At 43.1% G+C, this 72089-nt stretch overlaps 2 protein-coding genes and 1 long non-coding RNA gene across 8 annotated transcripts in view; 1 reads left to right on the forward strand and 2 right to left on the reverse strand.

The window, feature by feature from the left end:
* Positions 1 to 14531: 14531 nt before the first annotated feature.
* Positions 14532 to 33317, reverse strand: LOC119650933. 3 transcript variants are annotated; one of them, XM_038054164.1, is made up of 5 exons: positions 33159 to 33317; positions 32922 to 33086; positions 15488 to 15625; positions 15064 to 15243; positions 14532 to 15000 (listed from the first exon to the last, which is right to left on the reverse strand). In XM_038054164.1, exons 1-5 carry the CDS (start codon positions 33217 to 33219, stop codon positions 14708 to 14710), a joined length of 837 nt encoding a protein of 278 aa, XP_037910092.1. In that variant the 5' UTR covers positions 33220 to 33317; the 3' UTR covers positions 14532 to 14707. The 3 variants fall into 3 exon arrangements, with proteins under 3 accessions (XP_037910092.1, XP_037910091.1, XP_037910090.1); XM_038054163.1 differs by having other exon boundaries at positions 14532 to 15012; XM_038054162.1 differs by having other exon boundaries at positions 14532 to 15243.
* On the reverse strand, positions 27576 to 28545 carry LOC119650934. Its single transcript, XR_005249397.1, has 2 exons — positions 28506 to 28545; positions 27576 to 28392 (listed from the first exon to the last, which is right to left on the reverse strand). It is a non-coding gene; the product is annotated as an uncharacterized LOC119650934 (long non-coding RNA).
* A 34078-nt stretch (positions 33318 to 67395) lies between the features above and the next one.
* The window catches only part of LOC119650931 (uncharacterized protein DDB_G0271670), a 10849-nt gene continuing 6155 nt past the window's right edge, over positions 67396 to 72089 (forward strand). For 3 of the 4 annotated variants that reach the window (XM_038054159.1, XM_038054158.1, XM_038054160.1), the window contains exon 1: positions 67397 to 67615. In XM_038054159.1, coding sequence (XP_037910087.1) covers positions 67567 to 67615 — 49 coding nt within the window. In that variant the 5' untranslated portion in view covers positions 67397 to 67566. Of the gene's footprint in view, positions 67616 to 72089 lie in introns of all 4 variants that reach the window. The other variant, XM_038054161.1, reaches the window with a different exon arrangement.

Genomic DNA, 72089 nt, shown 5'->3' on the forward strand with positions numbered 1-72089 from the left:
TGGGCCGGGCAGTCCACTTGCCCGTTGGCTCATTTTGCCAAGAAAGTAGCCACTCGCTAAGGGTGCGTTGACGTTCTTCACGGGTAACCACCTCTCTTGAGTTTTCGCCCTTACGGCGGTAGATAGATTTGCGCTCCTTGGCAAGGAGGGCAACGGGGATCACTCCTGCGATGACAATCACAGCCGGTTCGGAGACGGTGCGATAAGCAGACGCCACTCGCAAAGGTCCCCGCCTCTGTACTTGAGCAAGGGGTTTACGATGCACCTCCTTGTCAAGGGCACCAGCCCATACCTCCGCACCATAGAGCAGAACCGATTGCGTTGCTCCCATGAGGAGACGTCTCCTAGTTGATATAGGGCCCCCGACATTCGCCATTAGCCTACTCAAGGCTACGACTCCTGCTGCAGCCCTGTCCGCTGCTGCTTTCATTTGCTCGAAGAAGCTCATCCTCGAGTCGAGCATTAAACCAAGGTATTTAGCCGCTGGTTTTGACTCTATAGTCAACTCGCCGATCGATATGGGACGCAGGGTCGGGATTCTCCTTCTGGTCAGGATGGCTACTTCGGTTTTTTCCAGGGCAAAGTTGAAACCGTGAGCAATCATCCATCCGCTTACCCGTCGCATCAATGTGCCAAGTCTGCTTTGCGCCTGTTCAACAGTGCGTCCGGCATCAAGTGCCGCAACGTCGTCTGCATAAACAACTAGGCGCGACTCTTCGGGCATATCGAGTCTCAGCAAATTATCGTAGGAAGGGTTCCAAAGGTCCGGCCCTAGGATGGATCCCTGTGCTACTCCCGACGTGATTTCCATCCTGCTTTGGCCCTCTAGCGTCTCATAGAGCAGGGAGCGGTCCTTCAGATAATCCCTCAACATCCGCAAGAGATAGCTTGGCACGTGAAAGGAGTTATCTAATGTGCCTAGCATATCTGTCTATCTTACGGAATTGAAGGTATTGCACACATCAAGCGTTATGAGGAGCGCTATCCGTCGAGATCGGCGGCTGTGTGCCTCGGCTCGGTTAACTGCATCTACGACCTCCATAAAAGCATCCACTGTAGATTTCCCTGTTCTAAACCCGAACTGCCTTGCGGATAAGTCCCCGGCAGCACGGATCGCTTCAGCGAGTCTACCCCTGATGAGCTTCTCGAGCACTTTTCCGGCAGTATCAAGCACACACAGCGCTCGGTATGCAGACGGGAGCACCGGGTCTCCTTTACCCTTACGCATCATCGCGAGTCTGGCCACTTTCCAGCGACAAGGGAAAATGTCCTCCTTCAAGCAGGCGTTGAACACTTCAAGCAGCAATTCTGGCCGTTGGCGGAACATTAGTTTCTCATAGTGAGGACCGCTTCTTCGAGCTCTCTCATTGTGAAAAGGGGACAATCCACGACTCTTTCCGCGCTATTTACATCAACCGGAACAGGGTGTTCATCTGGTCGGGGCTCAGTATGCAAGGCTTCCGCAGAGCCCCGATTATCGTGGGCCCAAACTCAGTCCACAAAACCTTTCGCACCTAGAGGGCCGATTTCCCTGTTTCAAGCTTGTTATTTAAAAATGTACATCAGAATTTCAATCTTAATAAAGCTATTGTGCTTTATAACGCCAACAAATCCTTTAATCAAAATTCACCTACAATTCAATCTAAATTCGTACCAAGTCCTGAGTCAGAATTCGAATTTAATTCCAAAATATTAGGGGCTCTGCCAAATTAACGCAAACTAACATCCAAACAAATCACTTCATTTTGAAGGTGTCTCAAATAAACAAATTTATGCGTGATTTTCGTAATGAATCCATTCATTATAAGTCAAATGTTTATTCAGCTCTCTTGAACATACTACGCCTATCAGCATGTGCGGAAGAGTATGTCCTTTGGTTCCCTTCAACTCTCATCAATATTTATCATCACGCGTCAATCAAATTCGTCGTCAGCGTCAACGCTATTGTCGTTGACGGTACTTAACACACCCTCTTCAAGGAATGATAATTGCAAACTATTCAACCACCCGCTCTTGCCATCAGTCACTCTTCCCAACAGTGAATTATAGTGGTAGCTCGAGTTAGCGGCGAAAAGAAAAGCATGAGTAATTGTCATCAACCGCTTTATCTTGCACTCCTCGTCATTTGAGTTAACGCAAATCCACATGAGCATATTTACCCACTGCTTTTCGCTACCTTCTACAATCTACACCTTACTGGGAAGCTAACAAGGCCATGAGATTTAGAATGGATTTCTTGGGGTGAAACTACAGTGGTGCTCCTTATATTCCACTATTCTCTTTATAGCACATACTCGAAAAGCCTCGCAAAAGCGGGCTATTCGGGAACAATTACATTCCTGTATAAAGAGGACATAGGGAGGGTGGATTCCCTTATACAAACGCCGGTCGTGGTTCACTTTTAAAACATGATAGGGTGATGTCTAACAGATGAACGTGCAGCTTAATGTATCCCTTGGGTTTGTCGAACGCAGATACGAACGTAACGGGACGTACTTATCCAATTCTGACAATACAATATCAGAGCTCGTGAAATAGAAAGGGTGTGGGCTGATGAACAATCTCCTTCCTCTACTTTGCCTAATGAACACAGAGAATCTAGTGCAAGTACTTCACAGAAAAAGGAACTTGCATTGCTCATTTCTAAAATTGTTTTGCTTTGTGGGTTGTGTTTAGGTATATACTCGTATGTACGCTCTACATTCATCCGTAGCTCTTTAAAGTCAATGCAGATTCTATTTCCCTACAGGTTTCTAATTTTCCGCCCCAGTTTCACAGCAAACGGCTTCTGTATATTCTACGTGCGTCTATGTGGGTTTGTTGTCTTCGAAAAGAAATGTGCATTTACATTGCGAAAATGCTTTCTTTGTACCTCGTTTATAGTATCTTTAACAATTAAACATATTTCGATTAAAACTGCCGTTTTTGAAAGAACGGAGTACATGAATGCATACGCATTTCATGCATGTTTATTTGAGATAAACTAGATCTTATATTCCCAACCCTATTCCTTGTTCTGTAGACTACTAGGAAGGATGGATGGAAAATGGAGGAGAAAAACAACTATTACCCCCAGCGCAACAAATTGATCGGAAAAATTGGAGCGCCTTAGTCTATGTAATATGTTGATTTTCTGTTTTTCGGCATTAAACATTCTATCTAAATATGAAAATGATAATTCTTATATCTATGTTTGTAGTGTTAACTAGAATTCACGAAGGGATTTTTCCTTTCATATATGTACGTATGGGTTTCAGAAAGATTTGAAAGAAAATGTATAGTCTGTGTACCAAAGCAAAATTAACAAATAGAAAACCAGAAGCTCGACGCTTCAGGTATGAAAGGTTTTGTGCAGTGCTTATACAGGGTGCGGCAGCATAACTTCCTTTTTTAAAATGAGCGCCACTTAGTTAGTTGATGTCATAGCGGAGCGCTAGTGGTCTCGTTCAAGAGGGGATACTGTAAAGTTTTGTCCCGACACGGTTCAGTCGCCATCATGCGTTGGAATAGTGAGGAGCGTGCCTTTGCCGTTGAGGTTTACTTTTCAAGCGGACGTTCGGTTATTGCAACACAGCGTGCATTTCGGAATCGCTTTAATTTAGCCCCGTTGGCCCCCGTCCCAGACCGCAAATCAATTGTTACATGGTGCACTACATTCAGACAAACTGCAAGTGCGACAAAAGGAACAACTGGAGTCCCTCGGCTCATTAGATCACCTGAGAACATTGAAGCAGTGAGAGCGTCAATGTTGCGATCGCCACGGCGTTCTGCGCGCAAACACGCATCTGCCCTTGGACTATCCGATCGTTCTGTGAGAAGAATTCTTCGTGATGATCTTCATTTTCATCCCTATAAGATGGCGATAGTGCAGGAACTTTCAGAACGTGACTTCAATTCTCGGATGAACGCGTGTGAGCTTCTTCTTGATGTCGTTCCCGAGGGTGCTATTGTTTTTTTTAGCGATGAAGCCCATTTTCATTTGTGTGGGTCGGTTAACAAACAAAACATGCGCTACTGGGCTGACACCAACCCTCGAGAATTGCATCAAAAGCCTTTGCATTCACCCAAAGTGGTCCTTGGTTTTTTGAGGAAAATGAGGTTACAGTGACAGTAAATTCGGACCGGTATGTAAACATGCTACAGAATTTTTTTTTCCCACGGCTAGAAAATTTGGATTTGGGGTTCCAACAAGACGGTGCAACAGCACACACTTCAAGAGCATCGATGGCTGTTTTGAGGGAACACTTTCCAGAGCGCCTTATCTCAATTAGAGGCGATTTGGAATGGCCGGCACGCTCTCCCGATCTGTCCCCTGGTGATTTTTTTCTATGGGGTTTTTTGAAATCCCGTGTTTATGTGAACCGTCCAAGAAGCCTACAAGATTTGAAGACCAAATTGCCAACATAACACCTGCTATGCTAACAAGAGTCATGACAAACGCCAGAAATCGGTTTACGCAATGTATGGAGAATGAGGGACGTCACCTAACAAATTTGATCTTCAAAGCAATGTAAATAAAAACTTTAGACATGTACCTACATTATAAAAAATAAATAAATATTTTCCGATGCATACAATAGTTTTTATTGAGTTTTGAAAAAAGGAAGTTATGCTGCCGCACCCTGTATAAGAGTATTTGAGTGGAAATGTGTCCCACGTGTAGCTAGCTCGTAGTACGTTGCATATGCATATATTAGTCGATACTGACGTTCAAAATCTTAGTTTGCAGTAAATTTGCACCAAAGCGAGAAATTTGACCTGAAATAACTTTCTTAGTAATAGTGCGATTTCCACCAAATTTAGAAGTATCTGTATTATAGCCTACATTACTGCATTGTATGATTTTCAGACTAAATAATAAACTATTATTAAGTTTATTGGAGCAAATATTGGCATTGAGGGTATTTCATAGTCTAGACACCATATAATGACAGCTTCGTGATTTTCAGACTTCCGATTGGACAACTTCTGAGAATGGACCGTTGCCGAAATGCTTACTTTCATCGAATGTTAAAACTAAGACCACCACTGAAAAGTCCTAATCCAGGCCTTTCATTTCATCTTCAACATGACCATTATCGATGAAAAAAATCCTGAGATTTTCCTAGATTTTATATAGGCACATCACCGTAATTTTTTTCAAATTTTTTGGTTGGATAGGTTCTTAAAACGAGACCTGGCTTACTTTTTGGGGCTCACATTTTGAGCTCTCACTCCTCAATATTTCACCAAATATCAAAAGTAAGAAGGTTTTAGAAAAGTACTAATCGAGCCCTTTCACTTGATAAAATTGTATACCCCTCTTTCGCATATATGGAGAACCCAGCACAAAATGATGCCACTTGCTGTAAAGGGATTCACAGACCACACACTCTCTTCAAATTTCGTGACAATCGCTTCAGCCGTTTACGAGTAAGTAGGGTGTGACAGGCAAACCTGTGAGGAGTTGCCAGATTTCCCATCAGGCGCGACCCCATGTGGCAGGTAGAGGCATACCTATTGATGTGTAAATATGTGTTCATGCACTTTTCTTTTCTGACTTTGCATGCGGTAGTGTTTGCTCATCTCTGGTGCGTGGACTAAAATGGCTATGGAATGATACCTAGAGAATAAAACCAATATGGGCGAATTGAGAAGGAGTAAAGTTACAGTGCAAGGGCTTGGAATTTCAGTACCGGCGGCTTTTGGAAGTGAGCAAGCGGGCTCCCGGGCGTCGTTATCCCTCGACCGCAGTGTCTTGTTGGTGGACAAATTGGCCACCGTGGCATATAATGCTATAAGCGTTTTAGATTTGGAGAAGCATGTGTTCAAACGAAGAATTAACTCTGCCAAGAACACCACTTGCAAAGCTGGTCAGGAAAGGCGATTTCGAAATAGACGATGGTTACACTAAGGTCGTAAACAAAAAAGGAACAAGAAACCAGAGGTGTGAATTCGCCCAGAAGCAATTGTAATCTCCACCTAATGAAATCTATCGTATGGATTAGAATCGCGAATCGTATCATCACTTCCAAGCTGGCCATCAAATACTTGGGAGTTATGATAGACGCCAAAAGTCAATTTTAAGCAGGACATAGAGCGTACTTGCGAAAAGGCATCCACCACGAGGATGGCTCTGATGCCGAACGTAGGAGGACCGCGGCTGCTCATAGCCATGGTGGTGAGTTCAATTTTGCTATATGCAATCCCAGTTTAGAGAAAATGTTTTAGGTAATTCCCATGAACTGAGTGCGGTCTACAGAAAAGCAGCCTTCAGGACCGTCTCAGATGATGCAACGTTCGTCATCTCGGGAATGATGCCGATTGACATCCTGGTAACCGAAATGATGAACATAAACAACACCAGGTCCATCTCTCCTTTATGGCAGGTGAAAAAAGCTGAAAGGGAAAAATCCATAAGCAGATGGCTACAGCGATGGGACCAGTCAGAAAAGGGTCATTGGACCTTTCCATCGGGGAGTGGCTGGAGAGAAAGCATGGGGACATCGATTATAATCTCACTCAGTTTCTCGCTAGCCATGGAGGATATACCATCAATACCTGCACAGAATTAAATTGGGCACTTAACCTGATTGTCCAAACTGTGACGGGGTCCCACAGGACCCAGCGCACGTATTATTGTCCTAGTTTCGTGAAAGAGAACAGAAAATCTGGGTGAAATGCTATTACCAGAAAATGTTGTCCAGAGAATGGTAGCTTCCCAGGAGAATTGGAATGTAACTAACTCCAAGATCGCAGCAATCCAGGATAAACTACGAAAAGCAGGAAATGAGGAGGGCGTGGTTACGAACCCCGCAGGTAGACCTAGCTGAAGTAAACTACCTCCACCCCGTGATGTAACACCTAAAGGTGATTCCTAGGAGTAGATGGGAGTCGGAAGTGGTTTTAGTTGGTAAAAGTCTCACACTCTGGCGTATTCAGGACGAAGCCTTTTGAAGATTTCCACCTCCTTAAAAAAACAGAGAGACAGACAGACAGGCTAATAGGCAGGCTTTACACAAAATCTTAATAAAAAGGATATCTCTAACCTAATATGGTGACCAAATAATCATTTTCTTGACAATTCCATTCTAAAGTAAAAAGACTTCACCCTGAGTAGAATAGAACTTGGTCTTTTTTCCTGTCAGGATACTTGCTTTTAATTTCCAGTTACTAAAAATAGGTAACTGAATTTGAAAGTCGCAGCTAACTACTCCAACGTTGTGAGCGTTCCTATATGTATTATATATGTACGTATGGCTACTGTAAGGCCAAAGTGGAGCATAACACACTAAACACGCGTACGCCCTAATACTCTTGACCTTTTCCCAAAACTTGCTAGGAAATTTATACTCTCTTTTAAACAAGGCGCACTAGCATTCGTCGACGTAGTGTCAAAATGGAATTCGGTTAATTAATTCTATTAACTAAAATTACTTGTCAATATATGGTTTGTTAAACGATTGTCTCATTTTCCTGCATTTGATAGGGGAAAAACGCCCTCATAAGACGCTGGCACTTTGTTACCATTACTGACTGCAATATCGTTGATTGCTATTTTGCAAATGAAGCTACCGATAAAACTCCGAGAAAAAGGCACTGCACCGTGGATTCAAGCTAAAGACACTAACGGAAAACAGCCTATGTAACTCTCGAGGTCACCAAGCCTGGTAAGCGGTTTATCAATTGAGATCTGAACTTGGACTTCAAATGACGATGTCCAAATGAAAGTCCGTGAGAAAAAACGCCTCTACCACAAGTCTTACGACGATAAACCCATGGCCGATTGGCAAATTTACAAGAATACCAACCGGGAAGCAAAGAAAGCCACCGCTGTTTCTTTGCAATAAATTAGACATTCAGGACGGCTAGAGAGGTCTGTATCGGACACTTCTGTTGCGTTAATGACAAGAAGGGTGCTTTGCTTACCGATCGACATAATCCGGAAATATTTCGAGCAGATTGCAACGGAAAAATTTGTTCACCCTCCACTTCCAGCAGCACTTTCGGCATTTGGAGTAATTTCACTTATCAGCGCCATAGAAATCGAGGAGGCAACCAAAGGAATGAAATCAGGAAAAGCAGCCGAACCTGTTGTTCGATATCCCAATAGAAGGTAACCAGATTATGGTATACGATACAAATTTGTGTGCTGACCAGTCGAGCGTCTGAATGGCACATCATTCAATTCAAAGTGCAAGGAATATTTAATTAATAATAATTAATAATAATTTAATTAATCTAATTAGTCCATGTGTTCACACCACTTGAAATATTCCGACATCAGTGGATGGCACCGTACAGGACTCAATTCAATGAAAAAATGGGTTCGGACAGACAGGGCTCTTTATGATTTGGTAAATGAATCGAAATAGGTTTGTTGCTACACCTTCTGTTAAAGGCTTTCGCCCTAATTGCAGAGCTGTCTCTGCCCCGAAAATAATCTTGACAGGATTGCGCAAACGTTCAAATCTATGTCACCGTTGAGTTGGCAGTGGAGACTCAGTTGAGATGGACTTCTGACTGGTCCCGTCTGAGCACACACTCCAATAAGATTTTTTGATTAACCCACTCGTGATCTCCCTGCTTGCATAGACAATCAAAGGATCACTTAAGGCAACTGCATTTTCTAGCGAAAATAATGGCGGTTCGGACCCAATAGGAACAACAATTACGTGTTGTGTTCTTTGCAAGCGTTGCGGTCTGCAGAAACAAGACGTATCTCATGTTCTCGGTTCCAGGCGATGCCAGATTTTGTAGACCAAGATGTAGAAGATTTGCAAATAGTGACAAGTCAAGCACTACGATCTACCCACTGCCAGCGAAAATAAATGGGAGTGCAACTGCTCATGATTTGATAGGGCAGATGGTACAAGAAAGAGCTGAGCTCCTTAATAAGCAGTGCCGAGATAAGAGCTCATCATCGTGGTGGCGAAATATTGATTTCGCCGACATATATTGCTATGTCGGCTTTACAGAATAGGCTCGGCTCCCAATGTCCGGCAAATATTTACCAATTAGGACATGGGAGATAAATCAAATGCAATTGAATCATTAGTGAACTCTACAGAGAGCCTTATCATCGCATTTTGCGGTCTATCCGAATAATACGAATCCATGGAGCCGCGAGTATAAATTGGCTGCCAAAAAAACTCGGTGCTATGGAACCAATGAAGATGGAAGAAATTGTGCAGGCATTTTTCCTGTCCATCTTATCCGAGCTGGCATTGTCGCTGAGAGGGCGGGTACTGAGGAATGGCAACGTCGACGTTCTAACTGAAGAGAAACTGGTGGCGGCCTCATCCATGAAGGATAAAATTACCGGTATTTCTAGCAAAGTGCTGAAGCTGTTCAAATATAAGGCAGACTTTCTTCTCAAGGCGTCCACCACATGTCTGATAGCACATGTTTTTCTCCGCAGTTAGAAGCTTGTAGGCTCGCGCTGATAAGTAAACGCAAAGGCTACTCCGAGACCCTAGAATGTTTGTGATTCGCCGCCTGATAACCAATGTATAAGGTCCCTCGTCCAGCAGGCATCGTTTGATAATGAATGCGGTTCAGTCCGTCTTACTTTACGGGAAGCTGCCATCCCGCACACTCAGCGTATGGCTGTGATTCTGGCAAGAGTATCGAGGGTTAAATGGAGTTCTCATCTCGTGAAAGACGTGTTTTAATGGAAATCGCGGTGAGGTTGATTATTACCTAACCAAGTTGCTCAGGGACTAGAGTTTTTTTTAGCCTGACTAGAACACAATTTGTATGTATATTTCATTATACCTTAAAGAAAAAATGAAAGGTGTATAGGTAGTGGCACGCTTTTCGCTCATAACGATATTTGCGTGTCCATTATGATAAAATTCAAAGGCATTCAATTTGAACTCTAATGAAGGACTCAAACGGTCGAATGAAAAAATAAAATAATGAAATTTCCCGTTTTTAAATTAGTTTAGATCTCGTCACAGAGGTTTCCAAACCCTTTAGAGACCCCAGGAGGTGCGCAAATTGGTAAGATTGGCACGACAGACGAACTGGAGTCAAAGGTCGGGGCTCTGGAAAAGGCATTCGATACCGCCTTTAAAGGCTCGTCCCCTACTAAGTACAGCAAAAAGACGCTGCCACTGTAGTGGAATGTGGATCTCTCTAACCTCAGGAAACTGACCAAGGAAAAATACTGGCAGCCATACAGGGACTGCCTGAAGAGGTACAAGTCGGCATCAGGACCGCCAAGAGGCGGTCTTGGTTGGACTATTGTCAGAACATCGAAAGCATCAGTGAATCCGCGAGGTTCAGTAAGATTCTGTCCAAGGAACATAAGACCCCATCCTATCTTAAAAACTCGGAAGGCTCCTGGACGGAATCTTCTAGCGACATCCTGGAGCTGCTGGTTCAAACGCACTTTCCCGCCAGCGAGGAGGACTGTGAGTTGGAGGGTTTGCAGCAACCCTAGCTGTGCGAGACTATCGAATCGGTAATTACCGAGGATAGGATCGGCTGGGCTATAAACAGCTTCTCCGCATACAAATCTCCAGGCCCAGATGGCATAATGCCAGTCATGCTACAGAAGCAGTAGGAAAGGGCTGTGCCGTGGCTTGTTGATATTTACCGGAGTTGCATCTGTTTAGGATACGTACTGTAGTCCTGGAGGCGCGCACGAGGCGGGTTCATACCGAAAGCGGGCAGGCGCGATCATGAGTCCGCGAAGGATTTTCGACCAGTCACCCTGACCTCTTTCGTGCTGAAGACCCTAGAGCGCGTCCTGAACATTCACTTAAGGACGATTATGGAGAGAACGCCTTTCTTTAAGTCCCAGCATGCCCACCTGAAAGGAAAATCCACTGAAATCGCCCTCCACGAGGTGATTGGCACGGTTAAAATTGGCTTAACATCATTTTCGCTAAAATGTCTGGACAGGCTGGTGGAGGTTCGCGAGAAGGCGCTAAGATCGCACTCACTAAATAAAAACTGACAGGCTTACCAGCGTGCCCTTCACTTTTTGGTTTGCGCCTTTCCAAAAGCTCTGTGATGTCGCCAGAGAGCATGGTGTTGATTGAATGCTATGCTATGCTAACCCAGAGATTGTGTGTTGTGTGCTGAAGTGAGTGTTGATCGTTAGCTAACAACGAAAGTGGTGAGAGGCTACCCTCATGGACGTGGGGGGCACAAAGCATTGGAAGAGTTATTAGGAGTACTGAATCCAGTTTTCTCAACGATATCTGATTGTTGGATCCCAATATATCTGTTTGGTAGAAGATATTCAGTTAGCTTGAAACGAAGAGAAAACTGGGACGAACCAGAACGATGCATATCAGCATATACTGACGTCTTGCAGACCAATTGCTTAAAAACAGTACAGGGTCCAGGAGCAGGGTTAAATAAAAACGATAAGTGGGCTTTTCCTTGTGGCAATATGTTATCGTCTTTCAGGCTGAAGTGTATACGATCCTAAGGGTGGCAACCCGGGTGATTAAACAGCGGTTGAAAGGCAGGAGCAGCGTAATCTGTAGTAAGATTAAAGCTGAACTATCGGCATTTAGCAGCTCTTTGATCTCTTCAAAAATCATTCAGGAATATAAAAACCGATTGAACTCTGTTTCTCGATTGAATACGGTGAAACGACTTTGGGTACCCGATTACTGTGGTGTTGAGGGAAATGAAATCTTGGATGCATTAGCAAAAGAGGGTTCAATTTCCCTCATACTCGGACCGGAGCCAGCAATTGGGGTGTTGTTTTCTTGTTTCAACCAAATAAACATACTGCAAAGGAGGACTTGCAGAAATATTGTGGGAATTCCGATTTGCCATAATTCACTAGTTGGTCATGTTTAGAATCGGAATTTTCCAAGATGATATGTGTCCATCCTGTAATGAGGAAGCAGGATCCACAGAAAATTTTCTATGTGAGTGTCCCGCCTATGGACGCATTAGACATCAGATATTTGGTGCTGAAGTGCTCCAACTGCAGCGGATAGCATCACATTCACTAAATCTTGTGATACATAGACGGGGGAATCGAGTACATTGGACTACTAGGGTTCTGAGTGGTAAGAAACCTTGTCTCTCCCCCACCTCATACACACAAAACTTTGCGTCTCTCTTCAATGGATCAAATTAAGGGGGTCATCCCGTGTGAAGGCCGTTTTGTTTGGCTTTTTTTTTTAGAAATTTTTTGTGAAGAACTGGATAAAGATACAAATACGAATTTTTCACCATAGATTTAGCAATATCTTGAGCGTGCATAGTAATTTTTCCAGGTCGATCGCATAGTTCCTTATTGAAATATAGGGCGATTTATACACCCATCTCCAAACAAAGGTGTTTTCTGCTGTCACACTAGAGGGCGCTGTGGTCGTCTTAAAGAAAAAAAGTAAGCCGCATTTTAATTTTAATTTTTCTCACGGCTTCTTCAATGAATAAAAAAAAAACTACTGAATGAATCGCAATTATCCTAGTTTGCGGACCGTAGAAATATGTTCTGTCATGAAAATTTCAAAGAATTTGGTTGGATAGATTTTGGGCTATGGTGGCAGCCGATTTTCAACATGCAATTTCGAGGAAGACGCATTTAAAAAGTAGAATGGGATTTTTAACCATGAAACCTTAATTGGCCATTAATCTGCTATACCTAGTCCATAAATCTAAGGTTTCTTCAAGAAACACATGTGCAGCCTTGGCTTCAGTTCTTGTCCGTTTAGCGAAGTCATTCCAACATCATTTGGACCGATAAATGCGGGCATTATTACGGCGATCGACATAAATCTGGCATGTGACTTATCACATTATCCGCGGACGGTTGCTGTCAGCCAACAGAGCCTATTTCAGCTTACAAAAACTGTTCCGCTCGAAACGTCTCACCATAGGGTCAAAGCTCTTACTGTACAAGACAATGATCTTGCCAGTCTTCATGTATTCTTCGGAGACTTGGGTTCTTAGCAAGAAGAATTGCGAACTCTTGGCCGCGTTCGAGAGAACAATCCTCCGAAGAATTTTTGGCCCCCTACCTGAAGATGGACGATTCCGTAGCCTACACAATGACGAAATCTATGAGCGATACCATAACCGTCAGGTTGTGGATAAAATCCGGCTCAATAGGTTACGGTGGGCGGGTCACTTAATCCGTACGGATGAGGATGATCCAGCCCGGAAAGTCTATAAGGGCAATATCTATGGCAGAAGACGAGGCAGACCCTGCTTAAGATGGAGCGATGGTGTAGGCCAGGACGCCAGACAGCTTTTAGGGATATCGAATTGGTGGGCCTCGGCGCAAAACCGGGATGTCTGGAGTTCCTTATTAAGGCAGGCCTAGACCGGATACCGGTTGTTGCGCCGTTGATGATGATGATTTACTTCCGAATACCACTTTTACGAAGCTTTCCCTGTACTACCTTCTTCTGTGAGAAAGTATCTATGTATGTATTACAGAATGCTACTGCAATGTCCTGATTTGGAATCCCACATTCAGAATTTCATCTGGCCTGGTTCACAAAACGAATTCAGCGTGGATACCTGTTTCATTCCCGGAATACTTGGTTTCGACAGAATTCCGGAATTCGGCCAGGGACCCCCGATTCCTTTTAACCGAAACCGAAACACTTGCACCTGTACAAGTTATGGATAAGACAATTCGGATTCAAAATGTTAGTCCAATTTCAAAAACGACTTTAACCTGTAGATACTGTAAAATATTCTAAATTCTTATCATACGGGGGTGAGCGCTATGTTTTCCATCTTTCATCTTTAGATTGATCAGCTAAGTTTTATAGTATATTATTTGTATAATTTCTGCCTACAATTTCCTATGTCGATTCTCGGCTATATGTTCGTTGACCTTGATCTCTGAGGAACTTGTTGGCCTAGTCGTTACTATACATATATGCCTATATATACACGTATATGTATGGTCATGTATGTATATTTGACCAAGAACTTCAGCAGTCAATCTCGAAGTACTTTACTCATTCAAACATCGCCGCCCGAATTCTCAAATTCTACAATCAAAATCGTTCCGAATAATTTTCGGAGGTTTTTTTGTCCCAGTTAATTTGAACCATCTTCCAAGCCAATTATCAAATACGTACGACATCAATGTATTGTAGATAACCTTTTGCTATTTCAGTTTGCTAAAAAATCTCTACGGATGGATGTATGAATTATAATCAATTGAGACAGGAAGACGTAATAAAAAGAATCATCTTTAATAATCTCCTCTTTCTTCTTCAATGGAAATATGATGCAAGCATCTGAAAAATAATTCTAGGAAATACTGATTGGGCAGACTTTGTTAAGGAAAAACAACTGCAATTTATTCTTTTTTACGTCAAATGTAAACGCATTAGGTTTTTGTGAACAAAGTCGATATTGACATTCGTAGTTTGGACTTCATACCTACAGTTCAATGCTAATTACTTCTGAATTGTTCCTTCACACTCAAGACTATCTATCATAGACCTACTTCCCTTTTAAGCTAATGACTTTTATCAGTAGATTTATACCACATTTCCGACTTTTTAAGAACCTAATTGACTCAGATGAAGAACATATCTCAATGAAACCAATTCAGAAAAGGAACAGGACTTTTATTCAAAAAGACTCTAGTTTTTATAGTAACTACAATGAAGGAAGTATGGGTTCAAATTTTGTTGAAGAGGGCATACTTCAAACGAATAAATTCAGTTCTATTGTTCCATTTTGTTGCTTAGAAACAAGTCATGTCCACGAAGAACCTGGAAGATCACTTCTCTATTTTGCTGGATACAAGTTCACTGGAGTGCCTGGCTGTCGGTTTCAATTTACGTCCGGCAGTACTGCGAAAACTACGAATCGAATTCGAATCCTTCCACTGATTATCATAAACACATACGCAAGGTTGCCATCCGTGACTATGCCCCAACTGTTGTTGGCTTTGTGAGTAGTGAGGCTGACGTGTCACTGGACGATAATTTGGAGTTTCATGATTGTAACTTCGGTAATTCACATCCTGGGGCTGGTAGTGACTTCTTGCTGGCACAAAATAGGACGTTCGTTCTGTTGTCCAAACTCCGGTTAAAGGAATTACGTTTGACCAACGATCAACTGTACGAAAGATACCTTCATCATTTGATCCTGGAAAAGCTGGAACACCATGTCCATTGTAGCGATCCCTGTCATTTGGAATATAGTCAATCTGCCCGGGGTAGTTTGTATGAATCCTTGGATTGTATGGAAGACGACTTTGTGGTCTTCGAGTTGAAGTGCGTCCTTTGAATATTGGGACGCTAGCATCGTTATCTGAAAATACGCAAAGGTGAATGGACAGAGCAGTAGGACAGAAACCTACACCAGTTAGTTCAATGTGCATAAATGATTTCAACGAAGGAAATGTTAAGGAGGTTTAGTAAAAAGAAACTTATATACTTCTTCGGTAAAATGGAGGAATGAAATGAAATGTGCATAAGAGAAAAAGATTGTGACAAAAACATAGAAACCAAAAGTATGTTTTAATAAAAAAACTTATGCCATTACTGCTGATTACCTTTTTCACCCTGTTCAGAGCTGGTAGCATTGAAATCATTTTTGTCATCGGTGATTTCGAATGTAATGTCCGTATGTATACCAACGCGTTTTGTGCTTTTATTGTCAACTATTTCGACACTTTCTTTGCTCTCAGCCTCTGTGAAATTCAGAATAATATATATACTTTTGAATGTGTGCAGCTATTATAAAGATACACCTAGATTTCAAGTTTTGGGAGCGGGGGTTTGGGGAATTCGGATTCCAATATCATAGGCTAAATATTAGATACTAAATGATTCAACTGCAAATGTACAGGAAGGAAAACGCAACCTAGGTTGTTCCATAAACGTCCACATCCATGCCAACATATGTCAAGAAGATGAATGATCCAAAGGTTTCATTATCTGCTAGAAAGTTCATTACAGATACTTAAAGCTGGCGAATTGCATGATATGATGGTCAAAGGGTAGTATAGGTCCCAAGGCGAAACGTGGATTGGTACCCATAATGGAGATCTTTCTTAACGAAAAACTGCAGACAGAGAAGGATGAAGGTGAGTCTCCCGCCTCTAAAAACGGGAAAAATTGTACGAACTGGTCCTCTAGGTTGGGGGTTAGGTAGAGCTGACAACCCTACACGGAAAATAAATTAATACGAAGCCACGGAAGGAGCCTCAGACTGGACTGACAACACAACGATGAACCCGGCAACGACAACGGAATAACGAATTGCGCATTTTCTCATGGAACGTGCGCTCCCTGTACAGAGATGGAGCTGTCCAAATATAGAGCTGATTTAACAGCACTACAGGAGATGCGTTGGATAGGGACCGGTTTCCTGGAGAAGAACCACTACATCATATATTATAGCGGCCATCCAGTAAACCATGTGCTCGGAGTAGGTTTCTTAGTCAGCCAATACATGAAACCTTCTGTTATCGTCTTTGAAAATAAAAGCGCACGGTTATGTATTCTGCGTTTGCAAGGCACATTTAGAAATCTAAGCCTCTTTATAACGTTCACGCCCCTTCAGAGGAGACTGCGGAGTCGGATGATACCTTTTACGAGGCAGTAAAACGAACCCTCGAAACCTGTCCCAGGTATGATATCAAAATCATACTTGGGGATTTTAACAGCCCAGTAGCGACGGAGCCAATAGCTTATATCAAAATATAAATGATCACAGTGTCAGACGAAATGGTTGTCACAAGTACCTGGTTTATGCGGAAAGCGGTCCACAAGCAAACGTGGGCCTCTCCAGACGGCTGGTTCGACGATGAATGTAAGCTAGCAACGGAACGCAAGAATGCGACTGTAAGACAGAAGGAAAAAGGAAGCCTTGGAGAACCTACAGGTCTGTGAACTCGAAAAGAAGAACTAACCGCACCAGGCGCGAAGTTTTACCAACAAGTCACCAGGATGAAGCCTTATACACCTCGATGCTCATCCTACCGAGACAAAGAAGGAAATCTGATTTCCGACAGAATGGCCATATTGGAGCGATGGATTGAATACTTTGATTAACTACTGAACAACGAGAACATCGGCGAGTTGGAGGTCCCGCCAACTGAAGACGACGGACAAATGCTGCCACCACCAAGCGTAGACGAAACAGTCCGTGCAATTCATCGGCTAAAAAATCATAAGTCGCCAGGAGCCGATGGAATTACAGCCGAATTGGCTAAATATGGAGGTGACCAACTACACCAAGTGGTTTATTAACTAATGCTCAAGGTGTGGGACAGCGAAGCAATGCCTGATGACTGGCAACGAGGCATTACCTGTCTCAAACATAAATAGGGGGATATCACACAGTGCAGCAATTATGGAGGTACACATTGCCGAGTACCATCTATAAGATAGTCTCTTCTATTTTGCTAGGCCGGATAGCCCCATACGCCCAGAACATCATTGACCCATAACAAATAGGCTTCACTCCAGGGAAAACAGCAACAGATCAGATTTTCTCTCTGCGGCAAGCGATGGGAAAACTGTTGAAATATGGACATCAGTTGAATCATCTTTTTATCGATTTTAAAGTCGCCTAGGATAGCATAGCATGTACACGGCCATGACAGAATTCGATATCCCAACGAAATTGATAAGACTGACTAGGCTGACCCTGGCCAATGTGCGAGGCCAGATAAAAGCAGCAGGAGCACTCTCGAGACCATTCGACATCAACAATGGCCTAATCCCTACCATGCGTCCTCTAGAAAAGGTGATCCATGATGCTGCGGTAAATGCGAGGAGTACGATCTTCCGAAGAATTTTTGGCCCCCTACGTGAGGATGGATGATAGCCTCCATAAAGACGAAATCTGTCGGGTTGTGGAAAAAATCCGGGTCAATAGGTTGCGATGGGCGGGTAACTTAATCCGTATGGATAAGGATGGTCCAGCTTATAAGGGCAATATCTATGGTAGAAAAAGAAGTGGTAGACCCTGCCTGAGATGGAAGGATGGCGTAGACCAGGACGCAGACAGCTTTTAGGGATATCCAATTGGTGGACCTCAGGATGTCTGAAGTTTCTTATTAAGGCAGGGCTAGACCGGATAACCGGCAAATAGCGGAGCCTTGTGCGATGAGTTGTTTCTTTTGCAGCTAGAAAAAGTTCAGCTCTGAACATTCACTGAATAATACCGAAGTGATTTAAATTTTAGAATATTTTTCTGTAAGTCTGGAATTCTCTCCAGCATCTATCCCTAAAATAATATCTTCATATCTTCTAGCAAATAAATGGCACACCGATAATCAGAAGACATTGCGAAGACTGGTTTCAGTTCCCCAATAACTCTTCCAATGCGCTGTGCCACACCCCTATGTCATGTTCTTTCGTGAGAATTTGTAACTGCTTCCAAATTCACCACGAGTTCAACAGGTGTTCAACTATGCTGATGCGTGTGTGCTTCTATCAGATAGCCCCTTGATTCTCAACCTATCCGCCTCCTCAGTATAGCCCCTGCCTGTTTATATTTTGAGATTAATGTTCCATTCAGCGTTAGTTTCAAGATCTCGACGTCATGCGCCGGGTTCGAATCCCATGCAATGGGCCATGGATGTTTATGATTATCTAAAAGGGTTAGCAGATGGGACTCTAAAGGTCTCATTGCTGGAACTACGGTTAAAAAGTGGGTGAATCTACTTGACGATTTCTCTTTCGACTAGAGCAAGGAGTGCATGTATAGATATCGACCTGTTTCGTTTAGGACATCTTCTAAATAGCACGATTTTTGAAGACACGGTGCAAGATGCTTTGGAGCATTTACGCTGGAATAGAAGGCTTAATTTATAATTAACCCGATGCTTTCTCTGTGAACCCCGAGAGCTAGGATGTAAAACTCCACTGGAACCAAACGAAAAAAACAGAAAGTTGTATAATGGGTTAGAAATATATTTCCATTTACTAGCTTTAATATTCGCAGTGGTTGACGCTATTTGTTGGTATGCATCAGTCCAGCGTTTTCATGGTGCTTGGAACGTCGCCACGGTGAACATCGGGAGATTAACGGAAGCTCTTGGAAAAGGCAGATTCGGGGTGGTAAGCGTAACAACTGACACTTTCGTAAATCCTGATAACGATGACCTGTGAAACTTCATACGCTGTGACAAGCTTTCGATGTACTGGTGGACGACAGAAATCGACGACTTGTAGAAGAAGTGCCATATACTCCGCCGTTCTGATATAACATTTACACGTCTGGGAGGAGGCATGCACCACAATGGCACACAAATCAGCTAAAACAAACTTTGTGGCGCAATAAATAAAGCAAAGATAGTTGCTGGCAGAACCTAATAAACGAGAATGACGGGGATCCGTGCGACCCCAAAATAAACTTGCCAATAAGAAAATCGAGGCTCTGCGGAGACTGCATACATACAAAGAAGAGCTCGAAGATCCAGTTCTCAGCATGCAAAATAAGAAGGCACCAGGATCTTATGGTATTCCAGCGGAATTATATAGATTGGTGCACCAGCAACGCCCACACTCTCGGCGGGTTCAACGCTTGTTTGACGGGGGCACTTCCAAAGTCGTTGGAAAGCAGATACTCAACACACCAAGCGCTCGAAAAGCTCATCATAACTAAACTCCCTTGACAGTTCGGTTTTAGAGCAGGGGATCTACTTTTAGAGAAGTCGTGGATGCGTTCTTCGAACTAAGGCACACGGCTCCTTGTAACGCTTGATATCAGAAAGACCTTCATTTCCATAAGATGGACGGATATGTTAGGCGCAGTAGAAGATTCACCACGAGCTGTTTCTTACGAATATTGAGGGACTATTTGAGATAATACACCTTGTCCTATCCGACGCTAGGGGGCCAGAGGAAGAGGAATTCCTCCAAAGGCTACACCACTAGAACCTTTCCTACAATAGTCTGCTAAAACTCGACATATTAGAAGATTGGCGCCTGGTCGAATGGATGACCGCTTATGGTTATGGTGGAAGTAGCCATCTTGACTAAAAAGAGGATCCCGACCCTGTCTTCCATATCGGTCGGCAAGTTAACTGCCAAGTCAAAACCAACCCTGGTTTAACGATGGACTGCAAGATGAGCTTTTTAAACCAAATCAAAGCAATAGTAGACAAGGCTGTAGGTGGAGTCTAGGCTTTAAGGCGAACGTTGAAGGCCCTATATCTACCAAGAGATGTATTTTCATGACCGCAATGTAGTTCGTTCTACTCTTCGTTGCAGAGGGATGCGTTGATACCTTTGCAAATCTTAGAAGCGGGTGTGAAGATGATCGCGGGATTGATTCCCGATATCTTCCTTCTACAAGCACATGGAAGAAGATTCAAGGGAGGTGTTCGGTCGTGAAGAACGGCAGCATACGCTGAGTGGCAACACTCTTTGCGAACGAGGTGAAGAGGCAGATGAATTGCGTGGTTGGCCTGCAATTTAGATGCGATGTTCAATTGGAAGCATTATTTCCTCACCCAAATCTCACCAGTACAAGATTGGTAAACGATGAGCTCCTTACTGTGTGTTCTGCAATAGAGTATTGGACGACGTCGATCACATCCTTTCTTGTGGAAGGTGAGATGCAATTCGTCAGGAACTTTATGCAGAGACAGGGGAGCTCTCTCCAGGTAATATTGCCAGAGAAACGCTGAGGACCCGTGGCAGAGAGCCGTATTGCGCATTACGTTCGGATTCTTCTTGTTGCGAAGATTGCGCTCAACTGGTGGAGGGAGCGGATTGAAAGAGGTTCCTTGAATCAATAATTCCTTTCCTCCACTTGTTGATGAAAAGAATTCGTTGACATGAAGGCACTCTAAGCCGGGCGAGCTGGCCAGATTGATTGATAGTCTATATAGAAGGAGCATTGAATTTTTCGGAATTCCAGTCAGTGAAGCAATTGATACCCCCCCAGTAGTTTGAACTCTCAGTGTGTCGAGTTTCTAGGGAATCTGTTTTCGATCCAGCCATTTCATTATGGAAATTCCCTAATGCCTGTGGCTGAAAGCCGAACATGAGAACTCTGTAACCTGTATCGGTATCCAAAGATGAGTGAGATATTAGGTAGGCCTCGCGCCTACGAATGAAGAGTTTGAACTTAATATAGACCAGTATTTCCACTTTAAAACGGAGAGCAACAGTGATAGGGTTTTATATGCTCATGTCGAGGCACTTCGAATTATCTTCGCTAATTCTGCTACTGAATCATACTCATACCTCCTGCAGACAAATGCTAGGCAATGTGTCGCTGGAAAGTGGGAGAGGATTAACTGAAGACAGCCTGCTATGTAGAACAGGCAGATATCAGATATGAGAACGCAACCCCCGAATAACAATCAAATGAAATAAGCGACCAAAGAACTCACACTCAGATGGCAACATGTATATATCCGAACGTTTAGATAGATGGATGGGTGTGTGCTGTGATAAATACCTGAGTCAAATCAAGGTAATAATCTCGCGCGAGTGCAATACTGACCACATTTCCAGTTACACTGTACTGCAGTGTATCGTGACGGCCTTTAATGAAGGACTCTAACACACTACATGGCCCCGATCCAATTGGAATACCGCGCCTACGATTATTATTATTGAGATGAGTCGTGGGTTGGAAGTAAGCAATCTTTAACTAAGTTGGAAAGGGGAACATCAGCAACTTTAACTCCTGTGGCGCCCTTTACTACAATGCTTGAAAAAAATCTTTCCAACGCACTTCAGTGGTTGAGTAAATCCCATCTAAGGAATTTGAGAGGGGTGAGCGAATGCAGAAATTGACCTCCTGTCACCACAAATGAAAGAACATATGGCAACAGGAAAAGTACTCCTCGGTTGGGTTGTACCATCAAAGACGCCTCTCTTGCAGTTTTCCACGATCAGTGCAACCGTATATTGATAGCGGATATCCTCATTTCATAACACGCTATAATAACATATGAAATGGGGTCATCCTCGATCTTTATGGAGCTGAACTGATCGTGGAAAAATTTACTTCGAAGGGAGTATCGGGCTTTTGAAATATCGTGGAGAATAAAATACACGATGTCTGCCTTTAGCATAAGAAAAGAATTATTTATTATATTCAATAAAATAAGCGGTTAAAAACGAATGACCACAACAAGGGCCACATCGAACTGACAAACTGGGAGATGTACGCCATTGATAGAAGTACGAAGGTGATCTCAGTGGACACCAAAGTTACACTGCGCACCAACAGTTCTCCCAGTGGGTTGCGCACACAGTGGATTTCCATATTATGACACCTGATCACCATCCCTCGCGATCCAAGCGTACCAAGAGTTGGAAGCGTTGGAAAACCAGATCGGCATGTTTGATCTCTGGGAGTTGAGGTTAATGAATACTTTCAAAGTATTCGCTGCTTCTCGTAAAAGGCGACTAAAAGAGATAGAAATTGGCGACCTAGTAATCTAAACTTTCGACATTTTATTGCTACTGAAACGAACAGCTCGGATAGGGATTGACCTAACGCTAACGACTGGTTTTTGAAATCTGCGCACGCACCTCGTCAACGATATCGAGGGACCTCACAATGCTTTCTGTCTTCAACTCGAACGAAAATTGCAAAATATGCTGATAACTTTGGACAGGGAAGTGAAATGGTAGGATTTTGAAGAGTATTCACCTCCCATTTGCCGGGTTGTACTTTTGTACTTTGGAAAGTCAAGTGGTAGCAGACACGAATTCGGTCTTGGGCTATTGCTGACAACTACCGCAAGGCGCACTGTCCTGACCTAAAAACCGTTTTTTGGAGAGTTCTTGACTGCAAGATTCCAGTCCAGGTTAAGGAGCGCTACAATTGTGCTGCCTTAAGCATTGACTGAGATTTTGGAGACACTGGAGAAGGATGCTTTCAATCAGAAATTATATGCAGTTCAAGAGAGGCTTACTTACAGTCATTTTGTGGCCGTGATGGGATGATCTCAATAAAAAGGTGGGTTTTGAAAACACCTTGTTTGGCCATGTGATTGGGAAAAATTTTAAGACTTGCACGACTTTAATTACTTCATCATAGGCGGCACATTTTTCGAGCTCAAGGCCTGACTGATCAGCAACGGACATTTAATCAGATCAATCATATCGCGAGAGGTGCTGACATTACCCTCGAAAGAGGTCGTGTACCTTCGCTTATGTGTCGCTCCTGCAAGAGAGCATCATATCCATCATTATTTAACTAATCTTCACGAGGCGGAATCGAAACTTTACTGTTCTCACGATAAGCTCGCTCTTGTGAGATGCCCGGGGAATTTTCGTAATAGAAAAAGTCGAGATCGGATTGAAAGAAATCAAAAGATTGGACTTGTAAAGATTTGACTTGATTTACTTTATTTAATTCTTACAATACTTTTCTATTACTCGCGCTGAAGTGATCTGTCTCGCGGTTGGGAACAGAAGAGACCGACTTATTTCCATGCGGTCCTTACTGTCCCAACCAACGGCACTTTTTTACCGCTGGCTCTCCACTTCCCCGGTGCGTTCTGAAAACGCGTGAGTGGAGAGTTTCCACGTTCAGCGCCATCTACCCGTCCGCATCCGCAACATCCGAAATAAATTTCGAATGCTGCAGATCCTGCCGCGCCACATCACTCCGCCCCCAGACGAAACCTAGGGGTTTCGGCGACGGATCCCCGAACTTCGTTCGCCGTTAATCCACAAAGCGGACACGACGTTGCTTCGGGGCGCACACGGGTTTCAGCCTGGACAAAGAGACCGCCTTTTTGTGACCACCGATCTCGAGCTGGAAAAAATGTTCTCCCCGCTCGAGAACGCGGTACGGGCCCTCATATGGAGGCTGCAGCGGCTTCCGGACGGCATCCGTCCTGATCAGCACGTGCGTGCATGTGTCCAGTTCCTTGGGCGAACAAGCAGGTATGGACGAGTGTCGAGTGGGTGGTGGCGCTTTGATGCGACGGAGATTGTCCCTCAGCAGACGCACCAACCCCGACTCCGTGAGACCCGATCTCTTGTCGAAGACCGGATCGCTTGGGAGTCTTGGGTTCTCCCCGTAAACCAGCTCCGCGGGGCTGGCAGCAAATTCCTCTCGGCGGGTTGTACGAAGGCCGAGTAGGACGAGAGGCAAGACTTGAGTCCAGGACGGGTCGTCGCGTGCCATAATGGCGGCTTTCAGCGTCCGGTGCCAACGTTCTAGCATCCCATTGGACTGCGGGTGGTATGCAGTGGTCCGCTGGCGTTTAAAACCCAGGAGTTTGCCTAACTCGGAGAAAAGGGTGGACTCAAATTGCATTCCCTGGTCAGTGACGATCACTGCAGGGACGCCAAAGCGAGGTATCCACTCTCGGCAGAGGGCTTCGGCACAAGATTGCGCCGTAATGTCCTTCAGAGGTATTGCCTCAGGCCACCGCGTGAACCTGTCGATGATTGTGAGGCAATACTTGTAACCGTGCGAGTCTCGCAAAGGCCCTATTATGTCGAGGTGTATTGTGTGGAAACGCTTGGTAGTGCGGGGGAATGAGCCCACTTCTTTCCTTACATGCCTGGAGACTTTACACTTCTGGCATGCGATGCACTCTCTGGCCCAGGAATTGATATCCTTGTTCATGGAGGGCCAGAAGTATTTTCCGGTGACTAACCGGTTTGTTGTCCTGATGCCGGGATGCGCCAAGTCGTGAACTGCGTGGAACACTTCCTTGCGAAATGTGGCCGGAATGTATGGCCGAGGTCCCTTTTCCGAGTCTTCGCAGCAGAGCGAGAGGTTTGAGCCGAAGATGGGCAACTCCCGAAATTTGTATTTGGGGTTGGACTTGAGGCTCTGAAGTGCTGCGTCATCCACTTGCGCCTTGGCAATAGCCGAGAAATCGAGTGAGGCGGGGATGTTGACTTCGGAGACACGAGACAAAGCGTCAGCAACAATGTTGTCCTTCCCGGACACGTGCTGGATGTCTGACGTGAACTGGCTTATGAAGCTCAGGTGTCGAAGCTGACGAGGGGACGCTTTGTCGGGCTTCTGTTTCAAAGCGAACGTGAGAGGCTTATGGTCCGTGAACACTGTGAACGGCCTGCCTTCTAGGGAGAAACGGAAGTATTTGATGGACAGGTATGCGGCGAGCAGTTCGCGATCGTAGGTGCTGTAGTTCCGTTGAGCGGGATTCAACTGTTTCGAGAAGAAGCTCAACGGCTGCCAAACTTGGTCCACCTTTTGGTGAAGGGCAGCACCTACTGCGATGTCGGAGGCATCAACAAAAACGGCTAGGGGTACATCTTGATGAGGAAATGCCAAAAGTGTAGCATCAGCCAGTTGCTGTCTGGATTTATTGAACGCGCAGACAGCCTCTTCAGACCACACAATCTCTCGTGTGTCTTTTGTTTTGGGGCCAGACAAGTACGCGTTCAAAACGGACTGGTGATGGGCGGCCTTGGGCAGGAAACGACGGTAGAAGTTTAGCATGCCCAAGAACCTCCTCAACTCCCTCACTGTTTTTGGACGCGGGAAGCTTGTGATTGCTTGCACCTTGTCTGGGTCGGGCTGTATTCCTTCAGAGGAAATGGAGTGGCCGAGGAATCTCACCTGTTTTTGAAGGAATTTGCACTTCTCAACGTTTAAGACTAAACCGGCCTCAAGGAGACGTTGAAAAATGCACTCGAGATGGGCTAAGTGCTCAGACTCAGTAGAAGAAGCGACCAAAACATCATCCAAATAGACGAAACAGAAATCGAGGTTTCGCAGGACTGAGTGAATGAACCTTTGAAAGGTTTGCGCCGCATTGCACAATCCGAAAGTCATTCGGGTGAACTCGAAGAGTCCAAAGGGTGTGCATATTGCCGTCTTTGGAATGTCTTCAGGAGCTACTGGGATTTGGTGGTATGCCTTGGCTAAGTCCAAGGTCGAAAAGATGCGGCAATTCGCGAGGTGATGCGCAAAGTCGTGGATGAGTGGAATCGGATATCGGTCAGGAACAGTCTGTGCGTTTAGCCTTCTGTAATCCCCACAGGGACGCCATTCGCCATTTGGCTTAGGGACCATATGTAAAGGGGAAGACCAACAGCTGTTTGAGGGCCTGCAGATACCCTGTTGAACAAGTTGTTCAAATTCTTTCCGCGCGATAGCCAGTTTCTGGGGTGGTAGAGGACGCACCTTTGAGAAAATCGGGGAACCAGTAGTATTTATGTGGTGCTGCACATTGTGTTTTACTGGTTTCGAGAGACTACATTCGGTAGTTATCTGGCTGAACTTTTGGAGGAGTGTCCGAACACGAGAGTCGGAGATGTCTTCCAAAAGAACGGAAAGGTTATTGTCAGCGTGAGATACCATTTGGCCCGACGAATTTAGTTTGGTTGTGGGGTCTATAAGGGACTTATGTTGCAAGTCCACCAGCAACCCATAGTGACACAAGAAGTCTGCGCCTAATATGGGGAAGCTGACATCCGCCAGGATGAAACGCCACGGAAACGTCCTACGCAAGCCAAGACTCACGTCCACTTGCCTGTACCCGTATGTATTGATGCGGGATGAATTTGCTGCCGCCAGTTTGAGGGGTTGTGGATATAGTCGATGATGCTGGGGTACGGGAAGAACCGAAACCTCCGCACCCGTGTCGACGAGGTAGTTGCGCCTGCTGAGGGGGTCGAAAATAGTTAGGCGACGTGGCGCTGCGCTCCGGGTGGCCGTCGCCAAGACCCCCCGCGGACCTAGTTTTTTGTGGTAGGCGCGAATTTGCAAGGTAGCGTACATCTTGTCGCTTTGTCTCCGAAGTTACGATGATACCAGCAAATACCCTGGTCCGCAGGCTGTCTTGACGACCTGCTACCCGAACGCCCTTTTCGTGTGGCAGACCGTGAGCGAGCTCGCGGCCTGGCACTCGAACGCTGAGCGTCCAACGTCGCCCGCATCTCGGCCACGCTGGCAGTTAAGGCCGCGATCTCGCGCCGTAAGTCGCCGACCTCATCCGACGGTGGTTGAACGGCCGCTATGGTTGGGCGAACGTACACCTCCTGTACTTGATCGGCCGTTGCTGCTAGTTCCTCCAAGGAACCGGAGACGCATGCTAGGATCGCCTGGGTGCCCTCCGGGAGCCGACGCAGCCAGAGCGACTTGATCAGGTCGTCGCCGATCTTGCTCCCACCCAATTGCCTCATTTCACGAAGCAATTGGCTGGGAGTTCGATCACCCAACGTTAAACCCGCCAGCAAGTGGTCTAATTTTGCCGACTCGCTTGCCGACAGGCGCCTGATCAACTCGCTCTTGAGCTGAGCATACGATGCCGACTTCACTACGTCGGACACCAGAAGTATGGACTCTTCGTCCAGGCCGACCACCGCGTAGTTGAAACGGGTCGCGTCCGATGTGATACCGGACATTTGGAACTGTGCTTCCAAATGCACGAACCACAGCTCGGGGTTCCGACGCCAAAACGGAGGAACGCGTACGGCGAGGGCGGTCACTTGTGGGTTCGATGGGCCTGCCGCGTCTTTATTTTCAAACGACATTTTTCCTAACGAGAAGTACGATATTGTGATGCAGACGCGGTGAGTTTATACTGAAACGCGGTGAAATTTACACCGACACGGCAGGCCGCACCCACAAATGCACGCACGAAACGAGAAAAAGAAAACGACGACCGAAGCGGACGCTCTCCAGCGCAGACCAAAAACACCGGGAAAACAGAGAACTTGCGATTTGAAACACCTCAACGCCGTCTCTTGCAGCGGCTTTAATTTTATTGTCACTTTTTCTTTAAATAATATTTCAATTTCAAACAATTATTTTGACAGAGGCTGATGAGAATACGCAAACACTTCTTCAATTGAAAATTTATCGATTTTCCGCTCGGCTGCAAGGAAGCAAGAGTTCCGGAATGCGTTGGCTCCGCTGCTGCTGCTGCTTAAGTTGGGCGGATGACGGCCGGACAGCTCTCCGATCTGTTGATTCCCGGCTCGGGCTGGCGTGAATGCGATAAGCAGTCGCTACTGCTGATCGTTGTCGCGGCTACTCCTATCCCTGCTACGTGACTCTACCTGCCGTTTCCTTCCTGTGAGTTCCCAGTTCCGCAATTCGACAGTTGATTGACTTGACCGGCCGAGCAACGAGGAAAGGGCGACGAAAATGTCCGCCGGTGGCACTTAGACAGCTCGAGCCGTGGGCGCGCTCGGCTCTACTTGGGCGCGCTGGGTGATTAGCTCGCGATGTGATGACTGAGCGAAATGTTTTCGTACTATCCCCGACGTTGTAGCAACGCAGCGAAAGCAAGACTCGTTTTCGGGCGAGAAAAGTGCCAATCCGTTGAATGTGCTACGCGCACCGGGCTGAAGATCGAGATTTTGGGAAAACACTGCGATCCTTTCTTTGTTGTTTGTTGCGGAGCAACTGGTGGGAACGATTTATTTGGGATCGCTGATGCTGGAGTTCCCAAGGATGCTGTTCTTCGGGGTCACCACTTTAACTAATCTTCACGAGGCGGAATCGAAACTTTACTGTTCTCACGATAAGCTCGCTCTTGTGAGATGCCCGGGGAATTTTCGTAATAGAAAAAGTCGAGATCGGATTGAAAGAAATCAAAAGATTGGACTTGTAAAGATTTGACTTGATTTACTTTATTTAATTCTTACAATACTTTTCTATTACTCGCGCTGAAGTGATCTGTCTCGCGGTTGGGAACAGAAGAGACCGACTTATTTCCATGCGGTCCTTACTGTCCCAACCAACGGCACTTTTTTACCGCTGGCTCTCCACTTCCCCGGTGCGTTCTGAAAACGCGTGAGTGGAGAGTTTCCACGTTCAGCGCCATCTACCCGTCCGCATCCGCAACATCCGAAATAAATTTCGAATGCTGCAGATCCTGCCGCGCCACAATTACATTGGCGAGGGAAGCAGAAGCTGCCGCAAATTGCAACGATTTTGTCACGAAACATATAACATCAGCTGAACTTCTACCCCTTATGCAGACGGACAGGGACTACTCCTCTAGATAAAAACGATTATCTTTGCTATCAACGTACTAAAACGAACTAAAGCCGCTGATCGTGACATTCTCACTGTCAAACTCTTCCGCGAAATTCCTGCTATATCTGCAGAGCTGTTACTTCCACGCATTCGTAAATGCTGGGAATCTGAGTTCTTTTCTAATGAATGGAAGAAGGGGATCGTTCACGAGTTCAGTTAAACTGGGTCTGACGCACATGAAATTATCTAGGATGATGATGAATTTTAAAAACTCTGGTCGAATTTCGAAACTTGCTATCGAAAGTGGATCGCAGATGCCTCGACGTTAGATTACATGAATTTTCAGTATTGTCGATTTTATCCACACTTTCTACTAGAATCAGAGAGAAGAGCACAACTTATGCCTGAAATACCTATTTACGAATAAAATTAACGTATCCTGTTTAAGGAATAAATTAACTCTTTTTTTTCATTCCAAATTATGTGGCCGGAAAGAAGAAACCGCTACCCGACAGTCTATTATAGAAGGTGATCTCAAGTAGTCATGGCGATCCCAGCGCGAAAGCATGGATTGGTACCCACGATGGAGTATAAAATCTGCGAAACGCTTGCTAAATCAACGCCAACAGCTCCACTAGCAAACCCTATTTCCACCTCCACATGGTGATGGCTACGAGTTATCTCTTAATGAGAAACTGCAGACAGTGATGGACGAATGAAATCTCTCGCGCCTAAAACCGGGATAAATTGGACCAGCTGAACCATCAGGGTTGATAACCATATACGGAAAACCAAATGTTACCAAGCCACAAAAGGTGCTCGGACTGAATTGATTTTACAACCACAACAAAAAGATACAAGTTGTTCGCGCATTTTCTCATACAACTCACACTATCTGTAAATATGGTTAGCTAGGTAGCGTTGATATTTAACTTCCACAACAATTCTACAAGCATCGGAAATGATAACTAATTGATCACATCCCTGGAGTCGAAGAATCATACCTTCTACGAGGCGGTAGAACAAACCCACGAAGCCTGCCCCAATTGTGATATCCAAATCATACTTCGAGATTTTGACAGCCAATGAAGGACGAAGCCCCTATTCTGACGGTAGTCAGAACTGAAATGGTAGTCGGAAGTATCTTGTTTGCGCGAAAAGCGGTCAACAAAGAAGCATGGGCCTCTCCACACGAATGAATGTCAGAACATATAGGAGGCCAATATATACTTAGAACACTGTCTTGTTGGCATGGTGATCCGCATTACGTCACAAACTTGTTTGGCCTCTGTCGCAAAAAACAAGTCGGAATACCGGAAGCTCGCGCTTCGGGTATAAAGGTTTTGTGTTCATCTTATGTAAGAAATTTCAACGCACATTTTTCTATCCGTATATACATAGCTACAAACGCAACATATTGCTTCATATTTTTCCAAACTACGAGACATACGTACATATTACAGCCAAAGATATTACGCTCACCCTAAACAAACAAACTGCCTATTTCCGAATACCGTACACCAATATGCACGTATATAAATTGATCGTACCCATATTTCCGATTTACTTCTTATATCTATCTGAATTAGGCACTACCCACAAAGTTCATTAGCACGCATATACCTACATACACAGTTGATATTCATATACAAATGACTAAAAAACTAAAACAAAATAATTCTTTGGGACCCCATTCATAAGAACTCATTTGGTTGTGGTATTGACGAATTGATATGTGATGATGACGTCATGCATGAAGAGTGCCCGAAATTCACAAAAAATGGTAAAGTTTCACCCCCTATAACTTTGTCAATAATAGTTGGATTTTCTTCAAACTTGACTAGCTTGCGCTTTATGTTCTTTATTATACGCATGCCAAATTTTGTACTTCTGGGATGAATATAAGGGGGGTTGCCGGGTAAATTTCTAAAATATGGAAATATACTATTATTAACTTTATTTGTGCAGATATCGGAACCGGATATATTTTGAGGCCTAGATTTCGTAGAGATGCACTATTGAGATTTTTTTCAGATTTTTCGGTTGGATAGGTTCTGAGAACGAGACCTGTTACACTTTTTGTGGGTCATATTTTGAGCCCTCACTCTCCTATGTTTCACCCAATATCAAATATTGAACCAGTTTCGAAAAGTACTAATTGAGCTCTTTCATTTGATACCCCACATGGCCACATTTTATGAAAAAAAAATTTGCACCCTCCTTTCACATGTATGGAGAGCCCCCCCTTAAACTTAGCACAAAATGGCGTCAGTTGCTGCATGTAAAGGGAACGGCAGATTACATACTCCTACCAATTTTCGTGACAATCGGTTTAGCCGTTTCCGAATAAATCGGGTGTGACAGACAGACAGACAGACAGACAGACAGACGGACAGACAGACATCGAATCGATTCTAATAAGGTTTTGTTTCACACAAAACCTTAAAAAGTTGAAACAATTGGTTCGATGATCGTAAGCCAGCAGGAAAATCTGATTTTCGATCCGGCGAACTGAAGACGACGGACAAATTCTATCACCACCATGCATGGCGAAATAGCCAAGAATTCCAGTTGAATTAGTTGAATATGAAGGCGGCTAACTACACGGAGTGGTTCGTCAACATATGCTCAAAGGTTTGGGATGGGTTGATGAATCAGCAGCAGGTGCAAAAGCTGTTGGAATCTGGTCATCCGTTGTACCATCTTTTCATCGAATTCAAAGTCGTCTATGACAACGTAGTGAGGACAACTGTATGTGGCCATGAGAAAATCCCTATAAAACTAATTAGGCTGACTGTGGGAGGGTGAATTAGAACAGCAGGATACCTAAAGAGACCATCCAAAATCAACAACGGTCTAACACAAATAGACGCCCTATCATGCATCCTTTTTATCCTAGCCCAGAGGAATGGGTGATGCTGCACCACCTTCTTCAACTCCTCGTCCTGGTCTATGTTAACGGGGGAAGAATCGGAAGAACAACTCGAGATGTATAACATAATCTGGCTTCATCCAGGTCAAAAAGGCGGTCGGGACCTTGGGCACGTTAATGAAGGTAAAGTGAAATACAGGGTGGTAGTGTTAACACCAAAAACGGAGACAACAACAACATCAAATAGCGCTGGTAAGCTGAGAACGATAATAATAGGAGAATAAAGCTTTGAAACTTTTGAAAATTTGTGCTGTCTGGGGTCGGAAAGCAGAACAAAGCCTATATCAGCTTGCAAAAACTGTTCGGCTCGAAACATCCCTATAGAGTCAAAGCTCTTACTGTACAAGACAAAGATCTTGTCAGTCCTCATGTATGATATTAATTTGAGACATGGGTTCTTAGTAAGAATTTGCGAACTCTTAGCTACGTTCCAAAGAAGATTTCTCTGAAGAATTTTTGGTCCTTTAAAGCATAATTTGGTAGGGAATGAAATTTATAAGCAATACTATGACTATCTGGTTGTGGTTAAAATCAGACTCAACAAGTTGCAATGGGCAGATTACTTAATCCATACGGGGGAGGGATAAGGGCAATATATATGGTAGAAAAAGAATGCGTAGTAGACCTCCATCAGACGGAGCGAGGGCGTAGGCCACGACATCAGGCAGCTTTTAAGGATATCAAAATGGTATAATCAGTCTCACCATCCGTAAAGTATGCTGTTAGCTTACAAGACTCTTATAAGGCCTATTTTTCTATGCGAACAAAAGGACAATTAAAGAGTCGGAAAAATCAATTGTTTTCGAACGACGAGTTTTTGGAAGATTTGGCATAACCGAGCAAGAAGACGGATGGCGAATACCATAAAATAAGGAGTTGTATGACTTGTTTCGCGAGCCACTCAGCTTTATTGAACCCCAGGAAACTCGATTGCATGAGCACAGGACCCCGATCAGGTTGATGATTGATTGAACTATAAATCACACTATTGAAAAACACCTTCAATAATTTTAAAAAAAATATTGTATATCGTTTCAAGACCAGAATGTACACCAAAGTTTAATGTTCTGCACATCTCTTCGACAAGATAGTCCTTTTAAGGAAGGTAGCACGCAACAAAATTAAAAACACACAGCCCTGAAAAAATCACCTTTCGTTTTCTTCCCGTCACTGGTATCCACAGTCACCCTCACTCCTTCGATTTTGGGTGAAATTTTGCTATTGCTTCCGCTACTCGTATTTGGTCTAGGAGTGCTTTTTGGACTGGTTCCTTCCTTAGAATCATCGTTTAAATCCAACTTTGTCGACACTTGTGCTATTACACATAAAGGATCATATGTACATTTCAACATCATTTATTTTTATTTAATTCAATTGAAACAAATACCTCCGACATTAAAAGTTGCACATATCAAAAGGACACTTATTGATATTCTCAGAACGTACATTTCTTACAGTGGTAACGAATTCGCGAACTTGGTGCGTACAAGAAGACTGTTAAGAAACAACTGGTATCTAAAAATTCACAAGTTTATCTTCAAATCAAATGATATGTACTTCATCAACGGATAATTGTTTAGCGTAGGAAAAACATCTTGGGATCAAGACAATTATGCAATTACTTCATATATAAACATATAAGAGAAAAAATAGCTTTTTTCCGATAGATAATGACCATAATTGCATTGCGAGAAGATTATTGTGTTTTTTACGGTAGCAATGAAGTATTTTCGAGACAAAGAATTTAGTAGAGTGTGTGATGGTTTTTAAGCGCTTCAGATTTAATTTTTTCCGGTCATTTTTAGCCGGATTCGATTCGCGTCGTGTGTTTGAGGTGTTGAATTCAATTCCCTCGAAAGGTAATAAGCTCAAGTAGTTGACCTTTGTCAAAGGTCTGTTCTTTTATGGACATCGCTTTCAAGTGATTAATTCGTTCGTCATTTCAGTCCATAGACAGGTGCTATTCATTGTCGCTTTTGCAGACACTATTTCGATTGACGTGATGAGTTAAAGCGTCATAAAAAAACCAATTATATATCTGCAAATAATAGTCAAAACTGGAGCATTAAAAAATAATTCGAATATAGTTGACTTAATTGTATAGTATAATTTAAAATCCCCTTTTACTTGAGCCTTTGCCCCGTTCACAAGCGGGGTCGGCTGTTCGGTTTCGCCATTTGGTTCAATCAAATACTGGTCTGGATGCAATCGCGAGGCTTTGAAATCCCCGTCCGGCGTATTAAGCCACCTTTGTTTCGGCCGACCTTTTGGTCTCTTGTTTCCATGTTCAGACCCATTTTGACGAGTGAATTCCAGTTTGCACGAAGTACGTGACCATACCATCGCAGACACCTCTCTCGTAGTTTTCCTACGATCAATGCAACCCCATATCGGACGCGGATATCCTCATTTCGGATGTTATCAAAACATGTTACGTCCCTAGCCCAACGCAACATTTTCGTCTCCATTACCGCAAAACGCCATTCATTGTCTTTTATAGTCAACACTCAGAACCATAAAGAGCGACAGGACAGACGACATTGGGGTAAATTTTAGATTTGAGACGTTCGTTGATACGTCGATCACAAAGAACACCAGTTGTAGAACGCCACTTCATCTAGGTTGCGTTAATGTGTGCAGCAATTTCATAACGCAGTTCACCATTGGCTGTTAGCATTGACTCGAGATATTTAAATCGTTCAGTTCTGGGCAGGTCACTCCCACTGAGAGTGATTGTGCTTGTTTCGATCTGTTGTCGAAAACTCAGTTTTATTCAGATTCAATCTGAGACCGTGTTGCATGAGGCGATCATTCCATTTTTGAACAAGTTGCTCGAGGTCATTTTTGCTATTCACGGTTATTTGAACGATTTCGCGAATACGATTGTCAAGAATGCGCTCAAAAATGTTCATGGTATGGGGAAGTAACTGGGTCGGACGATAATTTGAACATTCTACTGGACTATCTTCCTTTTTCCATATCGGAACTGTGGTACTTTCGTATCGGTTAGATGGTGCTCTACCTTAAAGAATTCACTGAGCCACAGTGTTGCGTACCAGCTCCCCCCTTTCCAGAGTTCAGATGGGATATCGTCAGGTTCTGTAGCTTTCCCCGATTTCATTCGTTTTATTGCTTCCTAGACTTCAGTTGCGCTGACATGAAAGTCCTGGGCGTTTAACGTGAGTTCCTGCTATGTAGGCATAATCCCATGGTCCTCTTCGGACACGGGTTGATTTAGAGACCACAATCAGAGCCCCGCCATGACTGGCACAGCGGTACTGGTTTATACAGAATGCAGGCTCAGCGTTCATACCAGTGGATGCAAGACCTATCTAACATCTCAGCGCAACAAAGGGATACGGTACCTGAGTTGTACAGTGCAACTCCACGCTTGAGCCTCAAGGAACTCTGCCCGCGATGTAGGCATCACCACAACCACCATGAAACTGCCACAAGGGGCTAATCGCAAAGAACCGGACCGACAACACATCCTTCCAGAGTTGTCCTGGAGAATATGCCCTCGGTTCCCATGGTACCAGATAACCTCCGATGAGGCTTCGTGGCAAGAGCCCCTTCAGATGAGTTTCTTGCAGACTCCGGTCTGATCATGTGGAGGCAGCACTCCCTAACACGGTTTAACGGAAGTTAGCTCGAAGCGGAGAACCGCAACGAAATCTTTCTACCAGTTAACTACCTGCGTACAATACACTACGGAGGACGTCACAAGACAACGCTAAGACCAAAAACAGAAGACGGGTAGATGTGCACCACGGCCATTATGGATATTCGCTCATCATGCTGCAAACGAAGCAGCATTGAGGAACTCCCTTCTTCGTCGGAAGGCAGCACCCACGAATTCATTAGCGTACTTCAGTGAATCACTGCTAGCAAGGCACTGGCTAAAATTGCAGATACCATTCACCATATGAAGGCCCATGTCGTTTAGATTGCGAATGTCACAGCACGCTGGATAAACATAGAGGACATCAAACTAGTTCTCTGAGTCGGCCCCACACAGAACATAACCCTGACTGCAGGCAAGGTTCCGCGAGAAGAGAAACGCATTCAAGCTACCATGCCCCGTCAGGAGGAATTCCATCTTAAGTCCGAAGTCCACGACGGAACTTCCTCTGCCAGACACATTTCTAACGTACTCATACGTTACCCGACCTTTCTCACATTCGTTCCATCTAAGCTGCCACTTAGATGTTACACTCTCATCTAACACCCTTTTGACCGCAAGCGATCCTAGGCCCTCCGCCTGATCTACACTAAGTCCGTTTGCAGCAAAGGTACGCCCCTCCTAATCCTGTAGGCCGTGGCACGCCGGACTACCACCCAACGAGACCTGCATGGCGTCGGTCGAGAGCGTACGACACACAGGAAGACACGCTACAACGCCACTCGCCGACAAGCGTAGAACAGTTTCCTGCCCTGTGCCGTCATCGCACAATCATACAACATAAGGGACCCGTACGTAGAACCTGCAAGGAAGAGTCCAACATAAATGGATCTAGCAGCTCTCCTACTTAGACCCAATTCACACATCATCACACGCCTCAACGTACACACGAGTTTAAACAAGCCGTGGCTTGAGCTCACGTAGGTGCGGGCCCAACGACATTCGTGCCGCGATCGTGACTCCCAAGTATGTCACTTTCTGCCGATAATGAAACTCCATTCAGTTTAACCAAGGGCGGATGACGTAGGCAGCCTTTCAGCATCATCGCGACGGGTTTTTTCGTTCAAACCTCGACAACGATTTTAAAAGACCACGCGTTAACGATGCGTATGTACTCAGCATCCTGCTGCTCGACTTCAAGTCGACTGTTCCCTTCAACAAGAATGTGGAGATAATCCCAGAACCCAACAGTTCGTCCATCATCAGGTTCCATATAAATGCACCTGCGATAGATCACTGTGGGTAGCCGCGTTTTACGTTCACCCACACACGATCGTTGACACCTTGGACGAACGCTTTCCTACCATGGAAGTAGCTCATTCACAGAGTTAATTCCTGGCAGCCACACTCACAAAGTTTCGACAACAAGCACGACTAACTTAGGTAACCAAATGCGCCTTTGATCTCTACAAAGATTCAAAGTATGCACTTGCTACGACAAGGGACAATAAAGTTCTTGGCATACATAAAGGCGTCGTCGGTAGACCAGCTAGTACGGAAGCCAAACTGCTTGTCAGATGCCAGATGGGACATTTTCGCTGGTATAGATAACAACCTTGGAAGTCGGTTGCGAATAGTAGACATGTTCAGCCGTGATATTGGGATGGAATTTAGACTAGACAAGTGTCGAATCCAAGCCATCCGCTAAGGTCACCACGGGCCGCATGACGGACATAGCATTGGTGACCTCCAGATTCAAGCTATTGCCGAGACAGACTTCTGCAAATACTTAGGAATTCTGCAAAGTACCTATGCTCGAGTTGATGATCTGAAGGATGCTTTGCTGTCCGAATTCCTACGACGTGTGAAGCTGGTACTGAAATCGCATCTCTCGGGGAAGAATAAAATAAGCGCACTGAATGTATTCGCTATCTTTTGATTGGCCTATGTTTTCGGAATATTGCCGTGGACGAAGACCGATCTGGAAAACGTGTCGCCGCGGATACGGACTACTGATATCCAGGACGGTGTGGTCGCCACCCGAGTTTATAAAAAGCTTATCATGAAAGAGCGAGTGGAGAAGGACCAGTGCAGAATGTGTGGTTTGGCGTTAGAATCGTTGGCTCATCTTATTTCTGGCTGCATTGTTATGGCACCAGTGCAATACAACAACAGGCATAAAGCTGTATGTATGGTGATTCATCAAAACCTTGCATACGAGCATGGACTGATCACGGGAAAATGTCCGGTTTACCAATACGAGCCGGAAGCAGTACTTGATAGTTCTGCAGCATGTATTGAGACCGGCAAGTTTTAACTGATCGCGACATACCGGACAACAAGCCTGGCGTGCTGTTAGGTGACAAGACGGGTCGATCCGCGTATATTATTGATGTTGCTATCCTCCATAATAGCAACATTGAAAAGAAATGCGTGGAGAAGAGCCACTGGTTCGAGAAGTCAACGAAATTTTGCATCTAGAGAAAGTGGTTGTAGTTCCTATGGCATTGTCAGCTACAAATATTGTACCTAAATCCCTCACGAGATTCCGTGATGTCCAAGGACACTCACCTAGTCTGGTTCAAACTATGCAGAAGTATACCATTCTGCATACGTGCTCAATGTTGCGGGGAGTTCTCGATGAATTCTCGCATTAACCTACCATTGGCCACCACTATCAGCGCCCCTTTACCTTTTGAATGGGTAGGATCGTCCGAGCCTAAATGCTTGGCACTTAGCGCTAGTATTAGGTAATATCCGACATCTGCCCAGATTGTGGCAACTCGGGAAAAGAAAATTGAAAAAATTCAATGGATTCACAAAAACAGCGACAATACTTCTTTTTTTTCAAGCCAAGGAAGTACTATTGAATTCCTTTTTTCTTCCTCCTCATAAAACGTAGAAAAAAACTTCATCACAAATTTACCAACGCCCTAAGTAAACTTGAATGGACTAAATTGAAAATAAATCAAGATAAAGTGGTATATTTTGAGCCCAATTCTAACTTTGCTGGGAAAATTAAATTAAAATCAAAGAAGGAGATACAGGCTACCGTTTCACGTGCTTAAGGCTGTCGTCCCTAAGTGACAATTAAATTATCGCATTTAAAGTGCTACAAATGAAACGAAATTACACCGAGCGTCTTCACGTTCTAGTTTTAGTTCTCTTGGAGAAGCCTGCACGGTACAATAACACATTTTCACGTACCTCAATATCGTACTTCCTCTCAATGCAATTAGGAAAGAGTCTTCTTTATCAGGACACGGCAGGAGGGCAGAATGTCGTTTACTCGAACCTAGAAAGATATACAAAAAGACATAGTTACATTGAATATTTAGCTTTTCGCTAGTCTATAGTTAGTAGTGGAGTATAAAATGCTATGCTTCATTGCAAAGAGAAGTGATAATTTTGCGATTCAAAGTTTCCTCCAGATGACACTCCTGAATCACATGGCCAAAATCATAGCTTATTACATTACATTCATTGCAAGCAGAATATTTTGAAGTCATGATCTGCTTTTTGTTAGAAGGAATCTTACTTTTTCTCAATAATCATGGAATATGTGACAATCTCACATATTACGGATACCACAGCAATAAACATTTTGAACAGATATCAAACAATTAAATAAGCAAGTCGTGGAAAGAGAAGCTCAACGTTACGAGTATGGAAGGTTTTGTGTTTTTCTTATAAAAGAAAATGTGGATGCACACTTTAGCATTTTACGTAGCTAAAAATACAAAATATTCTTTCATGTATTCCGAAATTCCAGATATGGAACAGGCAGACAAAGGGACAGATCACGCATCCTATTTTTTACTGGAAATTAGTGTTTATACCCTAGGCAAAGGAGAATCCCTGACGCTTCCAGAGACTTTCCCATTTCGCAGTCACGAAAAAAGAGGTGCTGTAAACAGCATATCGAATAAGGCCCTTCAGCCAACCAGAAAACATTTCCCGCACTATCGAACGGAGGCTGGCGTTGCTGGTTAATGTGGGGAAAGCTATAGGCGAGCCATCCTCCTTTCGGGGAGCCGCCAGCCTTAGTAAGTTGGTCTGGCCATAGTTCAATGAAGGTTTGCTCATCCAATGTCTTTGAAGAATAGTCTGATTTTTCCCGAGTTTGGATATGCTCTTTCCTTGAATGTGGTTCTCTCCATAGTTCGAAAATAATTGGCTGGCGATTGCTGTGCATAGTACAGTCCTCACTAAAGTGTCAGGACATATCACACAAGACTAACATAGGTCAGGCCTAGAGCTGAGCCAAATCCCCCTTCCGAAAGGTGTTTACCCTACCCTCGTTGGCCAGATCTATATCTAACAGGAAACAGCACTCCAAAAGACTTCGGCCCTTATTCTCAATGCTTCCCCATTCGAAGGCCTACCACCGGCAATTACCTTTGGACTTTATCCCCTTGCCTTCAAACTCAGACAATGTGGGAGTGGGTGAGACGTAGCAGCTGTGCCCGTAAACACTGCTTATTTTCGCACACGCAAATCCATTGGCTGACTAACTCATCGTTCATTGTTTACCTCAGGGACCGCAAGCCTATATCGTTGCTCTGCTAGTCGAGCCTGAGATAAATACACCACCGTCACAGTTTCCGTAGATTTCACTTACGAAGGCAATTTTCATCTCAGATTTGTAAGTGGTCAGATCAAGTGAATCCTGAGCGACCATGCAATGATTGAAATTTATTTTATTTTATTTATATTCCGGGCATTTGCGTTTGCGTTTTTTGGCAATATGTCCTTTCTCCCCACACCCAGTGTATCGATCGGAACTAGTGCATGCTCTCGCGAAGCGTCCGAACATGAGGCGCTTGAAGTACTTCTTTGATGAAGTTTATTCTCTCCGATGACAGAGAACCTATCAGACACAAACTTTCAAGGACGAAAACAACTTTTACGCTGCCTCTACTGACGTTTGAGTACTGTCATTAGTTTTTCGCAAACTCCCAATACGGTCTTCAGCAAGTTCCTCAAAATTGAACTCTTTCTACAAGGCGGCGAGAATATTGTCGTCTGGGTGTCACTTTATCGAGATCCTTGCACTGTCTATAGACTTCGTGTTTTACGGGCCATCCTGTGGCATTGCCAAATGGGTTCTTAGCTTGGCTGCGAAAGCCGCCAGTTTTGACCAAGCTGGATTTTTTTAGCTCAAACATGAGGCCACCCTTTTGGGTTCTTCGAATCTTGCTGGTATTGCTGCTTAGATCTTTTAGGTCAAGGCTAGCTTTTACCTTTTCCAATATCTCCACGTACGACAAATTGCCCGTGCCTTCCCTGAAAGACTGCTTGCAAAAAAATGAGAGGAGTGGGATCTACAAAATCGACTGTCCGGAATGCGACCAGGTGTACGTTGTACAAACTAAAGGACTGGCGGCCACCATGATCAGAGAATATTTAGGTGAAGCTCCGGTTGAATTAAAGAAAGGACGAACAGCGAGCAAAATAAAATCGTCAGTATCCCGACTACCGTACTATGAGGCTATTAATTTAGAAAAAATCAGGACTAATCTTTAGAAAATTATGTATTTGGCTTTGACGGTTGCGATCGCAGGGCAGAGATGATCTCATCAGACGCTGCCTCAGTGCCTCTACCCTGCGGAGCGGCGTGACCGAAAGCGCCAACAAGTGGCATTTAGCGACCGAAATCGCCTGGTTTGAATCTAGGTCTAAGCTAATGAAATGAAAATTTTGTTTGGGAATGAGTTGTCCTGAGCCCGCTATCCACTTAATGGCGGGCCGTACTTATAGCACGAACCTGAGAGTAGTTTCCGGCTAAATTGCTAAAATATGGAAAAATATTATTATTAACCTTATTTGTACAAATATCGAAACCATCCTGTCGCTTTCTTTGGTTCTGAGTGTTGGCCGACTATAAAAAACAATGAACGGCTTCTTGCGTTAATGGAGACGAAAATGTTGCGTTGGTCTGAAAATCCAAGTCGATGGTAAACGACGAAAAGGCCGGCCGAAACAACGTTGGGTTGATACGCTGGATTGAGATTTAAAATCCTCGACATTGCATCCAGATCAGGCCCTCCTTTCCTATGCATGGGGAGCCCCCCTTAAACTTAAAACAAAATGGCGCCACTTTCTGTATGTAAAGGGAACTACAGACCCCACGCTCTCACCAATTTTTGTGACAATCGGCCCAGCCGTTTCCGAATTAATCGGATGTGACCGACAGACAGACAGACACCGACTCGATTCTAATAAGGCTTTGTTTCACACAAAACCTTAAAATAGTGAAGACCAAAATATTATTTTTGAATACCTGCAACATTTTTGATCTTGACTATTTTCAACTAAATTGAAAGGAGAACTATGTTATAGCATGCAATGGTATTCACAAGTCCCATATTCGAACCTAAATTGATTGACGATCGTAGGAATTTCAGCGATTTCAGCATTTCGTAAATTAAATTCCCGAGCCCAGGACCTGCTGTCCTAAAACGTACTTGAAAGTTAAATTGACGTTACCGTCATATGTGAATGTTGAAAAGATGTCCGCAGTGGTGTTTTTATATCACACAAAGCGGCAACCTGGTCCTGTGGAAACCGAGCGATCGAAGACATGAATAATAGGCCAGAACTTGCATTCACAGGATGTAAGATAGACGGCATTCACATAATCAGTTGCTACGCTGTGCCAAGCCTCACGCTAAGTGAATTCATACTGATGATGGAATGATTAGCTGCCACAGCAAGCCGCCACAAGCTAATAATAATAGCCCGCGATTTTAACGCTTGGGCTGAAGTTTGGGGTAGTCGGGAAACAAAATTCAAGAGGCCGCATATTACTCGAAGTATTTTTATGTCTGAATGTCGTTTTGGCAAGTACTGATGGTGTCAATACTTTTCGGCGACGTAATATGGGATCGGTGATAGACCTTAAGTTTGTTAGCGATACATTATCTGAGGATCTCCAATGGCAAGAGAGAGAGGACCGCGACCACCAGACCATCATCTTCCAGATGGATCTTAGGACAGTAGCAAAACGTATCAAGAAAACTGCAGTAGCGGGTTGGACAACTTGACAAATAAATGTTCAAGGAAATACTTCTGTAGGAAGCGATGCCGATGGGAAACGCAGAAGAAAAGTGACGCAGATTCTTGAAAGGATACACAAAGCATGTGACGCTTTCATGCCGCGCCGCACTGTACTCAAGAAATAAATGCCCAACTTGGTGGAATGCCTAAATTGAAAAACTGCACAAAATTTGCCTTGAAGTCAGGAGACACAGCCAACGTAGCAAAAGCCAGTCTGAGTCTGAAGAGCTGCACAACCGATATAAAAAGGCGAGGAAAGAATTTCAGGCAACCATATCTAAAAATAAAACTGAACACTGACCTTATGCAAGGACTCCAATCAATGGGGAGTTATATACAAGGCAGTCATGGCATAAATCAAGGGTAACGCTCGTCATCGACCACCAACCCTGATTTGCTGCGGGATATCATTAGTACCCTCGTTCCACAAGTTTCATATGAATTAAACCTACATTCTGTCCAGATAGATTCCGATAAAACTCTCAAAGTCCTGGAAGTCGCGAAGAAGATTGTCGAAAATAAAGCCTCAAGCTTAGATGGCATTCCGGATAAAGCTGGCCACATTTCCAAAGTGGTTCACTGAAACATTTGCGACGTGCCTCAAAGAAGGTATTTCCCGGCAAAGCGGAGGAAACAGAAGCATGTGGTAATCTTGAAATAAATCTTTGGGTGATCCGTCATCTTATGCCTTCAATACTGCAAAATAGAGTAAAATACGCATAGTCATAGAATATTGTGTTACGATTCGGACGATGGACCTAAGAGGCATAGAATAACTTTCCGCAAAGATCAGTATTTGGTCTTCTCTTGAGGATAATAATGTATGACGAAATCTTAGAGTCATAACTACTCAAAGGAGTGACAATCATTGGCTTCATAGACGACATCAGAATGACCATCGTGGCAAAAGATATTGAGGACACCAAGGTCCTCACAAACGAGACGGTTTTTGAAATAAGATCTTGGCTAGAAGACGCTGGTCTGAAGCTCGCAGAGCATAAAATCGAAGTAGTTTTGATCACTAAACGAAGGCGAAACCAACATACATTCACAAACAACGTTTATATACCCAAGCCCCATTTTGAGAATTTAGCAACAAAGTCTTCCAAGGTTGTAAGATTGTTGGTAAGAATGTTACCGAATGTAGGTGTCCCTAGGCAAAGCCGATCCCGAAAGTAGTCAGTTCCGTATTGCTTTATGCAGCTTCATTCCGGAGATCGGCATTGAAGCTAGAAGCAAATAGAAGACAAATCGCCGCATCATATCGATTGAGTGCATTGCGAACGTCCTGCGCTTACCCTACAACATCAGACGAAGCAGGCATGGTCCCCATCGGCATCTTCGCGAACGAGGGTCGACGACCGTATAACCTATCATATGCAGTCGGCTAGTCCTGTACATATCGTTAGCAAATAGCACGAAGTAAAGCGATTTTGGAGTGCCAAAAAAGGTGCGATGATACAACTAAAGCACGCTGGACTGATAGCATTATTCCAGGTGTCTTAAAATGGATCAAACGAAGGCACCATGAACATCTTTATCGCTTCGGGCGTAATGACTCTCCATAGGAGGATGCAAAGCATGTTGTTTTTAACCATCCGAGGTTCGCTGCCCACAAAGGGGAGGTGAAAGTTGACGCCGGGGTGCGATCGCCACCCGAGAACACCGTGGATCACATTTTAGCTTCTGAAACAACTTGGAGGGCGGTGGAAAAATGAATGAAGGCGATCAACAAGTTCGTAACTGAACCTGCCGCGCAACGTAACGCTGTACCCGCGGGGCAAGCGTAGAAGAAGGGGTGGTTCTAGTGGGTTCTAGGGTTTCCCGTCAATTACTAAAAATTATAGTTATAGATTATTATTAGCTTTATTTGCACAGATATCGGTATGGAGGCTATTTCGAAGCCTAGGCGCCATATAGTGGCAGCCTCCTGATTTTTTTTTCAGTTTTTTTCGGTTGGGTAGTTTTTGAGAATGGATCCGTTAAAAAAATATCATTTTCAACCCCCCACACTCCTCACCTTTCCAACCAATGTCAAAACCAACACCGGCTTCGGAAAGTGCTAACGGAGAGCTTTCATTCGCTGCCATATATGACTATATTTGATGAAAAAAACGTACACCCCCCTTTTGCATGTATGGGGACCCCCCCTTAAATTTGACATAGAATTATGTAACTCACTGTATGCCTGAGCGTTCACAGTTCCCACCAAGTTTGGTGTCAATCCCTGCAACCTTTTCAGAGAAAAGTGCGTGTGACAGACAGACAGGAAACCGATTTTTTTTGTTTTACATAAAACTTTAAAAAGAAATATTCAACTTATGCACACACATTCCTAAAAAAATTACAGTACAGTGTAAGTTATTTACCTCAAGGCTTCTGATTGTGGCAAAAAACGCAAATGAAAATTAATTCCTTTCCTCCAGCATCTCATAGCCACCTTGTTTATGCGATAAGTAATCAGAATTTCCTCTTCGTTGGCGCTACCAAACATTCTGTAAATTATGTAAATTCAAGTTGGATACGTGTATATATCTTTGTGTCAGTGTACTCAGAGTATACATCGGCCGCTTTTCGACATCATTCATCGTCCATTCTAACTATTCGAAGTACTAAACTTTTGAAAATTTACAGTTTTTGGTTTGTTATTTGCACAGAAGGACACCTCAGGCTCCCCCACGAGACCATCGGCCCCGCTGATCCAAGCAAGTGCCCATTTACGAACGAACAGAATTGCTTCAAGGATATTCTGATGACTCCCGTGTGGTTGTGGGTCTTTATCTCATTTCCTTCTTTTGGTTTCTATTATAGAAAGACGTACAACAATAATCATCATCCCTTTTTCAACCTCTACCGAACAGGAACTGAGTTAATGGTATATCCTGCTATCATCCCCTGCTGTATGCCTGATATTAAAGTTAACCTCTCATCGCAATCAAAACCGAGAACAAGATTTGGGGATGATGTTTCGTGCCTGTGTCTAAATGTGGGGAGATTTCGTTTAATTATTCAAGGATTCCTCGTGTTTTTTCCCATTTTCATTTAGGAAATTTATGATTTTGACACTCAGTTAGCACCTTTCCCTTGGTCTCTTAATCAAAATTGTCGTGTTGAAATGAATAAACGGCACTAATCGAGTCCCGAAAACCAACAGACATGTAAATGGACTCCAACTCAGATAAAGGGAGACGTCATTGGATTGTACGGACACGTCCGAATTCACTTAAAGGATTAGTCGGGAATTTACGCACCCTACAGCACAGTTGGGAATCTACTGTTTGATATGGGGTTTATTAATGCTCAAGAAGAATTTTTAATCAGGAGGAAAATATCAAGCAATGGAGTGCAAATTAGATTTCGTGTAAAGTGTGGCGATTGTACGGTTTCAGATTTACATTAATCGGTGAGTAGAGAAGATTTCCTCACAATGGGCTACGATTATCATGGGGCTGTAGGGAAAAGTTGGATATCACCTTGCATAATCTATAGGAAGAGCGTGTAACACAGAAAGATTCCAATGAGCAAGCATTGATTAATGAACCACTCGACAATCAAGACAAGCCCTTCCTGGACGGACGGTTAGCTTCAGCAAAAACCCCTGAAAAAACTCCCACTCCATGGCTAATGCATTTTTCGTCCTCTCTTTCATGCATTTCTAATTAACGTATTTAATTTTCTCTGCAGTAAGTGGTGCTTGTGGAAATAATTTATCTCCGCAGTGGTTACTTACCAGCAAAGCAGTGTCAGCATCTTGAGATTGTCTGATTAGACAGGAAATAAATGATTTTTCGCAACATTTAACCTCTAAATGGCTTCAATAAAATGAACGAGTGGATTTCCGAAATATACTGCAAATGTACGCCAAACAATAACCTCTAGATATACATACATATCTCGAATCTGTATGAACGAGCATATTTTCAAGAAACCGTTGAACATGTATCTTTATATGTACAGATACCCATTAAGGGTTTGCAGACTTGAATACTTAAAGTCAAGAGCCATGAGACAATGGGAGTTTCTCTAAACTGAATAGAACGGGAGTTCGTTAGGCGAAGCAGAACCTATTAGTACCCTACATCAATTGTTGTGCCTGAGCCAAGGAAGTAACTATCCATCTGGTTACGTAATACAATCCAGATACGTAGGAAAATATAACACCAGACATGCCTGTACGGCACAATACATAGATCCGGCTTTAATACATTCGAAAAGATTTATCTGAAGTAGATATGATTGCAAATTAGATTTGGACATCGTCCAAATTTTAATTGAGTTGCTTTAATAAGATGAATCTTCATCGTAACAATAAAAGGCTTTTCTACCCTAATAACAATACAGTCCTTGATTCAGTGTCATCCCAGGGGATATGTGAATAAACATGGGATAGTACTTTCTCTTTAATTTGGAATTGAAAAGGGCTCTCCCGAGGATGCTGAAGTAGGGAAGAATTGCATGCAATATCGACGGTTCCCCTTTTCAGAGTAAGTTTAAAATCAACTTTTGAATATTTGAATGTGTTGCTTTGTAAGCACCAATCACAATGTGTACAGTACACTGGGAAGTTTTTTATGAATAACTTTAAAGGTTTTCTCTTCTCCTTGAGTATCATACTATAGCCGATATCAACGCTCTGGTTATAGGCGATTGTATTTTGTTAGTGATAGTAGGGATTGCAGTTAATTTCCTTCTATTGTTGTCAATTTTCTGTGTTCGTGCAAAGAATTTGAACAGGTTTTACACGTATTTTTTAAAAATGTTGCCATTATTATTATTTTTCCTCGTAAATTGGGTAGGAGAGAACAAGAGGTAAGCATTTGTAGTTTAGTTTAGTGGGAGGAGCGTCAGGCCGTTGTTAGGCCCATTGTACTATTTCCAGAGATTGCCTATTCAACGGTCTCTCACCTACGGCGTTCGCAGGCTTTCGCGAACTGAGAACATTCTCCAGAGATAGAGAATACGCAGACTCTTCGTTGATGAAATCCTTACCAAGGTAGCTTCGTCTAAGGTCTCAGAAGGCCGGACAGCTACATACGAAGTGCAGGGCCGTCTCTTCTCGAACCAGTTTCATAATCGGACCTCCAGAAAACACCTTTGCGCGTGTCCTCCATGACCGATCCACCGGTAAAGATTATCAAGTCTGCAATCCAAAAAAGTTCAGACGACGGAGTATGTCTTTTCAAAGACGAATCCGAAAACCATGTGATCGGCAGGCATAAGATCAACCTGATGTTTGCCAAGGAATTTCGAGACGGAGGCACTACCGTATGATTATTGACCGCCTTCCAACGTGCCAACAGTATCAAACCTATATGCGTCGTTATCTGCTTTGCGTTTCATCTCCAAATGAATGGAGTTTAGATTTAGGGTAGCTCTGACTACCGGTCGGCTTACTACTCATTGCTGCAATATTACTTAAGCAACAGAGCCTCTGAATCTTCGTCAGCTTCCTGCTGTTAGCAAAGCTTAGTCTCGGCCAGCAGACGATGCCTGCATATGGGTTTTATTATGGATGTATACATTCAATGAATCCGTTTTGATGAAAGTCCCCTAGTCTCACCTATCGTAGCCCTCCAGCAACAAAGTAATTTCCAGGATTTCTGGTATTGCTCCTGGATATGGTGCTTCCAAGTTTACTTGGAGTTGAAATGAACTCCTAAATATTTGACTGTTTATACCAGTTGGGTAGCATGTAGCGACCCCACCTTCCTAGTGAACATAACTAATCCACTCTTCCTAGCGTTCATCGTGACTCCATTACGGAGGCACCAATCGTGGATTACATGCTGTGTTGCATTCAACCGGCCACATATAGTGGCGGCAAAGTTGCCATTAATTATTATGGCTAGATCATCCGCAAATGTTTTTGGAAAGACCTTTGTGTCCTCCAAGAGCCATAACAGGGAAGACAGGAGCTTTCGCTGTGGGCAATCCCTAAGACATCCTGCCTCTCCACACTAGTATGTGAAGGATCCAGTTGATTAACAATGGATCGTTTCCAGGCTGTCTTCTCGCGCTAGAAATCGCCGCGAATGAGGCAATATTGACAGCTCCTTAGATGTTTTTTTTTGTCGTTATCTCATGGAGTGCTGTCTCCGTGAATGTGCCTTTCTGGTAGGCATGTTGCCTACAGTGGAGTAGCTACCTAGGCATGCATGTGCCCCTTATGAACTAGTATTTCTAGCTCTTTGTGTGTAAATGGGTTTCCCTGGTTTGGGAATAAATGTTACCTTCACATTAGAGTTAGATGCCGATTTCGTTCGTTCCAGTGATACTACTTAAGATGCCAAAGTCCAATCTTTCAGTTGAGGGCTGTATGTCCCTGTCAGTCCCCGACATAAGATTTTGGATGCGGCCTGGGGAGCAAAAGCTTTGCCGTTTCTTTATCGTTTTCTGTGAACCTCTCACTCTGTAAACGTAGATAACCCACCTGCTGGCTACGCTCATTGACAAAGATCCGCCCACGCTTTGTAGTTGCTTCAAGAGGGTTGGTCTCTTCACAAAGGTGCCTCTATTATGATCATTCAGCCGACTTTATGCTCTTCGTTAGAGCTTTTTGAGCCTCTTTGTACCGATGCCATCCAGCAGGTGAATCAGACTTTAGAGCTCAGTTGAGGAGCACCCTTGTCGTTCTCCTTTGTTTCACCAAATCCGAGTTCCACCATGGTGTTTACCCTTCTTTGGCGTCTTGAGTGAACAGCTGGAACTTTAAGCTGGCCTCATGGAAGCTCTTAATTCCAGCAGTGGTGTCGCTATCACATAGGTCGTTAACCAAGATCAGCTATCTTTTGAAACCACTATGCAGGAGCGGGCTCTTCCATTTCCAACAAATCATGGTTTCTGTGTGAAGTATATACATATCCTGCAGCTATTGATCTGGCGTGCAGTCACCGCTTTACAACGATGCAAATTTATTTAAGAGATGTGGCACCTTATATACGATTCAAATGAAGGTGCCATGGGATGCACGTTTCCTTCGATGGTTTTAGGAGCCGACACTTGAAATTGGATTCTGAACAGTTGCTGTTGGATAGTTTGCAGTCGGGGCCTCTGGCTGTATTCGAACGGAGTCTCACTGATGCCTTGTCGCCTCAGTAAGTAAGTTTGACCTTATCGGTGGGGAGGCTATGGCAAGACGGACGTCCTAATCCCATACTCGTCGGATTCAAATCAGTACAGTGATAAAGAAAAATATAAAAAAAATCGACAAACGACCGGCACGCACTGCGTATTGTGATACAGAGTCTTCGCTCAAAAGCAGGGACAAGCAAGGGTTAGTATGAGGTCACCATAATAAACGTCAGAAAAGTGGTAAATGGTATTTGCGCAATCCGAAGGAAGGCCTGAAGCCAAAATGCGCTTAGGAGGCTCAGGACAGACGTAATCCTTCAGCAGCAGAGTCAAGAAAGCGGAGAGCAACTAAAATCAGCTGGCAAGAGGGAAATGCTCTCAAGAAAATTAAACCCGAGCTCAAGAGATTCTATTGGCCATACTGTGAGGAGCAGGAAATAATTCAGGATCCTATCATCATTGAGATGTGTGCGGGATGGAATAACGCTTTCGATCAGGTTAGGTAATACTGGTAGACTGCGCGACTGAGGACGCGACGGACTGACTTAGGATTATAGTCCCTAAACTATCAGGATGGAAGGGAACGAATATGTACTAGGGATGATACATCAGGTGTACAAACGATGACAGTCCACCTGCCCAAAGCCGCGGCGAAGCTTCGACGCCCTATCATCAATCAAAATATGGATCTTCATACACAGTTATGATCGGGGTAGACGTTCGATCCTAGGAGGCAATTAAATGTTGTAATTTCTTCATCAATTACGGATTTGGTAGCGTACCTGTGTGTGTTTCACTTCGATAAGAACTTTTGCGCAAACTGGGAGAGCGTGGCATTTACATAAGGCATAACCAGAAACTGATTATCTAGTACACTCACGGATCTCTTACGGCATAGGGAGCAGCCGCTGAGGTCATTAGTCCAAGGAAATCGTACTTTGAACCAACGGGTAAACATCCCAGCCTATTCCAGCTGGAAATTCATGCTATAGACCGATAAGCCCCCTTCAACCTTGAAAAGAACTATAGGGGGCAGAACATCTCTATTCTAACCAACAACCAAGCGGCTTTCAATTCCTACCATAACAAACTAAACTCGCTCGGCTCGTTCAATAAGGTCTGGATACTCTTGATTCTGGTTATATTGGGTTAGATTGCAGTAAAGCAGCGAACGCGTTGGCCAGGAACAGCGATGTCGCTTTACGGGCCAGAGTCATTCAGTGGAGGCGGAAATGGGTTCGGGGATACTAGGCTGGAAAACAAAACAAGTCGGGAAACCGGAAGCTGGACGCTTCAGGTATGAAAGGTTTTGTGCATTTCTGCCACAAAGGCATTTAAGTGTGCATTTGTTCCATTAGTATTTATCACGTAATATATGGATATATTATGTGAAAATATCCTCATTGAGGTGATATGGATATTTAAAGTCTTGAATTGAACTTTTACCTATTATAACTTAATTAGTAATAGTGCGGTTTCCACCAAACTTGGTGAAATTATGCTCTATGTATACCCTATATATACTATTATTAGCTTTATTTGAACAGATATCGGTATGGGGGTATTTCGGAGCCTAGGCAAAGAAATTATAACTTTCAACCCTCTGCACTCCTCACCTCTCCAACAAATGCCAAAACTAAGACCGGTATCGGCAAGTACTAGCCGAGATTTTTCATTTGATACCCCACGTGACTGTTTGATGAAAAAAAAGTGTACACCCCCTTTTGCGTGTATGGAGACCCCCGCCCCCCCTTAAATTTGATGTAGAATTATATAACTCACTGTATACAGGAGCGTCCGCATTATTCCCACCCTTCCACCAAATTTGGTGTGAATCGCTACAACTATTTTTGAAAAAAATGCGTGTGACGAACAGACAGACAGACAGTAAACCGATTTTAATAAAGTTTTGTTTTACACAAAACCTTAAAAAGGAGGAGGGGAACTACGCTAGGCGAATTTACCAGGAATGAAACAGTCCAGGGTGCTTATGGGAGGATACGAAACCAAGCTCCCAAAAGATTGTTTAAATCTCACCAAGAGGGTCGCCAGACAGCTTTTAGGGATATCGAATTGGTGGACATCGGCGCAAAACCGGGATGTCTGGAGTTCCTTATTAAGGCAGGCCAAGATCGGATACCGGTTGTTGCGCCGTTTATGATGATGAAGAAGGACCTCTGGATAATAACAGATATACTCACTTGTCACTGCAGGCTAAATTATCACCTGGGGAAGCAAGGAATATCTACGGACATTGTTTGCAGATTCTGTGAGGAAGTGACGAAACGAAACCACAGATGGAAACACTTGGAAATAGGGAACATAAAAAAGTTCCTGTCGGTTATAGGTTTAAACGACATACTCCAGTTTGTAGATATACTATAATTCCTTTTGCACGCAGTGCAACGTCATTTGACAACAATATTATTATTAACAGTGTAAAGCTTCGCGTAAAAACCGAATTCTGGTCCAACCACTCTGTTGTCAAAGGTTTAGCGACCCAAACTGTCAGCCTCCTAATTACGAACAATATTCAGAGCAAATTCGCTAAAGCGTCAGTTCCATAATCGGATTTTCCAAAAACACCTTAAGCCACATCTCCTTTTCATGATTGGCCAGTCAATGAAAATTACTGTGTCTGACAAATGCCAAGGATTTGAAAATAAATTCATTTCCACGTCGCAATAATAGCATGCATGCCTGTTTAGTTAGTCGGGCTTCATTTAACCTCCAAGTGAATGGAAAGTAGATTTAGGATAATTTTGAGCCACGAGCAGCGCAGTTTTCATCGCCTCAGAAATCCTTAGGCACCCGAACCTTCTGGTCTGTGCTGGCTACCAGATTATTGATGTGTTTATAAAAATCTGCATGTGACACCGTTGTGTTGAAAACCCTCGAAGGTTCTACCGATCGATGTGATGTTTCGTCGTTAGCTTGGAGTCGAAATTCCTTCCGAAATATTATTTTATCTGCACTCACTGAATTCACACCACTGACAAAATGGGGGACGTGTAGCTGCTCCCTCAACCTCAGCATAGCTAGTCCAGTTTTCTTACTCGTAGATCACCTGCACGATGACTTATTGTATCTGCAAACTTGTCATTAGGTAATTATTATCCGTCGATGCTTGTGGAAAGGCTCTCTCATTCTCCAAAAGTATAACAAGGTGTCCATCATTAGGGGTCATAGCAAAAGAGACAACCCCTCCCTATCGATCGTCCCTAAGATATTTGACCTCGGATCAAAAGCCAGAGCTAGAGCTTTAAAAGACAAAAGAAGAGAAAAAGAGAATTTATCTTGGAAAGATTAAAAAAAAATCAGAGATTCATTTATATCACGAAAAAATCTTCCGTCTACAATGGAGACAGCAAAAGTTGGTTTAGCAATCAGGACCTCGCAGACTATCACACTCCCTTTTTGCTTTTAAGATACACTGACCAAACCAACTAAAGAAAGTAAGTGCTCAAAGTGCTATCCGAACTATGCAACCATTGGAAACTCTTTTATGATCGTTTCCCCCGTTGACAACAATTAGGCAATAACTCCCTTCTACATTTAATTGTGACCAGAACCCACTAAATATTCCCTAGATTCCCTGATGAGAAAAACTATAGGTTTAAGAAGTCAAATGTGAAAATGCATATTTTTTCGGTAAAGGAAGAATAAACCAATTTAGAGCGAATGCTCGTGCAAAACTACAAGATTGCATTTCTGTCTTAAAAATTTATGAATTGATGATCAATCTTTCTCAGGGAGGTCCGTGTTCCATATCGTACCAAAATTTCGGCTCTAAAGGCTTCCAGTTCAGCAGAGTGTGATGTTCAATTTTTCAACATAATATTTATATCCTCGTGATTGCACACATTTACACAAACATGTTGGGCATTCAATAATCACAGAATATGTATGTAAATGTCTTGTCTTCTCTGTCAATTAATTAAGATATGAGCACGGTCAGCCCCTTCAGAATCTTCAGATTGAGTGTATCAGCATCATGTTAGTTGCGTGGATAACATAACATTTATGGTTTCCCAGAGATAAGCCAATTACAGCATTTTAGTAATGATGTTACCGATGATGTTTAACGATACCTTTTTGGTGGCATATGAGACTATTGAAGGCATTATGGCAGCTATGATAGACATGCCTTGTTAAAACGCTGTTAACACACATGAAATATTTTAATGATGACAAAGATAATGATCTGGTGCAGGAGCTCTTACCTTGACGTAGAAAAGAGTTAAGGTCACTGGTGAAAGAATGTTTCGTAAATTAGTTGTTTTTCCTGAAATAAATTTCCAAATGTCAGATGTGAATGCATTTTATCTGATTTCATTCTAGGAGAGGCATGACTGGAAAGACACGCTTTCTGGTTTTAATGAAGTTAAAGTATATTTAGATCAAAAGCGGGCCACATGTTAATAATGAGAAAAAATATTAGGAATGGGTCTTACGAAAAGCAATAGATTCTAGGAAATGTGCCCAGATGGATGTCAGAGAATACCGTATCTATGTATATCAGTATATGGCTGGAGAATGGGGAAATGAATCAGCTTATACTGAACAATCCCGTGCCTATCAATCTTACTCTTCATTAAACTCGCGACTAACTGTGGCGTATTTTGCAAATTTCTCATTGGTTGGAATCAGTTACCACTCATTTCTACTTTATTCGACGTCGTTTCCAACGAACTCTCCCAAAGATTACAGGACTTAAAACTAAGTTAGAATGAGCTGGGATTTGATATATGTAATAGCCTATAATACCTATGACTACACTCCAGAACAGTCAGCACCTCATCTACGTATGACCCAAAGCCCTCTCTCCCAAGTACAAAATGACATGAATATAAACGACATAGGGCATAATACTTTTCGAGGGAAATTCTACTATTATTGACAAAGTTATAGAAAGTCGACATAAAATCGGTTTGCAATACGGAAAAAATCAGTATTCATCATCAGAAAGTATTAGAATCCGAAACTATATAACCAAACACGTAGGAAGCCGGAAGCTCGGTAGGTGAAAAACATAAACAAGAAGAAATAATTTCGGTGACAGGATGCAACCGTGGCGGACCCCGCTTGGGACCTCAAAATCCTCCGAGATTTTACCTCAGTGCAGCACGCGACATTTTACGCCATCACATGAATACCCCTCTTGCGTAGAGCACTTGAAATGCACTTCCTGTTCATGCTATCGAGCACTTTCCCTAAATCGATGAAAAGCAGGGGAAGCGAAGATCTAAGCTCCACGCAAAATGATCCGTAGGGTGTTGTCGTCAATGCAGGAGGATCCGGAGCGGAAACCAGCCTGTTCTTTGTCGATCAAGCGCTCGAGACGTTCTTTAATGCGTTCCAGGATTATTTTAGCTATTATCTTTGTGACAGCAAGGAGCGCGTAGATGCTCCTCCAATTGTCACACTCAAAACGAGTCCCCTTCTTCGGGATCTTAACGATCATTCCCTTCTTCGACTTTCTGGGAAAGGTTTCCGATTCCCAAAATTGATAATTCTGCGGGGAGACCGTCAAAACCAGCAACCTTACTCCGTTTGAGTGCATTGAAGGCCGAAATGAGTTCTATTTTGCTTGGACTAATAGTTCGTATGCGCATGTTACGGTGATTAGTCATTTCATTCACAAGAGAAGGAACTTTACTGGATGTGATACGGTTAGGAACCTTAGTGAAGTGTTCTTTCCACTTCTTCAGTTGTTTATCATCATGGACGAAAAGTCGACCGTTGACGTCTTTCACGGGACTACCGAAAGATTTACGACCACATTCAGGCTCTTTCGTGATGCAGTAAACATTTCTAAAACCGCGATCTGCAGCATCTTCCGCTTCTCTGACCAGTGCAATAGCACATTCGCTCTTGTCAAGGCGTACACTACGCTAAACTTCTCGGGATTTCGCTCTGTATGGAAGCTCGTGCGCTTCACGCCCGCCATCGCTCGCAGCGGTCAATAGAGGGTTCAACCCCTCAGTTAGCTAGATTTTATTACGCTGCTTCACGACGTGACTGACGATCTGCCTAGCACCCGGGAAAAGAGCACTTTTGATGGCGGCCCAATGCTCATTGATATTCTCAGGCGCGTTACTCAGTATATCTACTGTCTGATCACAAAAATATCTCCCCCACTATCGAGCAACAACTGAGCCATTCAAGCGATCAATACTGAACTTAGGGGGCCGCAGCTCCCCAACCTCACCAGGAGTGGCGAACGCAACACATAGGCGAACGAAGGTGACCATCAGATGATGACCCCTTTCGAGGCCAATGTCAGCACCTATCTTGCTGCACACATCCAGGAGACAACTTCTAAATCTACTACTGATCGCAAACTGGTCGATCTGATTGTTCGTACAGCGTCGGCCAGTTGAAACCTAACTGATCTGTGTTCGAACGATATGCAACCAATGACGAGATGGACAAGGTGGAAGTTGTAGAATCCACGAACCTCCCACCATTACCACTGCATGTCCGTGCAAGCATTGTCAGCTTAAAGCTTAGCATTCAGATCACTGATTACGATAAGATAGTTACCTTTAGGAAGCCTCCCCTGAACTGCGTTTTTTTCTCCACTATATCGTACCCACTTCTGCCGCTTCTATGATGCAGAAACTACCACCCCGGACATGCACAGTTCGAAAAATTCACCTAATGTGTCTGCTCTGAATTTCGCCGCGAGCCCAAGGGCTTTATTTGATATGTCGTTGTCGACTATTCTATGACAGATCTCTAGCCTCTGGTGGATGACGGAATTGTCGTGGCATTGGGAAGTGGTAGCATCCCTGTCAAGCTGGGGGGAAAACAGCTTGAAATTTTTGCAAGGCTAATTATAGGCATGTTTTTTTGCTTTTGACTGATTTTATTAGTTCGAGTGAGGTATACTCCACCCACAATCTGAGGTATCTAAATGTTACATGATGACTCGGACTATTCAAACGGGCTTGGGAAGGGCTATTGTGGGGACTCCGAATTGTTTGGTTCAAAAAGGGTTATCACACGGCCCATTAATTCTTTATACGTGATACGTTTAAATGATTGACGCCGATGAGAAAGATGACCTTCATATCGAAAGAGGCAATAATTTCTTCTGTCTGTCAGGTTCCTTTAGTTTGTCAATGAGCTCGACAGTAAGTGGCATGATTTTGTCTTAATGCAAGGGGAGGGCTCCTCATATATGCAAAAATGGGATGTAAAATTTTGTTCCAAATGAGAGTCTTTAATCAGTAATTTTAGAAACTAATGCAGATATATCTCAAGCAGACTTCAACGGTATGTTCATCCTCCGCTTCCAGCAGCACTGCCGAGATTTAGAGCAATTCCATCTTTCATCCATCATGACGAGGAGGTAATAAAACAAACGAAGTCGCAGGACCTGAGCACTGAGTTCTTCAATCGGGTTGAAGGTTGAACAGCACCTCACTGACAAGAAAGCACCATTGTTTCAATATAGAAAAAGAAAGGTAGTCCAGTAAAATATTCAAATTTTCATCAAATTCGGTTGTGTACTCATACAATGATTATATTTGAACGCACTGTTGACAACAGTATTCGTGAAATCGTTCAAATAGCTGCGAAACAACCCAGGCTTCCCAAGAACTACTGACGCAATACATGCTGCGTGGTTACTCATGGAGACACATCATGAGAAGTATCGCGATCTCTACATTGCATTTCTGGATCTAGAGAAGGCGTTTGACCGGGTGCTACATAAACCCATCTGGTGTGCTTTGTGGCAACAGGTAGCTCCAGAGCAGCTGATGATGTGGATTAAATTGCCTTAATAGGATCCAAAGAGTAAAGTTTGGTGTACGGCGGGTTAATTTTATATGCTTCGAGTCGAGCAGTGAACTGTGACTCCCGGTAATGAAGACGAAGTTGTTACTTTGAACCAGTGGCTTATCCCGTCATGACCATGCCCGATCAAATTGCGAGAGCGGCGTTTTCGATGGTGTGGACATGTAATTCGCGCTGACGAAAACTCATTTGCTAGGATTGGGTTGAACATCGAAATTAATGGAAAACGATCAAAAGAATAAACGAAGCAACGATGAACGACGAACTATCGTTCCCCTCTTCCGCTCCTTAGGAAAAATCTCGGGCCGTCCAGATTTATGGGTAAGTAGGAGGAGTAGCTTTGTGAAAGTGGCAGGGGCTGCTGATGCGTAAGGTTCTGGTTCTTTCCACTACTTCAACCATTATTAATTCTGGATTAGATGCCTACCGTTAACTTCCTTGACCGGACCATCGAAAGTGTTGTGACAAAATGACGCGGTATATATGTAGTAGCAAAAATCTACTGTTCACTGCCGTGTAGTCGATCTGATAAGATATTCGTTGCCAGTCAGTTGAAACCCAACTGCCCATATAGCTCTGGCCTTCAACAATCCGCCGCCAATGACATCCCTTAGGGAGCGTCTTCACCAAATCAATTCCAATTTTTTTTTTTGTTGAGAATTGTGGGGTCCTAAGTTCGCATCAACTTAATGCTGGACCGGACCAAATGGGGAGCAACTTATTCCCTCTTTTTTTTTGGTCCACGGACCCCTCGTTTAGGGCTTAGCACCCAAAATTTCTAAAAATTAGGCGATGACGGCTTTACTAGTCTAGTTATTAGCTGATCATTCGGACTATACTGACTCGTTTCTTCTCCTTTCTGGAACGAGCGTGGCCGGCAGGCTTTGAGCCCGCACCTCGAAGGATATTTTACATTAGCAATTTCATTAAGGATTTTCTTTAGCGCGTCTGCTCTATATATAGTCTTCTAATGTCTCAAGTTCCATAGGATTAGTTCTATGCCATTTGCCAAAGTCGCTTCCATTGGATCCACCCGGTCTTGGGACATATTAACAGTGGTAATAATTTCTCTCCCGGGATAAGTTGTCGGTCCTTCTTCAAATCCCCAACCTAGAGGGTGAGCATATCGGGGAGCTAGTTTGCAGTGCGGAATATACGTCGTCCGCTGTAGTCCACTTTGTTAATGACCTCTTGTTTCCCTGTTAATAGTGGTGAGTTTATACAGGACAGTTAATGACAGTTTTCTTTGCTGTAAAAACCTTACTAGAAGTCCTTTTAGAATACTTCAGCATCTACTAAGCCAAAAAACGTCAAGTCATTTCCTTGAATTCCGGAATTAAAATTGAATTTTTAAACTCAGCGATTATGTAATCGAATTCAACTATTCTAATGGGGAAAAGTCTTTCCTAGAAATCGTTTCTAAACACAAGTTAAGCGCACACGAAGCCACTCATTCTAATACTAAAAGTCACATAAATGTGCATTAAATGAACTGTAACAACAATACCCACTTCCTACCCATTATTTCACCAATTGTATAGTAATGAAGTAATAATTCACTTCCAATGAATCTTCCGCACAGCCCAAAGCTAAGTGATTAATTGACCCATTAGAAATCATCCCTATTTCCTCACTTTTAACGCTCGCCCGAGTAGCAACCGGGCATGTGCATTCGAAAATGTGAACAGATGCGTTCCGTGGCGCCTATAATAATTTCTGAAGCCGTTCTATTATTTGGACAAGATGCATAAATAACATTAGTTCCAGGAATCTCCGCCATTGAATGAGGAATTCAGGGGACGAATCTTATTAATCAATTTGCATGCATGTCAGATGCATATAAAGAATTTGCCTGTACCTGTAAAAGCATTGTGCAGCCTTGAATTAAAGCTGGTCAAGGTTGTATATACCAGTATAGCCTTAGTTAATCATCTTCCAGAAGGAATGCTACTCTATTTCTAATGGGTTTCGTTTGTACTTAATAAAGAGATTAAATGGTTTCACTTTTGAGGTTAATGAGCATTACCACTTCACCGCATTTCGTTTTTTTCGGACATTTGTTTTGATAGCATGTTAATTGCAATTTTTTGGAGTTAATTGTGGACAAATGTTTCCCTAGTGGGGGTCTTTCCGAGGGCTCTACCAAAATTTCATGAAGTTGTCATCAGCCCTATTGCATGAATTCATTTAAAAGAATGGCAGTAAATAGCTATAAAATCCCAGAACTAATTTTGTCGGACGAATTAATGGAAGCAATCTAAATAAATTTCTGGTTATAAGGAAAATATTTCAGGATATTTGAGATGGGGTTGCTATACTGAAATTTTCGGATGTCTTACATTGTGAGAGGTGCCTCAAATAAGTAGACAAACTAATAACGGGCATAAATTGACGAGCCGATTTTAAGACAACTCGCTTTACTGAAAGGACTGTAGTTCCCAAAAAGATAATCAAGCAATTCCCCAAAGGACTTCTTAGAATACGAAAATTCAGCAAAAGACTGAACAGGCGATGGTCCTTTCAAATTGTACTCACCGGTGAACACTTGAATTGCGTTCCCTGACTCCTCTTTTTTGATTCCTTCATTTCATTTACTACCTTTTTTATGAAATTATAAATCAAAAATATTCTTAACCTTTCGCTTAGCCGAACCAAGAGGAAATAATTTATCAAGAGGGAAAGGTTGCTCCCTGCTTGATTACGCTCCAGGTCATATCCCTCGCGATATCCTCATATCTAAGGCTCTCGAAGAAATAGAGACATAAAAGTACTCTCCTGGGTTTTTCACTGCAAAGAGGGTGAAAATATTGTTACCCCATACTGGTGACATTTGATTTTCACCAACCAGCCACCAAGAAGGGAGTGGATTGCATTTATGTATATTATTTTAGGGTGACGGAATGAATATGGTTAGGTTCAATGCAATCATGCAATTCTTTTTCTGCGTGTGATTGGGGTAAGATCATGGCGATTGTCTGATATCTGCAACCAATAGAATGGGTCGGAACAATAAATTTTTTATAGGATGCAATTGGATAACAATGTATTTGACAGTACCCGTAAATTGTTCATGAATGGAATTGTTGCCATTATGAAAGACAATGTAGAAATAGAGTATGGTGGCGTAATATCCATATGAATATATTTTGAAGAGAGTTGATCTGAACATGAGTCACAAACCTGCTGCTACTGTACGTCTAAATATAAAGATGTCGAAAGCCAGAAGTTGGAATATTTCTAAGTGCGAGTTCAGATGAATAAATATTAATTTTATATCTAAAACAATGTAAATACTTGAATGATATAATATAACTATATCTGCATGTGAGTTTTTTTTTCTAAGAAATTTCGGGCTCATGACGCCGGTAATACTCGCACTCCTACACACAGTTCTTTACAGTGTGGCTAGTTTACAGCGAAAACTATTTTGATACACCTTAACTCACCACACTACGGATGCATAAGTAAACATTATAATAATAATAATCGTTGGCGCAACAATCCATATTGGATCAAGGCCTCGAAGTGTGTTAGAGCACTTCATTCAAGACCATAACGGTACACTACAGTATACTGTAGGAGGCAATGTGGTCAGCATTGCGCTCGCCCGAGATTATTACCCTGATTTGACTCAGGTACTCATTCACAGCTGAGTCGACTGGTATCCGACGTCAAATCACGATACAAATTCCACTGCCACCAGCGAGATTTGAACCGCGATCTTCCTTACGACAGCGTTGTGCTCTAACCACTCAGCTATCCGGATACATAAGTAAACATTGGCCTGATGAAAACAACATATATGCACATTACTACCTAAGACACCAGTCCCCATGTCAAGGCGAAGGTCCGCCTACACAGCCCATAAGCTGTGAGAGCCCTTTCATCTTTACCATTACATGCTTCTTCCAAAGAAGCTTCTTATCTAGAATAACTCTCAGATATTTCGCTTCTTCGGAGAGTTGAAGGATTGTACCCCTCATTTCTGGAAGACAGAGAGCATTTAGTTTCCTCCTTTTTATAACTAATACTAACCTAGCTTTATTTGCATTTACTGAAAGTTCATACCTAATGCAACAAGTGTCAATCAAGTGGACAGCACGTTGTATATTTTTACACACCGTTCCGAGATCTCGACCAACAACCAGTAGCATAAGCTTGGCAGATTCGCGTAGTGGTGAGTCGATCAGCATACTCCACAGAAGTGGAGATAGCAGACCTCCTTGAAGGAAGCCTTTCGTCGTTTACCTTGTTAGGTGGGTGGCAATCAACACTCACTTCAGCAAACAGCAATCTCTGCTTTAGGATAGCAAAGATGCACTTCATTATAATTTCATCAACACCATACGCTCTGGCAACACCCCAGAGCTTCTGGAAGCGCGCACAATCAAACGCCCCTTTAATGTCTACGAACACTCGCATCACGCCTTTCAGAGTTGCATTCTCATCACTGAAACCAAAGAGTGAAGGGCAGCCTCACAGGACTTATCATGCTAGTAAGCGTGTTGGTTTCCATTTCGTGAGTGCGACCTTAGCGCCTTATTGCGAATATGACGCTCAACCAGTCTCTCCAGACATTGCAGTAAAAATGATTTTAAGCTGATTTGTCTGAAGTTCCTTGGATTTGAATAGTCATCTTTCCTAGCCTTAGGAATGAAAACTACCTTAAAATTCTGCCAAGAGGAAGCACACTACTACAACTTTATCAAAATAGTATAATAGCTACCAAAATTTTCAGTATGCTGCTCGTATTAAAATCTGTATTACTGCAAAATTTTCCGGATCTAGATCCTTGAAGTATTTGACCAATTTCACACCCCCGCACTTCTCCCTTTTGCAACCAATGTCAAAACTAATACCGGCTTCAGAAAATACTACTCGAGGCCTTTTATTTGATACCCTATATGGCTATATTCCTTTAGGTGTACGAGGACACCCCTTAAGTTCAACGTGTAGCAATGTAATTCACCACATGCGTGGGGGTTCATAGTTCCAACTTTTCTACCGTATTTCGCTTCATACTTCTGAAAAAGAAGCGCATGTGGCAGACAGACAAACAGTAAATCGATTTTAATTAGGTTTTGTTCTCAACAAAATTTAAATAAACGGGGTATGGGTATAATTAACATTTATTACTTAAATTATTATAAAAATCAATATATTTTAAATTTAAATTTATTATTAAATTAATTGAGAAGTGTCCGTCCTTCCTCTTGCTCGCTCTGTCTCCAACGATGTCATGGCCGCCACGATGCACACTTGCGTGCGTCCGATAAGCAAGTTGCTCGTTCCACCACAGGGAATTAAGAGGGTCCAAATAACATGTCAACAAACAGCAGATTAGAAAAGAGCAAGCGACGTCCTCGGACGAGTGAAGGCTTACACCGCAAAGGAAGAAAAGGTGCAAACTTTCCTTGAATGTGGCAGAGGAGCCCGACAAACGGGAACGGGTTCCTCTCAGTATCTCATTTCAGTACCGGGAAGTCCAGAGAGCCGGGTAAGCAAAGGTTCCCTGGCGTTTTGCGCGCCAACCGAGGGGCGAAATCTCCCAACACCGAAGATGCCAGCGTTATGAGCAATTAGTAGTTAATTGAGATGTGTATAGTGCGAAAAAAGCCATGCCGCAGCCGAATGTTCGCTGACTAAAGCAAGGCCAATTGCGGAAGCGATGGAATCCGTCTTCGTATCATGGCTGTCCTACATACAGCAGTGTTCAGATCGCCATTATCGTTTCAGGCAAATTAATAGGCCTCAATTTGAAACTTTTGGAAGTTTCTTGTATTCTGTTGTCACTACCGACAGGAACGAATTTATAAATTATTTAAGTAGCAGGCGCTATTTGAATGCTGGGCATACCTCATGGCTAAACGTTAGAAACAATCCCATAGGGGTATTCCTCAAATCTTGGATAGGGTAATACCAGATAGAGTATAAATGCGAATTGTACGGGTCAGATAACACAACCAGGCCAAATTCCTATCTGGGTTTGCGCATTGCTGACGCCCGCAAGAACTTCTATTTGAGGAATCCTCAATTTTTATGGGAATTTAGTGGACGCAGAACTTGTCATCCGCCGATGAGTAGCAGTGCCCGAGGCCGAATTTTAAACAAACAGATTGGAAGGAATTCCAGGAGAGGCAGGATAAGCTAAAGAGTATTTGGCCAAGTGATTGGGATACTATGTTTACAAAGATAAATATGTTATACCGGAAGAAATCAGGGGTAACTATGCCGAAAATCAAAGTCTGTGGTAGCGAAATGCAACGCCTCATTGACATAGAGAGATAGACACGAACAGTGTAATTGTTGATACGCAAGGCAATTACATCGTGATGGATTTCTTTGAACCACCATCAGGCAGACATCACCCGCAGAACTCCCAGTCTCTGTAACACAATTACCTCCTTGGGGTAGAGGACAGCTAGTCCTCCTCTACGCCGAGGAGGTAAGCGGCTCTTCAGGCATGCCGCATCTTAGTGGACTGTCGTAAAAAGCGTTCCAGAGGTGCGCTACCCCCATGTGATCTTCATCCTCCTCTAACCCTCTAGAGCCTTATAGAGTAGGGAAAAGTATCGCAGATAGTGCCCCAATATCAGTAAGAGATAACGCGACATGTGGAAGGAATTGTCTAGTGCGCCTAGCATGTTTTTCTATCTTACGGAATTTTAAGGCATTTCTGATATCAAGCATTACCAGAGTATCATTTGTCGAGATCGGTAGTTGTGTGCCTCAGTTTGATGAACCGTATCCGCACTTGCTAGACAGCATTCACCGTGGATCTCCCTCCGCTAAAACCGAACTGCTTTGGAGATAAGTCCCCGGCAGTACAATCTTTTCAATGAGCCTACTGCTGATGAGTTTTTGGAGCTGAGTCAAACGTAGAGTGGTCGGTATGCAGATTGCAGCTCAGGGTCTCCTTTCCTCTTAATAATCAATGCAAGCCTTGCAAAATTCCAGCGGGAATCTCGTTGTTTCTGTTTATTGTGCTGAGAGATCTCCTTTTGGGCGATCATTACCCTGTCACCGTGCTGCATCCCTCCTCTCGATCATTTAAACATTGTGTCAAACGGCGGAGTTGCATGTTGAGTTGAGTGGTAAACGACGAAGCCTATAAAACTAATTCTGGAATTTGGCACTTTCCATCGTCCATCAATACATAGAAAACTTGGCACTGCCCCGCACTGCAAGCTGCCATTATCATATCGAACAGCGTCAGCCTGGAACCCTCTGACGTTACTCTATCTGCTCCAAGAGCTTCCACAAAACACAGAATCCAACTGACGTTCGGAAACGAAATGGCAGCGTTACTTAATAGGTCGGGATGCCATTATGCTGGGTCCTTGTTCCGATACTGTTTATTGATGAGCACTACATCAGCTTTTACGTTTGCAGCGACCTTTGTTAGCAACTCATGAGCAGTTAAACCCCGGTGCATATTGAATTGCAGGATGCAAATCATGTTAACAGCGTTATTGCCCCGATCCCAAAGTATGTGCAACACTCTCATCGAACACCTCATGATCTCTGAGTAGAAAGCAAATCAATCTGGCCGCATCTGCTACATGATATCTTCCTGTCAGATTATCGCCAGTTCGCAGACGTGTGCCCCTAACCTAAGCATCCGTAACACTTAGGGGCGGTTGCCCGAATTCACGTATTACTCTACAACTTCCACCACAGTGAGTTTTTCACTTCGAGAATTCGCGGAGATGATTCCTATCTGAGCATTGGTTACCTCTTCTAGTTGGGTCTTTTCTGTCAGACAGCGCTCAATATCCATCTAAAGATGGACGACGAGCGCGTCACCCCTGGAGCACTTAACGCAGAATAGTAGAGGAGGAGTACAACCCTCTCGGGAAGTGAAGCCCATTTTAATGAACTGTGTATGATAATGCGTAGGCGTGGTTGATGAGCTATGTCCACCAATGGGTGAGTGGCAAGCACATATTGAGAAGACTTCTCTTGAATCTACTGCTTATCATGATGTGATCGATCTTATTAGTTGCTGTTTGCCTGTCAATCAAAAGCCAATTGACCTGTGGCAGATCCTCTGCTCGAACAGTGTGCTACTACTGACGAAGCTATGATATGTAGATACAGGAGTCCACAAAACATTCACCGTTGTCATTACGGTCCCTAAGACCATGCCTCGCCACTACGTGGTCATGCAATGTTTTGACAGAGTCCACGTTGGAATTTAGTGCACCCGTTATCCCGAACGGGACAAAAAGTAGCTATTTAACTCATATAAGATTAACGTTGGAGCTTATCTTAAAAGAATCTACCAGAAGAATTCTAATGTAGATCCCTTTACAACGCTGTTTAGATCAGGGTCTTGAAGTATGTTAGAGCACTACATTGAAGACCCTAACGGTACACTAGAAGACTATGGCACCCTGTAGGAGGCAATGTGGTCAGCATAACGCTTGCACGAGCTTATTACCGTGATTTGACTTAGGTACTCATTCACAACTGAGTGGATTGATATCTGATATCCAGTTACGATACGAATTCCTCTGCTAACAGTGATATTTAAGATTGTCATACACTTATGTATCTCCTTTTTCTTCAGCCTTTGTCCCGTTCGCAAGCGGGGTCGGTTTCATCACTTTATTTTATCAAATACCTGATCTGGATGCAATCTCGAGGCTTTTAAATTCCCATCCAATGTATCAAGCCATCGTTGTTTTGGCCGACCTATTGGTTGTTTGCCATTGACTTCAATGTTCAGACCAATCTTGGCAAGTAAATTTTCGTTAGCACGAATTACGCGACCATACCATCGCCTCTCCCGCAGTTTTTCCACGATCGGTACAACCCCATATCGATCACGGATATTCTCATTTCGGATGTGATCAAAACGTGCCACGCCACTACGCAACATCTTCGTCTCCATCACCGCAAGACGCCGTTCATTGTATTTTATAGTCGGCCAACACTCAGAAAAATAGAGAGCGATAGGACGGGCAACAATGGTCAATTTTAGACTTGAGACGTTCGTTGATACGTCGATCATAAAGAACACCAGTTGTGGAATGCCACTTCATCCAGGTTGTGCTAATGCGTGAAGGAATTTCACAACCTATAATCGAAACATATAGTTACTACTTTGTTTTGCCCACGAAGCGACAAAAAAACCGACAGATATGACTTCTTCTAGAGCAGTAATGAATTAGTCATTTCGCATTTAGATGAAAGATACTTAAACATGTTGGGAACAATTTTTTCTCGACTAGTTGCTTGCACCTGAAACTCTCTTATTATTTATGGTTAACTGTACAACGTTCAATGCATATCCTTTTTTTACCACTACGCACATCAAAACCAGTTACTATCTTTGCTTTGAAGAGGACACTTATCTGCCTTTAATCGAACGGCCAATCGTTAGATGGCTATAGAAAACGTGCAAGCCGTTCAGCCATTGTCAAGTGAGCATCAAGGATAATTCTCAACGAATTATTTAATTATTTATAAAATGGACCGGACATAATCTCCACCTTTATTTCCAGATGCCACACTTTCATGGAGAAGCCTTATGGGATATCCGTGAAGAATGGTAAACAATACTCAGAATATAATCAACCGAGGTGCTACTATTGAGAGCAAGTTGATGTATACTAAAATAATATGACTTACATGTCAAAAAGTCGTGCGCCATTCTCTTATCTGTGGAACCTTAAAAAACGATTCTTGATATTTCTGCCCATGATCTAAATCTTATAAATGATGTTTATAGTAATTACATAAAAGGCAACCCTGTACGCGAAGATCGTAGTCACTGTTTTATATATTGTCGTAGAAATCGAGTTTAAACTCAATGAATAACCGAAGGATCGGCTAAAGTTTATTTTATTACCACACCACCAGTGATAAGCAGCTATTGTCCATTGGGGGGGTCACAAGGGTATGTTTTTCGAATCTCAGATTTTCTATTGCTCTTCACCCCGCTCATAATCCCAGATTAATAGAAATTTGTATATACTCGTAGATTCTATGAATTACAAAACGAAACCTTTGATTTCTTATCAATTTTATTGCAGAATTTTATTTTATTAATAATTTCATCACGAGGTTTCGGAAATTTTAAATCATTCAGACATCACTCTTTGATCGGACAAGTCCAAAAGTGTTATAAGCAGTGAGCTGGGATTTCGAAATCCGCTCTTTCCGCATAGGATTTGTAATTCCTCGGGATCAAGTTTGATAGTTTAAAAGAAAGGAGTGAAATTTCAGTGAAATGAAGACTTTGGGAGTGTTGTTGTTGTGCTTAGGCACCGTACTTGGCGGTAAGTGATATTTTAAAAGTCCCGTGTCATCTACCATTCATTTTCCTTTTCTCCCTTTACTCTTATTTAAATACCTTTTAGCGCTTCCAATCAATGTTTCCTATATCAACCATCCATACTACTAGCCCGCGATAATTGACCTGAATTGTGTGAATTATAGCTCCAAATTAAAAATTGAAAAATTGTGAATGTGAAATTTAATAGCGTCTGCCAACCTATAATCCCACGGAGTTTGTTTATCCGTGACCCCCAGGAGAGTCGCAAATTATGAAATATTGTTTGACCCATTCTTCCTTCCTTTGGTGATGCATACACTAATTAGAGAAAAGTCCTTAATTTAACTTAGGAAAAATAAAAATAGGTGATAAATGGGCCATTTGAAGAAAGGTCCAGAAAATATTAAAAAAAGAATTCAGAACGGAACAAATTTGGAAGCTTTTGCTAAATTTCTTCATCTCAATCTTAACATGGGATTTATATCTCATGATGGAGGTATTTGTACAACTTGAATGTCAAAAGTTACTTTTGAAACCGTGAGTTCTCCAGATTCGAAATGTATCTAAAGCTGATTATAATCATGTAGCGATGGAGTTGCACACTTCAATAAAATTTGCGTACTTCTGCGCTATTCAGACGAGTTGTAGTAAGACCCCCGACATTCTCCAATAGTAACGAATCTAATCATAATTTCAGTTACTTCCGCTAGTCATTATTCGACATGAAGATTGAACCTTCTAGAATCGCCAAGCAGCTTATCAGCAGAAAATTTGAAAAATGGCTGTACTTTAAGATTTCTGTGTTATCTAGAAGGTGCTGCAAGGTCACGAAGAAGCAAGAAAATGTCTTCTTATCACGCAAATGAGCCGAGATTGACCAGTAAAAAGTGGTTAATAATTTGCAATCTCTCAGTAAATATTCAGTTTGAAAAAAGTGCAATAAATTTGATTAATTTGATTAATTCTCGACTGGATTGATATGAGCCAAAATTAGGGGTCAATGCTGGTCCATTTATGATTGACTGTGAATTTGTTGGGATACATATGCTCGCCCCTGAGAATTAATAAATTTTTAATGAAAAATTTCTGAAATATTCCACACAGCTTCTATTTCGTATCTAATTTTCAATGAGACTGTGCTTCAGTTTCATTATTATCATATTTAACGCTGTACAAGTGAATAGCGGCACAGCAGAAAGAACACAACCATGACGAACTCAGATTGAAACTCGAAATCACCAAACCGAGAAGTTGACGCTCAACCAACTTGACCATCGCACCTTTGCATCTTCCGCTTTAGCTTCAAAAGCAAATCGTTTTTTAGTGTGTCGCCTGCAGTATGAAGTATGATGGACTTTAATTTACAGAATCCTTCCTTTTGATAAATACTCTGGATCACCGGCCAGTGATTACAGTGTCTTGATTCGTAGCAATATCGACGCAATATAATTGCTGACCAACAAAATATAAGCCATCCTAGTGATGAAAAATTCGGCCAGTTTTCTTATCAACCGAACTTGGTATTGCCACTTCCGAGAAAATTTTCTAGTATCCACCCCATTCGCCGTCCTGGAATCGCAAGAAATCCCCAAACCAACTTTCATCATTAACACAATCCCCACTATCAAACAATTTCAAAAACACAAACCAGATCTAGTAATACGCCATGCGATCGCAAACATAATAACTAAAATGATCCTGGAAAGATCGAAGAACATCTCGAAACCTTGATCGACCAAGACTAGGCCACTTTCCGCTCCCCATTTTTAAAATCAACGGAACCAGTAAAACTTTGAATGAGTGGACAAAGGGAGACTGAAAATTCGGAAAAATCGTTGATTTTCTACAGTTGAGAACAGTTAACAACCTAATAAATAAATAAATTTGCCATATTAAAACAGCAGCCTAAATACTTAATTGTAAAATTTTAGATAATATCGTAGGATAGGCTAAACGAGGCGTAGCACTCTTTTCATTTGATCCCATTTCGTTTAGATTTTTTACGCCGGTAATTAGAATATCCGTCAATTTTAAGAAAACTTGAAGGGACCATTGCGATTATCTTGAATCATATCCTATGGAAAATTGACAAGATACACCAAGGAAGACACTCCTTTCCCAGCACTAGTTCTAGTTAAAACAAAGATTGAAAACAATTTTGCTTACATTTAAAATAATCATACAATTTTACATATATATAGTATAAAAAAGCCTACGAGCCCTCTGGCCGCACAAATGGGTCGATGTGGGGCCCATCATTGGCTGAAGGAAACATCCTAAGGCCTAAGGTATCACAGCGATGACAAAGTGTGCGAGCATGTGAAAATGTACTGCCCCATCCCCGATTGTTGGAAACACTTCAAGCAGTGACCTGGGGGTTCTAGGCTGCAGAAACTTTTAAAAGAAGGTAGTGTGGATCTAGAGTAGAGCCTATTAGGGTAGACTGCTACCGGACAGGACTCGTCGGAGAGCCTAGCACAGGTTGCAAGGAGACAGCTTTTTACATCTCGATGTTTAGTCCGGGCCTAGGATCGAGCGTTTCTAGCACTTTATGGAAATTTAGCGGGACCAATCCCATTGCGGAAATTACTTTGATCTTTTGTAGTCTCCAAGTCTGCTTCATGTCGCCTGTCTAGGGGCCGTAGTTCCGGATTTTTTCTTGCTGTTTCTCAACAGTGTTCCGGTCGAAAGGTACGGTTAAATCAATTATGAAGCACGCTCGTTTTTCCCTGTGAAGCAGAGCTAGATCCAGACTATTGTGATTAGCATATGTATGTATATATATACCTAGCGTACCAGGTTAATCCTCACCTGAGTTGCAAACGCAAAGCTACATGAGGACGAGGTGCGTGTCATGGGTTATAGATAATGAAATGACGCACCGGGTCAGCTACAAATATCGCAGGTTAATCCTGTAAATATGTAGTCGCAAACAAGGAGAATATTTCCATTTGCGATCAGCGTCCTAAACCCATTCGTCCTTTCTGGGGCAGCAAACCTCCTTAAAAAATACGTAACCCGAGGGAAAGGAATCGGTGTGCCTATAAGGTGAATTTTAGTAATGTTACACTGTATTTCAACGGCTCCTCTTCTAGCACCTTCCCTACATTTGGAGGTTACCATAGGGCATAGCAAAATTGGCCTCTATTGCAGCGTTGATTGGTTGCCCATTACTCGTGGGAATAAAATCGGGGGCATTTCTTTAACTGCAATGGATGGGACCCCAGGGACACAAAGACAGTACCCAACACAGTCGAGAGTGGCTCAACAATACCGGAGACGCCTTTCAATGCCGTCAACCACCAGGGACCAAAAACTCAGTCGTTGAATGATTTGAACGAACTAAAATCACTACTAAAGTAAATGAGTTTATTGCCCGCGTCTACTACCGTGTCACGGATTTGGAACGGAATCCAGCTGGATACAGACATCGATTCCATGATCCGTCCATAACCCAATTTCTGGAACTACGTTATGTTCCAGAACAGAACGTCGTCACCCGAGTGATTACCATCATCAACGGCGCAATAGTCGGTATCCGGTCTAGGCCTGCCTCAATAAGGAACTCCAGACATATCGGTTTTGCCCCGAGGTACACCAATTCGATATCCCTAAAAGCAGTCTAGCGTCTTGGCCTACGCCATCGTTCCACCTCAGGCAGGGGCTGCCTAGTCTTCTCTTTCTACCATAGATATTGCCCTTATAGACTCGAGTAATTATGAAAAATAATCGAGTTATCCTTTCAATTAGACAACAAAGTTTCCACGAAATTTAATTTAAGCTCGGTGTGGAGCCATTAAGAAACCGGACTCAACAAAGAAACGCCACCTGTAAAGCGCAGCATGAACCCAGTAGTCATGAGAAGCTGGGGATGACGACCCAACTTATAATGAGGCTTTGGCCGCATTTCACTCAACAAAGAGTCGAAAAGTTGAGAAAACAGATTGTCTGCGTCACGTAAGCACTTCTTGGAAATTCATCACCACGTGTGCACAGATGAGTTGCCAACATCATTGTAAACTATCATCACTTTCATTTTGGACGGAATGGGATTTATCAAGGCCACTCTCTATGCCCACTGTGCTGTGTTTGGTTTTGAGTCCTGTTACTCTAGTTTTTCTATGAAAGTAAGTACAGGAAAAACGACAATGAAGGATAAAGCGACAATTGAGGGTACAGATTCGGACACCGATATAAGTTTCTGAAGAAATTTGAGCGGAATCCAGACCTTATCCTAAAAACTGCACTGCTCGGGAAAAATAAAATCATGACAATCAACACGTTTGCCAGTCTCGCGTTTCTATATACTTCCGGTGTGATGAAGTGGAGTAATACGTAGTTAGAATCTGTTAATAGACGGGCAAGGATAGTTCGTGCAAACAACAACATGCATAATAGAGTTGCCGAAAAAGAAGGAAATGGGTGCTTGATTGAAAAACTTTGCACTACAATCAAGGACATTCCTTTCGTGAGCTCCT

This window comes from Hermetia illucens, chromosome 3 (assembly GCF_905115235.1).
Source record: "Hermetia illucens chromosome 3, iHerIll2.2.curated.20191125, whole genome shotgun sequence".
Classification (NCBI taxonomy): Eukaryota; Metazoa; Arthropoda; class Insecta; order Diptera; family Stratiomyidae; genus Hermetia; species Hermetia illucens.

Coding starts and splice junctions, on each gene's coding strand:
- LOC119650933 (XM_038054162.1), bottom strand. CDS start 33,219: ATGTACGTTCTGAGAATATCAATAAGTGTCCTTTTGATATGTGCAACT. Junction 33,087..33,158: donor TGCAACTTTTAATGTCGGAG/GTATTTGTTTCA, acceptor TATGTGTAATAG/CACAAGTGTCGACAAAGTTG. Junction 15,626..32,921: donor TGACGGGAAGAAAACGAAAG/GTGATTTTTTCA, acceptor TGAATTTCACAG/AGGCTGAGAGCAAAGAAAGT.